The sequence below is a fragment of the Uloborus diversus genome, chromosome 6 (genome assembly GCF_026930045.1).
Source record: "Uloborus diversus isolate 005 chromosome 6, Udiv.v.3.1, whole genome shotgun sequence".
NCBI classification, from domain to species: domain Eukaryota; kingdom Metazoa; phylum Arthropoda; class Arachnida; order Araneae; family Uloboridae; genus Uloborus; species Uloborus diversus.
In genome coordinates this window covers 138119451-138191539 of record NC_072736.1, presented here as the reverse complement: position 1 = coordinate 138191539, position 72089 = coordinate 138119451, and the positions used below count along the sequence as shown (strand labels likewise).

At 33.6% G+C, this 72089-nt stretch overlaps 1 protein-coding gene across 1 annotated transcript; it reads left to right on the top strand.

Annotated features, from left to right (window-relative positions):
• Nucleotides 1–34719: 34719 nt before the first annotated feature.
• Nucleotides 34720–59737, top strand: LOC129224554 (uncharacterized). The gene is made up of 4 exons (XM_054859030.1): nt 34720–34920; nt 41742–41885; nt 52210–53952; nt 58888–59737. Exons 1-4 carry the CDS (start codon nt 34746–34748, stop codon nt 59010–59012), a joined length of 2187 nt encoding a protein of 728 aa, XP_054715005.1. The 5' UTR covers nt 34720–34745; the 3' UTR covers nt 59013–59737.
• Nucleotides 59738–72089: the final 12352 nt, after the last annotated feature.

Here is a 72089-nt window from a genome sequence, read left to right as displayed (position 1 = left end):
ACCCAGCAACAGACAGGATAAAAAAAGGATGAGTAATTGACAAAATTCCCTTTTTCTCTCAAAAACGGACAAAAGTCCTTTATTTTTAGAACTAAAGCCTTATTAAATTCAAATGAACACGAAACACCAGCTGTCCTCGTGGTGGCTGTTCATAACCTTCCACCACTGGCTTGTAAACACCAAATGGTTCATAAAACTCATTCTGATAACACGAGATGTCTGTACCGTATTCATGGGCATCAGCAGCATCAGTTTTACCCGCCTGAAAGACTTATTATTTAAATCCAAACTTATAAATGTCTGTTACTGAACCCTTATCTGTTACTGGTGACCTTACCCTACTCTGTAAACCAATAAAATCAGTAATTAACATTTCAACAGTATTGCAAATACCAAACAGTTCGTTAAAGCATCTAGAGACGGCAGTACATTTATTAAAAAAAATGTTCTTATTCTAAGCCTTTAATAATGAGTTTCATCGACTGAATATATTTGTATTTACTATAGAAATCCTTTCCCAATTGAAAATTGTAATTAAATATCACTATTGAATTTCCTCTCCAAACATCTAGATAAATGAATACAATTAATGAAACCTTACCGACAATAAACGTGAAAAATAGCTAGGATGAAAAGAATTGCACAACTTCCGAAAAACACAAAATACGTAACGGAAAAAAAGGATTTAAAAAAAAAAAAAAATCTACTATACTTTCAAAATAAATATAAAACTATTTTCCGTTGCGCCATCTGTGGCCCATTTACTTTTAAAGGGGTTTGAAAAAAAAAAAAGGTAAATTTTTCGTGAAGAATGTGAAAAAGTTTGTTCTAAAGTCTTCGATTTTACGCTATGAAACAAAAGAATAGAAACGATTTACGTTTAAACGAACATTCATCATTCCAATGGTTTTTGTTTCGCTGTCTAAAAAGTACTAGGATCATATGAACAAAAGAAGATAGAAAAGAAAAACTATCGAGAAGTTCCAAATTTTTTTTACTGATAAATAATAATATTAAGATATTTAATCAACTATTTTTAAAAACATTTTATTGTACCCAGATTTTGTCAGTAACACGATGTTCGTCACAGCTTACGAATTATTGGAAACACAATACAATGACATTTCATAACAACGAATAACAATACAACGAACTATCTGTTTCAACGTCTCGTTTTAATTACCATCACCTTGCTGAACTTTCGTTACAACGAACGAAATTTAAGAATTTTTGGCATCTTGAATTCAAATTATGCTTTTCGCAATCACGAGCGTGTGTGCGCATGAATGCGCGTGTGTGTTTGTGTAGGCGTATGTGTGTGGGTGCGTGTGTGTGTGTGTATGTATGCATGTGTGTGCGTGTTGTGTAAGCAGTGCTGTGTGTGTACGCGAGTGTGTATGTGTACTTAGGCATATGTGTTTGTGTCTGTGTGCAGGCATGAATTTGTGTATGTGTGTGTGTAGGAGTGTGTGTTTGTGTCTGTGCGCAGGCATGAGTGTGTGTAGGAGTGTGTGTTTGTGTCTGTGCGCAGGCATGAGTGTGTGTATGCGTGTGTGTGTAGGATATGGACGCAACCTGGAGACGGTTTTCGCAAGAGGAGCAGCAGCGTGAGGCCGGTCGACGCGACGGTGGTGCTGGCAGAGGGTGCTGGCGGGAAAATAAAATGATAGAAATTCAAAACAGTCAAATGGAAACAATAAGCAATCGTGATTGCTCAAAAAAAAAAAAAAAAAAAAAAAAAAACACCGCTTAATAATTGTTTTGTACTTGTTACGGGCGTGATAGTACGGTCTTACTCGCAACATGAAAAAACCATTATTTACAAGTACAAAAATTCTTTTTAGAAACTTGATATTGAGATTCATAATGGTTTCTTACATTCGAAAAGATCGCAAAAAAAAAAAAAAAAAAAAAAAAAAAAAAACCCGTGGAGCCAGAAAATACTTTTATTTCCCCAATACTTATTATTTTATTTTTTTAAATGTTAGGTTTCTAAAATAAAATGGTTCATCGTGTGACAAATTTCATGAAAATCGGCCGAACAATCTAGGCGCTATGCGCGTCACATCATAGATCCAGACATTCAGACATCCTCCAGACATCCAGAGAGACTTTCAGCTTTATTATTAGAAAAGATTATTTTCATAATAATAATAATAAAAACAAAACACACATACGCAGATACCCCATATTATTAGGTACCGTCATTATACTGCCGTGTGCTGGTAAATGGCAGTATCTGCAGAAATGCGTTTACGAGATATTTAAAGAAACGTGTTTTGGATTCAATACTAACAATAGAAAAATGGAATTAGACGTCTTTTTCGCGCCTTTTTTTCAGCGAAAACCAAATAATCGAGCTTGTACAATAAAGCTAAAGTACAATAGATGACAAAAATGCAAAAAAAAAGAAAAATTTGCAGTTACTGCACTTTACTTGCACACGGCAGTATAGATGACTTCATACATCCATTTCATTTTACTCCCTAATTGTCAGGACTTTGTTTTGTAATTTACACTGAGTTTATAGTTCTCTTCATTAAAATAGTACAGAAAACGCGGTAAAAAAAATACGTACGGCTCTGCCTACATTTGCTTTCTCCGTATAATTAGTGTCATAATTATGTCGATAGGGTTTTAGTTAAGGATAAACTTTATTTAAAGAGCTCGTAAAACATAAAGATTAAACCACTTTTTTGGCGGACAATTTTTTAGCAATTCAAAACGCTGCAAACGTACGTGATGATGAAAATATATTTACTGAAACTCAAGCATTATGTAAATGGTGTTACTTTTTTGCGGACAACAAGTGTGCACAATTTCTGCTTTCAAATGACTTAACTAAAGGGTTAACCAGCTACTCTACATTGATAGTCAATTATTACATTTGCAATCTCATTTTTATTGATTAAATCACGGAAGTACGTTTTGGAGTTGGCCTTTCAAATAATATGAGTTAAAATAATTTTAAGTTGCCATGCATGTGTCATTAATCAAAATAATTTTTTAAGATTATTATTAACCATTCCATTCTATTTGGGGCATGTTATCACTTTTGCTAATCGTTGAAATAAGCAATTCGTAAAAACACTTTCAGTACAAATTCGCAAAAGTTGTTGCAGACAGAAAAGTTATTTATATTACGCAATTACACGTTTCGTCGTTGTTGCAACGTTTCATTCCAATTCAGTCATTTACCATTTGTATAATCTCTGGCTGAATAGACAATTTGCTCGATAATCACGTCTTCAATTCTATGATTGTAATCTACGAGAGGATATTGAATTATTTGCAAGCGTAGTGCGTATGAAATACATCGGATTATATAAATGTTGAATAATTAACTAATTGAAGCTTTCATCCGGGTAAACCATTAATCTCAAATATTCATCAAAATAAAATATAAGCTTATAGTGAATACGTATAGGTCAGGGGGGTCTCAAAAATTTTTTTCCTTACGGCACCTTAGTCCATCTCTATTACTTGAGCTAAGTGCGTAGGTGTGCCAAATAAGGCTATTCTTCGGTTCAAAACCTAATATAAGTTAAACTTTTGCGTAAAAATTAGGAAAAAAATTAAAACAAGTGAAAATTTCAACTTTAATTGTTCTTCCCATCAGTTTTAGCGAAGAAAAGCCTTATTAAGAACATAGGCCCTAATAAGCAAATTTCTGGGCAAAGATTACTTTACACAGAGTTTAAACCAAAAACACCCCAAGTAGTATTAAACAAAAACGAATTGAAAGACGTTTATATCTATATATATTAAACCACATTTAAAAACTTGGGATGATCTTTTTGGTCTAAGTTACTTTATTTGGCAAGCTTGCCTATCATATATATTGATAACTTGAACACTTCGCGGTACCCCTCGCCTCTTCCTGCGGCACCCAGTTTGAGAACCCCTGGTATAGGTTGACCTAGAGCCGCTATATTAATCGTCCGACGCATCAGCTTAAATTTAAAAATTTTGGATCGTATTTTTCATTGTTGCGGATCTAGAGTTACCAGAACAAAGTTTCGGGTTTTGCGAAATTGTTTAAAAATAATATTTTATTCAATAAACAACTCACGTGCTCCTAATAATTGCTCGCAGTAAAAAATCACAAAACGCGATAACTAGCCAGAAAAAACAACCGCTCAAACACGGGCTCCGATCAAAAATGGATAATCTTAAGCTGAAGCGTCGACTGTTATGTAGGGGCCTTAGGTTGACCCCCTAGGTTTATTATCTAGATAATTTACCTATTCAACGCAGTTTACAAAGCAAAATGCGTTTTTTCCAGTTTTTACTGTTAATTATTTGTTGGGGAAACATTCACACATTGCAAAACACGAAATACGGGAAATTAAAAAAATATTTGGCGTTCCAATAAGAATTATGACTTCAATTAATAAAGCTTCGTGGTACTTCATGTTTTACAAATAAAACTAATCTTAAACTAAGAAATTTCAATCGAGAGTTTCTTTTCTAATTATTTGCTAAATGTATAATCATTCACACATTGCAAATCACGAAAGGAAATAAAAAAATATTTGGCGTTGCAATAAGTACTATGACTTCTACTTATAACACATCGATGAACTTCAGCTTTATGAATCAAAGCTGATCTTAAATTTAGAAATTTCAATCGAGATTTAATTTTCAAAATATAGTCAATAAGCTGAAATATTGCATAAAGGATCAAGACTTTTTTTTAGTCTTACATGGCATGAGTAAAATAGTTAACAAGGAAATAAGGAATTTGAATGTATACCGAAATTTCAGATAGGGTTACCGGTCAGCGAATGCACACTCAAGCACAATTTTATTTGAAAAATTTTTTGGTATTGTTTAAAACCGCAGTATTTGATGAATGGGTTTTTAAAGGGGTAAAGGTAATTTAGGTTTTTGTAGGAAATATTCTAAAATTTTTTCCTTTTCAAATTCATCCACTTTACAAATTTTATTCAATAATGCAACGCAGCTGCGTTTAATCTCTACACAGGTATAAAATAACGTCTCCAAAAAGGGTCTGTTTCTTTGAAAGCACAAAACTCGAGAACTACCCTGCTGAATTCGCTGAAATATTCACTGTATCTTTCTTTCAGCACCAGAAAGGTTTGCAGACCGGTTTGAAAAAAAAAATCGACGAGTAGTTCTTTTTACTTCCTTTTATAAAAAAGGAAGTATTGTATTCTTGAAAAAATTTTCACTCAAAAATCGCCCTTAATTTCCATTTTGCTCACCCCCAAATGAATGTTGAGTTTTTTTTTCGATTCGACCACATGCGGAAAAGTGCTTAAGAATGTATAGACACGCGAAATATCCATTTTGACCATCACCGAGGTAATTACAACGACTTTTCTCGTGACGTCTGTATGTATGTGCGTATGTGTGTATGTGCGTATGTGCGTATGTGCGTATGTATCTCGCATAACTCAAAAATGGTATGTCCTAGAAAGTTGAAATTTGGTACATAGACTTGTAGTGGGGTCTAGTTGTGCACCTCCTATTTTGGTTGCATTCGGGTGTTTCTAAAGGGGTCTTTTGCACCTTTTTGGGGGGAAATCATTGTTAATTTCGATGCAAACTCAAGTGGTGTTATAATTTGGCGGTCACTTGGCGATATATCGCCAGTCTTTTGGTTGCCAAGTTTTGTCGCCAACTTGGCGAAAAATTTGGCGATTTTTTTTTTTTTTTAAATCTGCTTTCAATGTGGCCATTGCTAGTGATATTTAAAGAGTTAGAGAGAGAATCCCATTAAAATTGCAATAATAGGGAAATAGCATTAAATTGGTGTAAAAGGAAGTCATGTGATGCACACATCAGCTCGTTTTATTCTAATTTCGGCCCAATTTTCGCATAAATTCCCAAATATGGGGGTTAAAAATTATTTGCACATATTAATATTATATATCATTGGAAAGAGTAGAATTTTCCGTGTTCTTCGCAATTTGTTTCAATGCTCTAACTTAAATACGGCGCGGCGGGAGTTATTTGCGTTATTAGCTCGATTTTTTTAAGGCTTAGCTGAAATTTAGGCACTACTTTCTTCATTAAATTTATCAATAAAAAGTGAAGGAATTGTGCCATAGTTTTCTTTTTGACACCATTGGAAAGCACTACTTTTTGTACTTCAGATCTAACTTGACCTATGATCGAAAGTTTAACCCTCTATCTCCATTAGAAAAAAAGTTACAAACGAATCAAATGAAGTTCAAAAATCTGTTCTCTATTCCAAGTGTTTAACCATTTTATTTTGCGTTTCCGCGGTAACACCTTTTGAATCCATTGTTTATTTCAATTTTTCTCATTTTCAATTCTTAAACTTATTTTATTTTGTGTTCCCATGGTTACGCTTTTTAAATCCATCTTTCTCATTTTATTTTAATTTCTTAAAAGTATTTTAATATCTGTCGTCATTGTTTGGAAGGGAAATTTTGCATGATGTTTTTTTACTTCCTTTCACAAAAAAGGAAGTACTGTATTCGCGAAAAAATTTTCACCCAAAAATCGACCTTAATTTCTATTTTGCTCATCCCCAAATGAATGTTAAGTTTTTTTTCAACCCGACCACGCGCGGATATGTGCCTAGGAAAGTACAGACACCCGAAATATCCATTTTGACGATCCCCGAGTTAATTACAACGAGTTTTCTCGTGACGTCTGTATGTGCGTATGTGTGTATGTATGTCGCATAACTCAAGAACGGAATGTCCTAGAAAGTTAAAATTTGGTACGTAGACTCCTAGTGGGGTCTAGTTGTGCACCTTCGTTTTTGGTTGCATTCGTATGCTCCAAAGGGGATCTTTTACCCTTTTTTGTGGGGAAATCATTGTTAATTTCGATATAAAATCACGTGGTGTTATAATTTGGCGGACACTTGGCGATATATCGCCAGTCTTTTGGTCGCCAAGTTTTGTCGCCAGCTTGGCGACAAATTTGGCGATTTTTATTTATTTCTTTTTTTAAATCTGGTTTTAATTTGACCACTGTTGATGATATTTAGAGAGTAAACTATTGAATCATATTAAAACTGCCAATAATGAGAAAATGACAATAAATTGGAGTAAAAGGAAGTCATGTGATGCACACATCAGCTCGTTTTCTTTTATTTAAGCCTGATTGTTGAATATCCGTCACTTGACACAATTTTTATTTTCAAAGTAGACCGAGCAAAGCCGGGCAATGCAGCTAGTCAGGTTATATTTTTTTTCTGCTACAATGATAACAATTTGTTATTAGTGTCACACAATAATTTAAATAAACTAAATGTTTGTAAATAAACGGACTCCAATGAGGAAACAAAATAAAGAAAATCAATTAGGAGGAAAAAACATCAAATTGATATGGGAAAAGAAAATCTTGGTGCTTCATTCACTGCCTTATAAATCCAGTCTCTTCAATAATTTATTACATTTATCACTTGGTATCATTTTAAATATTTCTTTTTCAAATTCAACCAATTAACTAACTTTCTTCATTAGTTCACTGCAGCTACAGAGAAGTTCATTTTTCCGCTAAGGTGATCCATTGAAAATTTGCTGTCATTAGTTTTCGCAAAATGATTTAAATACGCTAAATATTTACAATAAAGGCTAGCCAATAGTGGGAAAAAAGGGAAAAACGCCTACACGGAAAAAGCATCGATTCGTATATTGGAAAAGAAAATCTCAATGCTTCATATGTGCTTTCTAGAACTGCGCCATAATCCCTATCTCATTTATAATTCATAGCGCGATTTCTGGGGATAACCAAATCTTTTCTTCGGATTCATTTGCTCCACCCCCCTTAGCGTTTTACCCTTAGCGTATCTCCTGAGCTTTTCCCCGCCCAAATAATGGTATAATATTACTAAGAAATTGTGCTAGTCGACAGCATTTAACTTGTTTTCTGTCACATAAGCATAGTGAAATATACGGTGTGAGCCAAGATACTAAATCTGTTATTATAAAAATATATCATAAATGTAGGAAAATCTGTGAAGCATTTTAATTAGTTTGCGTTGTAAATGGTAGGAAATTCTATAAATAATTTTATTCTGGCATTAGGGGAGACTGGGGTAATGGCGGTCAGCGGATAATTGCGGTCACGATGATTTCTCGTAAATTGAATAACTCAGATTTAAAGTGATTGGTGCTGCAATTCATACTGCCATGTGCAGGTAAAGGGCAGTAACTGCAAATTTTTCATGTTTCATTTTTTTTTTGCATTTTTTGTCATCTATTGTACGTTATCTTTATTGTACAAGCTCGCTTATTTGGTTTCCGCTGAAAAAAAGGTGCGAAAAAGACGCCCAATTCCAACATTTCCCTATTGTTAATATTGAAACCAAAAGGCGTTTCTTCAGATGTCACGAAAACTTATTTCTGCAGATACTGCCGTTTACTTGCACACGGCAGTATAGATGCACTACTTAAGTGCTGGCCATCTTGCCAGTCGTCGTTTGCTTGTTGTGTAAGAAATACAATTTTGACGCTTCGCCTTATAAGAAAGAATAGTTTAATCCCCTATCAGGTCTTACTGTTCACCTTTCTTGGAACGAGACTGATCTCATTGGCCATATTGTTGTATCACGTAGTGTTTCATTAACGTTTTAAGCATTGATATTTGTTGTTTTAGCCGTTGAATGAAAACATGCGGTTGGGGTAATGGTGGTCACCACACTCGGGGTAATGGCGGCGCCTCCTGAGAGGTATTTATGAGACATGTACTCTGGAAAGTAAAATTAACTTCAGCTTCTAATAGATCATGAATTTGTGTAAACATATTGGCATTGGCCTTATATTTGTAATCCCTTTATTACCATGGAAAAATGTTTTTTCAAAAATGTTTTTTCTAAATCATTGACTTCATATTATGTCTACACTTTCAATTTCTTTTTGTAATATCTAAAAGACGGAATTACGTTATCATAAAGATTTCAGTTTAACGTGCTTATGTCATTGAAAATCCTCATTTCTTATTTGCAACCATTAAGTATTAAATGACATTACTGAATGCCATTACCCCAGGGTAGGGGTAATACCGGTCAAAGCTGATTTTGCAATATTTTTTATTTTTCCAACAGGTAAGTTAAATCAAAGCTCAATTTGAGTCTGCAATAGGTAAAATATACTATATGTATGCAATTTTGCATGATTGCATTCCAAATTTAACACAAAGTAAAGTTTATATTCATTTTTCCTTAGGTGACTGCTATTATCCCAGTCTTCCCTAAATAAAGTCAAATTTCCTTTCCGTATTTTTTACGGGTTACAAAATTTGACATCCTCTACTCGGATTATCGCATCCGGAAGCTCACAACGTTTTGCACAGATGAAGGTAGATCCTTGCAATCCTGAAACACTTGCATGTAATTCATTTTACAATTTTTGCGTTTTACAGCGTTCAACTTTAAAGACTCACAACGTTATTGTTCAAGTAACGCAAAAGAATTTATATTATTCAATGGAGTGCTTCAGTGATAAAAATATGCCTTTTTTTCTGTCAAAAATGTATTAAAGAGCAACACATAGTGTTCGGTACTTCCTCAAAAAAAAAAATTTTACCTCCCGTGAAAGGTTAAATTTTAATTGTTATTTTACTAATGGCAACAGTAGTTAAAATATACTTGTGTTTTTTCTTTTTGCAAAATGTTGTGCACATAATGAAGTAGTGACTTCACATGTATGAATAATAAGGAGTATTGGCTCCCCCCCCCCCCAACATTTATAAATTGTTTTTATAACCTTAATACAGTCCACATTGTGTTTTCTGTGTGATAAATTGTGTTTATTTCGAACCACATAAAATGATGTAAAATTATCAAAATATTTTTGAAGAAATGTTATTTACTCTCTTTAGTTCATGAAAAGTTGTAGTTACAAATTTTTAGTACTTTTCAATGCAATAAACTAAAGCAAAGATTTTTTTTGGAGAAACTGTTTTATAATCTTTGACAGCGTAGATAAGCACGCATGAACGTTGTGGTCTTTATCTTGAAGACCGTAACATTCATGGTTTCATTGCTCAATTGTGACGAGTGTATTACACGAAACGACCTATAAATCAAAGATACCATATTATAAACGTTACTTTTGTAACATTATCATTTTACAGATAAGACAAACGCCCTTATTTCTAAAGCCGATATACTAAATATTTAAAATAATATGTAAGTGGAGAAATAAATCTCTCTTTATCTCTCTCTCTCTTTTTTCAGGAAAAACCCTGTTTTTGTTTTTCTTCGGCCCCAACCTAAGCCCGCTCTTCATTTTCATACATTCTGCTTTCATTTAATCATCTTAGAACACCTTGGGCAAAATTTTACCATCTAATTCACTGTGTTTTGAAAAGCTTAAATATAATAGGAATTACCTTACCTAATTAAGTTTGGAACGTATTGTACAGCAAGGGATCAACAGAACAAAAAGTTTGGGAATCTCTATTCTGAGCGACATTTTTTTTTTTGAAATCAATTTATTGATAAATGTATTTATAAATGTAAGTAATATTTTAAATAAGTTATTTTTCAGACCCTCCATCTTGATTTTGGAAAAAAGATTTTTCCAGAAATTCCTTAACAATTTTTTGCACACTTTAAACAATTAGGTTGGTTTTTGAAGTGGCGATTGAAAGATGTTTTTTAATGGCCATTTGTTTTCATTTAGCCTCCCAGAACTCAGTAGTGACCCCTAATTTTGCCGTTTATTTATCTTGCGAAAACTTAAAACTGTTGCATCTTAACATTTAACCTTCAAAGTTTACTTTGTGAATTCTCAGTTAAAAATCCATTGCCTACTACTTTCTCCTCGTTTTTTTTTCTTTGTTTGGTCACTCATATAAAACTCTTTTTATGTTTGTTTGTTTTTTCTGTAGGACAATGTTAATGAAGTTACTAAAAAATAAAATTACGCATGGCAACCTCGTTTATCCAGACTAACTGGTTCCAAAGGAAATTCGGATAACTGAAAATCCGAATAATTAGAGTAGTATGGGAATAAATAAAGCAAATCTATAAGTAAGCAGAATTACCATTCAATATGACAAAACACTATACTTCGTAGCAAAATTACATATAATTGTTTAAAAGGCATTAAAAAATATCAAAACAATTATTCACTTAAAGCAAATGTCCTGCATAGGGGAGAGTGTTGTAACTTGGGACACTTTCATATTTTAATTTTTAACGTCAATTATTTGGATCAAATTTAAAATCTAGAATCCCATTCAAAAACCCCAACATGTTTCTATGCAATAGATTTTTTAAAATTCAGACAGTTTGAAAATAAAATATTGCCAGCCATTTAAAGTAAAGGTTCCAAGCTGTCCCAAGGTACGACAGCCTATTGTACCTTGGGACATATCCTGTTGCACTATGGGAAAGTCTTCATGATTCAAGAAACAGCAATATACTTGAACCAATTTTGCACCAGAAAACAAAAAGAATTTTTTTTTTCATGGTAGTGAATTAAATCATGAATAATTAATTATGAATTATTATCTAACATTAATTGCGTTTAAAATACTACATAAGATTAGAACATTGTTCCATGTTCCTAAACATATCTGAATTATTAAGAACCATGCATATGTTGTATTTTGAAACGTGTCCTAATGTACGAAATGTTTGGCTGTCCCAAGGTACAATCACCACGTGGTTTAAGAAAAACCAAAATGATGGGCAATCTAAATGCACTATTGTAATTTTCTCATAACCAAAATATTTAAAATACTTCTCTTTTATAACAAAATAAAATTCAGTTAATTAAATTTACAAATTCAAAGACAGAAAATGAAATAAAAATGAAGAAAATATTTACTGTTGAGTCATGAAATTTTCTTTCTCTCACAAAATCGTCAAATTTTACTTATTTGATGCTGATTTACTTATTTGTGCTTCATTTAGTGGTGAAGGTTACTATTAGAGATTACAAAAACATGGCTGCTAAAAATAGATTCTAAGAAATTAGCAGTGTTCCAAGTTGCAAACGTCCCAGGGTACAACACTCTCCCCTACTCATTATTACATTCATGCAATCAGAATTTAGAATTATCCGTAAATATAAATTTTATTTTAAGGATACAAATTTGATCCGGACTAAGACTCCTATATAAGGGGAGCTGACTTATCCGACATTTTGGTTCCAAAATTGTCGGGCGAAAAAAATAGTTTTTGTGCAAAAGTCTCATTGCAGAAAACTGGTGTCCAAGCTTTAGAGGTGTTGCCTGATTGATGTTTGATAATTTTATTCTGTAGATGAACACGATTTTATTAATACAAATTAAAAACAAATAAAGTGAAAATAAAGTTTATTACAGTAAACATTTCCCGATACATTTTTGTTCAATTTGTGAAACTAAGTTATTTTTCTAGATTCACTTTAAGTGACATTTTACTCAACATCAATTGTTTTACGACATAGCAACCAGCGAATATTAGAACGTATTTATAAATACTAGAAACGAGGTTGGATCCAGTTTTGTCTTGGAACCAAAATGTCGGATGAGTCAACCTGTCCTTTTCAAGGGGCTCTAATCCGGATAATATAGAGATCCGGATAAATGAGGACAGGATAAAGGAAATTCTACTGTACCTTTCTCTTGTTTTAAGCTACTAATAAGTAATCTCGGTTATTACTTAGAAGTTTAGTATCTACAGTAACTTGTGGTTAGAGCACAATTTGAAAAATTTATTTTTGATGAGAAAAATTGCGCAAACGAAAAAAAAAAGCATTGTTGCATAAAAAATGAAGAGGAAACGAGATCATTATTATGCTTTTTCTCAGAATCAGTAGAAATTTGATACCTCCGTCTTAGTTTACCTAGAGCTTCACCTTGTTTCTAGTTTTATTTGTTTTGCCAAGAACCCATTGTTTTCATGTGCATAGATTTTAAGAAAATTCGCAACACGTGTTACCCTTATCACCTGCTTTCTCAAGTGCTGTAATTTGCGAGCTTTCTGTCAAAACTTTAATTGCGTAGATTTAGATAAGAAATGTTTGCATCATTACCAATGTTTTCAACAGAATTTTGAGTCCAAAAGGGTTTTGTAGTTTGTTTTTTGAAGTCAAATAATTGGATATACTAAGTTTAGATAAAACATTGGTAATACTTTAGGACGTTAATGACGGAACATTAAAGAATTAAACTTTGCATATTGGGATTATAAGAACTAATTCTAATACAAGTATGTGAAGCCTTACACCCCAGATTTGCTTTTGAACGTTTTGTAATATGAATAAATGGCTTACCCTATATATCCATTTGGGTGGTTCAAAAAAACTTTTTCAGCTTGAGTCAAGGACTCCGCAATATTTTTAGACTCACTGATAGTATTATGCTGTAAAAGTTTTAGCTTCTGACTCAAATTTTAAGAGGGTGCTCAGTGACCCCTTAACTTAACATTAGCCGTGGCATAGAAAATGATAGAAATTTAGAAACATTAGATTTCCCCAGCTTTATTTTTGTAAATAATTATTTCAATGAAATGTATATGCACATTACTAGTGTATAATATTTATGTAGCATTGTTTTTTCAGTTCAATGCATTTTTAACCCCCCTCCCCATACTGATGAAGTTTGGGGGAGGGGGTTGAGCTATTTCAGTTGAAATCGGAAACTAAAATTCGTCCAGTATATTACTATCCGCAAGTCTAAAAATATTTAGGGGTGTCCCGTTATCTAGGAGAAACTTTTTTTACATGTATTTTTGAACCACCCTAACATACATGTACAGTACAACCCCATTTATTCGGCCCTCGTTTATCCGGATCTCCGGATCAAATGCTCATCATTTACGTTGCAAAAAACTCACCTCGCCAATTATGGAGCATTGCCCCATCCTCTCTGGCTTTCAGAAAACAGTTTTTTTAAACATATAAGTGAATGTAGTTTTTGCTGTTATCCAATAAATCTTGCACAGTACATCCCCCCCCCCCCCCAATTGGAAAAATCAAAATTACGGAACTGGATTGAACATTGGAATGTGTTCAAGACGAGGTGGTACTGAGACACGAAAACTGTCAGAGAAGTAATAGAGTAGAAAAAGTTCTTGAAATAAAATAAATGTTCGAAAGTATTAAAAATATGAAAGCTAAACAGATACTTGAAACACTGTTATCAAAGGAACTGACTGGTTTGCTTAAACCAGTTTTTAGTTTCTAACTGTGACAGACAGTAAATTGATGTCAAGTTGGCTGCTCTGGATGTTAAGCAGATGTTGAGGGGGGAAAAAATCCGAAGAATTTTATGGAAAAGCAAACATGATAATTACTTTCACGATTATATTATTTAGAGCTGTTATATTCCTGACTTAAAGACGGCTCTACATCATAAATAAAAGAAATTTTATTGAATAAAAACACACGCATTTGACAAAAACTTTTGTGGGATGCCATTTCATTCATAACCTCTTCTTCTTTGCATTGAAAAGCGGGTTCCTTATAACCCCGAAACACGTATATGCAGCTATCTGCAAATTTGAAATTTAACTCTGTATTACGCCCAGTGAAAGTTTACTTTAAGAAAAGTAAAATGTAACAGCTCTTCAGATACGCACTGGTTGCAGAAATCTAAACAAAAAGCATAAGAATGCTCATAAATATTGTGGCAAGGGTATGACATACTTCTTTATGGGTTAGTTTCAATATTAGAACAGGACTGCTGTCATCTCAGCGAATCATTCATCTTTCGAACATTCCATTCAGCTGTTGATCTCAACTTGAGGCTTCAAAAAGATTTATAAGTGAAGAACAATAAAATATGTTCAAAAGGTAGTATCATTTTGTTATCTTATTTACTTTTTCACATAATGCCATTAAAAAAAACATAGGCCGCTTAAAAAAGCAACCATTATTTTAATATAACAATTTTTTTCCATTATTCAATTTTTGTAATTTATGCCGACATAATTTGTGTTTTTTACAATTTGGGATACTCTTTTGAATATCATGTTTCAGACCTTTTCTGAAATCTTTTTTCTTTTTTTCTTATCGTTTGAATTTTGTCTTATTCATACTTATTGTTGCTTTATTATTAATTACTCGTTTATTTTTCGATATTAATAATTGTTTTTATAGGCTACATCAAGTTCAATTTTTTTTTTAATTCCTAGATATCATTCATTTATTTTTGCGTGAAAATCTCTCCTTTAAACCTTAAGAACCTTTCCACGAAACACGTGAAATATAAGACAGAGTGCCCAAATATCTCCAACATAAGGTAATTTGCTGCCCAAAGTATAAATATTTTGCAAAAATGTATGAAATTGGTATGAAGTTGTAGAGATTGAACTTTAAATAATAATGACTATTTTTTTAGGCTACATTAAGTTCTAATATTTTTAAAAGTTTTATTCCGTGACTATTATTATTTACTTTAAATGCAAATCTCTGTTTTTAAGCCCTAAGAATGGTTTCACGTAACACGTAAAATATAAGCCCGAATATCGCCCTCTTTAGGTAATTTTCTTCCCTAAGTATAAATATTTCACAAATATGTATAAAATTGGAATGAAATTGCATTCATGTTATGTAGCTAGATCTTCACGCAATAAAATTTTATGTCATCAGCATGTAAGACATCTGATTAAGAAATCGTAGACAAATAACATATTTCAGTTTTTAAAAAAGATGTTCTTAATATCCCTACAGGGTCTTCTTAAGGGGAGTCAGTACACCCTATACAGTCAATGTTAATTTGCACAGGTTCATGTAACTTTTTCTGAAAATCTGTTAAAGATACAATTATGAATTTTTTTCCGTACCTTAATTGACTCTTTTCTATATACTGAAGTAAAACTTTATACAAAGAAAATTTAGTTTTTTTACAAAAAAAAAAAAAAAAAAAAAAAAAAAATCTAATGTGTAAGTCACTATTTTTTTTCAAAAAAAAAAAAAAAAAAAAAAAGCCATTTTGCAACACGAAATCAGCTGTATAAAAATATTTTTTGATTATGAGAAAAAATTTACTTCAGTATATGCAATTAGATGTATGGAATATGTGGTAAAAATTTCAAAGCCTAACACTGTTTAGTTTCTGAGAAAAAGTAACATTTAGTTTTAAAAATATCATTTCGAGATATTGCAATTTAAAGTGGAAAATTATACCTTATCAAAATAGGTTTACATTTTTTAAAAGCTTATTTTAACTTGTTTCCAATATGAGCACAATCAAGAAGTTTGTATCATTAAAAATGTATTGAAATAGTTTCAAAATATATAAAAGTAAAAAAAATCGAATTTTTAAAAGTATTTAGGGTACTGACTCCCGTTAATATCGCATACACTAAAAGTGTTGGAAAATCAAAGAAATAGTTTATGAACAAATATTATTTCATTTTTACATGCAATTGCATGCACTTTGTGAAATATGTATTGGGCTAACAAATTACAAATGTAGAAACCACGAAATTTGGAAAGATTTGATAAAAAATAAATTTTCTAACATTTAGAAATTTTACTTTAATAAAAGTAGTACACTTTTATACAGTAAAGTATTATATTATACATTGCATTCCTTCGTAGCTCAAAGTTTTCCTGAATAGCAGGATAGCTTTTAAACAGTCTAATAATTTATTTCAATTTTTTAAAATAATTATTATTTCTTAATTTTTGATCAATAGTTTAAGAGTGTTCGTCCCATTGAATTCCAACAAATACAGTTAAACGATTAAAATATATACTGTTTAATTCACATAAAACTGTTTAAAATAGAGGAATTGTGACTCAAAGTTACTAGTTGTAGTATACTGCAAATTACCAGCACACATTAGAAACATTTTTGTTCAGAAAAAGTGTTTCAGTTTTCTGAATGCGAATTAAAATGTTTTTCGAATGTCTTCGATTAAAAAGAAGGTGCTCAGGATGTATTTTAAATTTAAACTTTGGAACACATTTGAGAAAATATTGGAGGCAGAATTAAGAGCATATTTGGAACACAGTTAGAAAAACTTGTGATATCATGGCTTTCATTCCTACAAATTAATGCTCCTATATAAGGGGGGCTCCTATATCCAACATTTTGGTTCCAAAATTGTCGGGCAAAAAAAAAAAAAAGTTTTTGTACAAAAGTCTCATTGGCAGAAAACTGGTGTCCAAGCTTTAGATGTGTTGCCTGATTGATGTTTGATTATTTTATTCTGTAGATGAAGACCATTTAATAATTGCAAATTAAAAACAAATAAGGTGTGAAAATGAGGTTTATTACAATAAACATTTCCCGATACATTTTTGTTCAATTTGTGAAACTAAGTTATCTTTCTAGATTCACTTTAAGTGACATTTTATTTAACTTAACATCAATTGTTTTACGACATGGCAACCAGTGAATATTAGAACGTATTTATAAATACTAGAAACGACGTTGGATCCAGTTTTGTCTTGGAACCAAAATGTCGGATAAGTCAGCTTGTCCTTTTCAAGGGGCTCTTCTACAAATACATTTGAAGGGCTCGGGCAAGAATGTGATATGCCACATGATGTGAATTTTTCAGTAGGCCAATTTCCAACTTAAAATATATTTGTAAAAATTTTCAAAGGTAATATACATTCTATATTCTGCAATACTGAATCAAGATATGTTTTTCTCCAAATGACCATATCCAATGACCAATCCAGTGTCATGTTTTTTTAATTTTAGTTATGAGAAACAAAAATTTGGATCGAAAAGTCACTCTTTGTTGCTTGTCACATTTCTGCCCCGAGCCCTTCAATTCCAACAGCTTTCTTTAACTACCAGTGGGTAGAATCTCTCAATGTGATACTGCTAGAAATTTGTTTCAATGAATCGTAGCTGGTTGATGTCACGAATGACGTCAGAAAGGATGACCTTCCCTCGTTAAGGCCACTATATAAGGGAACTGACTTAGCTGACATTTTGGTTCCAAAATTGTTGATGGATAAAATTAGTATTCGTACAAAAGCCTCGTTGCAGAAAACTGGTGCCCAAGCTGTAAATATGTTGCTTGATTGATGTTTGATTATTTTATTTTGTAAATGTAGAAAATTTAATTAATACAAATTAAAAACAAATAAGTTGTGAAAAGGAGGTTCATTACAATTAACGTTTCCCGATACCTTTTTGTTAAATTTGTGGACTAAGTTTATGTTTCTACATTTACCTTCAGTGACATCTTACTCAACTCAAATGTTTTACGACATAGCAACCAGCGAATATTACAACGTATTTATAAATACTAGAAACAATGTTGGATCCAAAAGTGTCTTGGAACCAAAATGTCGGATAGCTCGGCCTGTCCTTTTCAAGGGGTTCTATCCTTAGTCGAAGACGTTTCATTGCCGGGTATCCGTTGACAGCTGCCTCGTGAGATTACTTTAAAAGAAATAGCAAACATTACTCGTATAATCAAAGGAAAATTCTATAAGTACAGTTGAAAGTGCTGCAAAATGTTCTAAAAGAAGGGACATGAGTTGTTATTCCAAAAAGTGATCTGCAATGCGTTCCCAAGAGTGTTAAAAATGTGTGCTGAACCAAATTAATGTTCTGAAAAGTTTATTCAGAATTGCATTGGATATTTGTTTTTCGGCAATTTTGTCTGACGATTCGGAAGAAATTATCATTGTTCGACAAAATTTGGAGTTCTATTCCACAAAATTATCATTGTTCGACAAAATTTGGAGTTCTATTCCACAAAATTATCATTATTCTGAAAAATTTGGAGTTCCATTTGGCAAATTGAGAATTTCCCACCACCCAAATTTAAGTTAGGAGCGCACATGATACCTTATCCAAAAAGTGTGCTTCAAATCACACTCAAAAAGAGGACAAGTGCCCGTGTTCAAAAAGTATTCAAAACATGTACGAAAAATATCTGAAAATTTGCGGTATTTTGGTGGAACTGAATAAAATTAAGCACAAATTTTTTTCGCAATAAATTTAGCGAATGATTTATATATGTTTTTCCAGTCAGCTTTGGTTTAAAAAGGGCTTTCGTGATGCTATATTAACAGCACAATGGCCTTTAGATATTTCCTGCTCATACGTTAAGCTCTAATTTCCCTTTATACACAATCTCATTCATAATTCATAGCACAGCTTCTAAGGTACCAAATCTCTTCCTCATTTTTTTCATCCTACCCCAAAGAATTCTTTATCCGCCCTTAGAAAGGGACCACGGGACATAAACCCTCTTTCTAAGTAGTTTATTGAGATGGTTAGTGGTTTAAAAAGAGGGGAATTTCGTCTTTAATGTAAATTTGTTGGAGAGTTTTTTATTTATAGTATTCTGCATAAACTTTGATGCAACTAAGACATAAGCTTGAAAGCTTCATTTTTATTTATCGAAAATAATTCAATTGTTTTATTCGATGATTTGTGCAGTGACTGAAATTGTTTCTCTCTCTTTCTTTTTCTAAACATTTCATATTTTGCTTTGAGTTAGTGATAAGTTACTAAACATTTTTTAAGTATGTTAATACCTTTGATCCGTAGGTGTTAGTTAACATGAAAACGATTAAGAAAAACAACTTCATTCCACTTAATATTTAAATTTAATTTGAGTAAGTTTTGCTACTGTGTAAAAATCTGAGAAGTTATTGAAAGTTTTTTAAGAAGGAATAGAGATAAAAATAAAGAATAGAAATAAAGAAAGAATTTTATGGTGGAAGAACGTTAAAGCAAAAACTGAGCGAAACTTATTAAAGCAAGACAAAAACAAAAGTAGAAATTTAAAAAACTTTTTTTCCTTTAATTAATTTCACCTCCCTGACAAAACGTTTTCTCTCTGAACAATTCTGCTGCTGGCTGATATCTAACATTTACCTGAAATGTGTTTTATGTGCCAATACTTAATTATTATTATTATCGATTTCAGTATTTTAACTAATTAACGACCGAATATTTTTTCCCAATTTACCTCTTTGCTACGGAAGACTAATGTAAATCCCGAAATGGATGAAGTGGTAGGAAGGCAAAAACAGTGACGCAATCCAAATTTGGGAAAAAGAACTAGCTATTGATATAAAAAAATGAGTACAATTAAAGTTGCAGTTTGAAAACGCTCCAACTGAAAAACTATTGCTCAAAGTGACTTGATATTTTATTAAAACAGTCTTGATGCCCTCGGATTTTCTGTAGTGAAGGGAAAAATAGTTCCAAAATGTGCCGAAAGTTGGCGCTGTCAGCGTTCTCATTGATGGCCTTGAAGATATGCTAATTACTAACATGTGACATTAGCAAAATATTCATAGAATTAGCTCAGATACCTTCTGTTCTGCTTTTAGACCATGTCGTTATAAGCGTCCAGTTAGTAGCAGAACTTGGTGGAGGGTACATCAAACATGGAATGCGTTAATCAAATGTTAAGTGCTTGATTCAATAGACTCCATTTGTCTCTTTTACAATCACTGTTTTTTGTCTTTTTCATTATAAATTTTTCATGAACTTTCATAATTTGTTGTATCCTTTCAACTGACAACATTTTCGTATTAACTAAAAAACTGAACAAAACCCGATCGCCTCACGGTCGTTCTTGTGAAATATCAACTCATTCTCACCAGAAGTTTGAAAGTCAAATTGTTTTAAAATATCGTCTTTAGTCACATTCACCCTATATATTGCCAAAAAGAGAGGTTAATCTAAAAGAATTAATAACCGGCATAATTGCAGATCGCTGTTCGTCCAGTGATATTGGAAAATTTTAATAAAGGAACGATCTTTTACGGCAAAAGTTGTATAGCACAATAAATAACACAATGAATCAATTGTATTATACCAATGAGCAATCTTGTAAAACGCTATTATGAATTGGTACTTATAGTTGGGGCAAACCTAACCTGGGGGCATTGTGAAGGCTAGCAAATCCTGATCCCAGCATTACTATGCTGCCAGGTTAGGTTTGCCTCAGCTAGAAGATGCGCTGATGCTATCATTTTTTTTCACTTGGGGAGACTGTTGCACCTTGGACCGCTTCTAAAACTTTTTGGTTTTCAAAAAAATAAAGTGTGATTTTTATGGGTTTTAGTTATTAAAACTTAACTTCAAGCCTTTTTGCATAAGTAAAAAAACATTTCGGATTATAAAAAAATATTTTTCTATTTTTGTATATTTTTTCACAAATTTTATGTAATTTAGTCCATGATGCTCGTGTACCTTGAGGCAGACCTCTTGTACTTGCTTAACTGCATAACTTACGTTGTATTCAAGTTTATTGGACCCACTTTCATTCAACCTTCTTAAATGCCTAGTAATGGTTGACCTGCTCACTTTGAATACTTTTTCGGCCCATCTAAAAGTCATTTTTTTGCCAGGATCATTACGTCTTACTGCTTCAATAGCATTTTGCAATGCCTCAACATCTACTGGATCCCTCTTGATTCCAGTTTTACTTCGAGGCATGATGAAATCCTACCTAAAAAACAACAACAACAATAACTACAACCTATTGTACCTTGATCCAGTGGTTCAAGATGGCGCTTGGTTTCAAGGTACACGAGGGTGCATGTTTATACAAAAGTGGCTACCCTAACTTAACAGATACGCAAAGAGTAAAGACTAAATGTTGAATACACTTACCGAGAGATAGGCAATAGATATAATGGTCAATCAGTTGGGTAACACTTGTCTTCAAAAGTTCAATTTCATTGAAGGAACACTGGAATTATTTACTTTTGTTTGAACAAATAACAAAGCAATCACTGTCCACATAAAAGCTGGAGTTTCAACCTACAACTCACTCTGGCAGGTGGAGAGACTGTCATGGCTGGCATATAGTACCTTGATTCCTCACTAGGTAAAAGCGCTAGCTGATTAGAGTGCATGGCGCAAGGTACACAATGGTCAAGGTGCAACAGTCTCCCCTACGCAGATAAAATTCAATTTTTTAATTGTCAGAGAGATACGTGATATTAATCAATGCTCAGGCTACGAAGAGTCTAATAAGTTAATAGGAGGGAAACATGATGGAAGTATTTTTTCAAGCAAATGAAGTTTTACTTAATTACACCTGCAAACCGTCCGATAGTATCAGTGGCGCAGCAAAAGGGGTTTTAAGGGTAAAAGCAATCTTCAGAGGCTTTGGTTTTAACATTAATGGCTAGCATTCATGCACATGTAAGGACTATTTTGGCCCCCCCCCCCCCCAAGAAGATAATTCTGGCTGCGCTAGTGGATAGTATAATGAGGGGAAAAAAAACTAAATGCGTAGCAATCAAATGACAAAGCAAAAAATGTTTTTTGATGCATAAATTACTTGCCCTCGTGTCCCCGTTATCGAAATAGGAATTCTTCTTAAAGTCTGCCAAAGTTTTCAGAAAAGTCGTCACAAACATTAACAAACACGAAACGAGTATTTTTATATAAATTAACTTAAAAGTTCCTGTTCAGTGAATGAACACAGTAGAATTATCTTCGTTCATACGCGCACATTCTGGCCCATTCCCCCCTCTTCGGACCTCCCCCCTAACCTTTCTTTAAACATTCTCATCCATAATTCATAATACTGTTCCATTCGAGCGAAATCTTTTCGTCAGACTCTTTTATCCGTCTCAGGAATATCTTGATCCTCCTTGTGATTTGAATGACACGATAGCACGCCCGAGTATAATGGTGTTTACATTTTATTACTCCCAAAAATAAAAGAAACTGTTTGTTTTTTCTTTTATGATATGCAATTCGGCACACGAAGTCTCGATAAACGTTAGTCTTGGTATTTAGCGAGTGATAAGTAAAACGCAATAATTTTACACAAAGCAAAAGAGAATTTTTCTTTGTTTCTTTCATTTTGACCTGTATTTTTGGCTTATAGAGTCAAGACCAGTTGAATCCATGCATTTTTTAAAGTTTAATTTCATAATTTGATGCTGTTCGGTCGACAGATATATATATATATATATATATATATTTACGAAAAATAAAAGATAATACCGCTTAAAGAAACAACGAAACGTTGAGGCATTACCTTGACAATCAAGCACAGGGCCGCCGACAGCCAAAGTCGGGCTTCCGGGTTCAGCCACCGCCCCCCCCCTCCTCTTGTAAAACGTGTAAAATTTTTCTTCCCCGATTCCATGCAGGGCCCTTTCTAAGGCCGAGCCCCTAGTTTCCAAACAGGCTGATTTGACCTTTCGTCGACCCTGATCAGGCAATTCAGGGCACCCTATCAGGTAAAATGCCCTGCTTCAAGTACTATCACCAAACTTGTTATAATAAGCAAAACATACTTAAAATTAACTAAATGAATGCAAATCAATACAAATCATTTTCTGAGCAACGAAATGAAAAATCTAAATCAATTTTATTTTAGCGAAATGAAAATGTAGGTAGATGTTACTGTAAAAGGTTTTAAACTGCGTTAAAAAGTGTACATCTTACTTTAGTTCAAAGGCTATAAAGCTGTACTTGCCTCTATAAATGTGCTGAAAATGGCTGTAGTGGATGCGTGAAACTTCTTTATATACATACGTTCTTGAAAAAGTCGACACAGGCGCACTCTGTTGCTGAAATCGGGAAATACAGTTACTAGGGTGTTTTACCTAGCGGGGACGTAATACTTCGACTGAAAAATAAAAACGGCATTATCAAAGCACATTTTTTATTTTACGTGCTAATACCTCATATACAATTTTGATACCACCCGTGTTAAATTTAGGACTTGAAAAGAAAATAAAGAAAAAATTACAAATTATTTTTATTTGTAAAGAATTGGATCAATGGTTCTCCATTTTCACTACTGAGGACCACTTGGTACCCTTCTGGTTCCTAATCGGACCACATACAGTAGAAACAATATTGTCACAACAATTATATTAGGTGTAATGAGATGAATCCACATGAATATCATTTAATAAATTTAATTGCAACTATAAAAATGATACAGGTTTATTTTTACTAGCTGTTCGCGGACTACAAAAAATTTTCTCCCAGACAACTAGTGGTACTATGACCCCAGGTTGAGAATCACTGAATTCGGTAATATACTGCTAACATAAAAAGGAAAAGAAAAGTCGCACTCCAAATACTAATCGAGCGAAAAAAAAAAAAGAATTTTCACATCTTGAATTCAAATTATCTTTTATTCTCGAAGTGCGATAGGGCCCTACTCGTTGGGTTTCTTGTTTCTATCAATGGAAGGTAATGGAAATGGCCAAGACATTTGCACCTGTCATTTCACGACTTATGACTTTCTAGTGTAGGTAATACGAAGCATATCTATAAAAAAAGAAATGATGATTAAGATGCGGTAATAAAGGTAAAGATTTCATCACCGATGTCCACCATTACACTTATCATAAAGATTATTTACAGCGTATAACGTTATGTATTTCTTATCAATATTAAATGAGGGAATGACTGATCTGTAAATTTTGTATTTAGAAGAAATTTTGCTGTTTAAGTTCATCTAATAGGTGTTTTTTTTTTCCAGAAAATACCTAATTTTGCACAATAACACTTTATTTTCAAAATGCAAAGTCTGCTTGAATTAACACCGGAAAAAATGTGTACAAAATGAAACTCAAATGATTTGTAACTACGGCGACTAAAATTTCGTTCTCTAACTAAATAATAAAAACAACCGTCGTAATCTGTAAGTAAGGTAATATGAATAATAAGAAAAACACTATCTTTGGTCAAGTGAGGATAATAAGCAATTCGTGATTGCAAAAAAAAAAAAAAAAAAAACATTATAAAAAGGCAAAATACAACCTACTAAAATACATTATTGAACTAATTTGCTTTTTATTCACACATAATGTACACCTAAATCGCGCTATCCGGATAAGGCGAAGTTCGGTTTAATAGGGTCTGAATTATCGATGGTAAGTTGTATTTTAAATGTTATCGCGTGATTGTTTGAAATATTTAACTTAGCATACATCATCATCTTGGTATCTTCCTTTTGAAGTTGAAAAGAGCTGTTTTATGGTTTAAAACATTAACTACCATGAAATACCATAGTTATAAGTAAACAAAAAACCTCCCTACTTCTATAATTTATGACCAAATTTTACTTCACTTGGATGCAAGCAGATGCTTTTCTAAAACCACTGCTTAAACTAAAATCATTTACCCTATAATCTGTTCAATCAAGCACCCAGACCAAATGCATAAAAAGGGAAAACACAAAATAAGTTTTCAACACTCGAGCAAATAAAAATAAGAGGGGATTTTTAAGGCAAACGAAATTTGGCCGCAAGATATTTCAAGCTTATACGTCAAACCCTAATCCCTCCTTAAACCCCTTCTCATTCATAATTCATAACACAACTTCTGGGAGACCAAATCTCTTCCACGGATTCTCTTATCCCGTCCAGGAGATTTTCCGTTTTTTCCTTCCTTTCTTCCGTCCTTTTCTCCGAGATCATGCAACGTAAAAACTGCTTAATAGTGATGGCATCTAGTTTTACTACCTCTCTTTTCTCCTCTGCGCCGAATCTTTTCAAAATATCGATAGTTAAAGTTTCATATAAGTGGTGCGATGTATTACGTGGGACGTATTATGAGAAGTTTGTGCTGAAGGTATAATTTCCAGTAAGTTACTTTAACTATACACTGGGGGGAAGGTAACGGGCAGTATTTGCAAAATTCAATTTTATTATTATTAATTTTTTGCATTTTTGTCATTTACTGTACTTTAGCTTCATTTTACATGTACGTTATGGGTCATTTTTCAAAAAGTGTAACTTTTCAGTCACACGCCTTCTGCAGCGAAATCTTTAAGGAACAATTAATTAAACAACGCTTTTTAATTTCATCAAAAATATATCTATTTAAACCTGCCAACAATTTTTTAATAATAATTTTCATTTTAGTTTATTTTGGTTCACAACATGGGAATTCTCACTTCCGTGGAATGTCACACACCTGGTGTGAGTGTTTATGTTGCTTAATAACTTATTTACTTAAAAGTATATACTTATTTGTTTACTATTCCTTTCCCAAGTGTCTCAAATACTAATTGTTTAAGTATATTTATTTTTTTAATATTGTGTTTAAGTTCGTTTTAGTAGGATAAGGAGTCATGTCACGCTATAAATCCTCACCACCGTTACCTAAAGACAAAATGCGATTCCTCATTAACACGTGGCAGCAATGACATCGAATTTTATTTTCCATGATACAAGGGAGCCCCTTTGTTTATTTTCAGCCATAGTTAAAGTTGTGAGATTTTTGTCGAAAAACAAAAAGATAGATTTCTCTTTAAAAACTTAGTATGGTTATTCTGACTTCTCACCTCCATGAATTTGAATTTCAGGGATGTAAGTTAATGTAAAAAAAAGAAATGAACATGTTTTCATATGCTTAACATGTGTAGATTATAGCCATGAAGAAAAAGAAATATTTCCCTGAAAAATGTAAGAGGCCAATATTAATGGAAAATTCCTCACCTCCGTGACAGTACTTATCAATGTCATTATTTCTGTGGTGAAAATAAATGATGGAGGGAAAATACATCAATATTAGGCATTCTACCAAAATTATAAATTGCCAGTGTAGTATTCGCAAATTTACTAAATACAATTTTTAACACACATTTGAACTTAAAGGATAACTAAAAATTAAGCCGTACTTTAATTAAGAGAGCTTAATATTAGATTCCCACTAATCATTAAAATAACTCATTTTCTGCACAATTAACAAAATTACTACTTTGATACTAAATTGGCCTCAATTTTTAAACAATAAACGGTTTTTCTTTTTTTTTTTTATTTCCGTGAACAAGGCATTTTTTTATTTGTGAGTAAAATAATTAGAACTTAGCTGGGCCATTGTTTATGGTTTCTTCTAGTAGGTAATACTTTCATGTAAGAATGAAAAAAAAAAAAAAGAAAGCAAAAGGCTTCGAAATTAAAAAATATTTGCTCTCAAAAGTTACGTTTTCTGGAGAATTACCCTTATACAAGCTTGCTTGTTTAGTTTCTGCTGAAAATAAAGGACGAAAAAAACGTCAAATTCCAACATTTCAGTACTGTTGGAATCCAAAACGCGTTTCTTTAAATATCACAAAAGCTCATTTCTGCATATACTGTCTATTATCTTTTCACACTGTTTAACTGCGAGTTGCATAGTACACCGTTTAGGATGAAACGTTGTAGAACCAGCGACACCTCTTTAAGGGTGCCATTTTGCCACCTATGGCAACCTTGAGGGTACCAAAGGGAGAAAAGTACCCACTCTTACACTGTGTGCAAAAATTAAGGACGAGACGGTTTTTTCAAAATAACTTTGTACAAAAGCTTTCCAAATCAACACATTTAATACCGTAAGATCCCCAATACGTAAGGACATGTGTAATGTAAGCAACACTTACTAAAAGAGAAATCAGAGGGATAAAAAGAAGCTTTATTGAAAAAGTAGCATGGAGCGCAATGCGACTGAAGGCCGAAACATCCCTGTGATGGGTGTCCAGCAAGAAACATCCGGTCTTTAGTAGGGGATATGATCTCCCCCGAATGCTACGCAGGTTTCACAGCGTCTGCCCATCTGCCCATGCTGAGAATGAGGGTGTCAATGAGTTGTTTAGGCATTGCTGCCCATTCATCTTGCAGCGCCAATCGAAGCTCCCGAATCGTTACTGGTGCATCGTACGAGCTGCCAAGCGTCTGCCTAGAGAATCCCATACATGCTCGATGGGATTGAGATCCATACGTTCAATATCCTCACTCTCTAAGAGCTGTTTGGCAGCTACTGTGCGATGACATGGTGCATTGTCGTCCATGAAAAGGAACTGCGGACCCATAGCGCCTCTAAAAAGACGCACATATGGAAGAAGAATCTCGCTACAATAACGGGTCCCGTTCACTGAACCTGCGTCGAAGATGTGAAGGTCTGTACGACTACCAAGCATGATGCCTCCCCAAACGAGAACACCGCGACCTCCATACCTGTCCCTTTCAATGATATTCGAGGGATGATTGCGGCTTCCCCGCTCTCTCCAGATGAGTATGCGATGAGAATCGCTACTCAGACTGAATCTGCTCTCATCTGTAAAGAGTACTCGTCCCCATTCATTGTCTCTCCAATTCCGGTGTTCCCGGCACCACAGAGAACGCTTTCTCCGATGGGCAGGCGTTAGAGGTACACACCGTATAGGGCGTCGTGCAAACGGACCACCACCGTGCAGTCTTCTGGCCACGGTAAAACGCGATATCGGTCGTCCAGTCGCCTGTGTCGTGTGTCTAGCGATTTCTCCCGCTGTCTGCCACCTGTTTCTTCTGGCCTGTAAGACAATATACCGGTCATCTGCGGGTGTGGTTCCTCGTGGACGACCACTACTGAACCCCTGGATAGCTGTTCCTGTAGTTTGAAATTGTCTCCAAAGTCGTGAAACGATGCTGTGAGCAATTCCGAACTCTGCAGCCACACTTGTCACACTGCGGCCTTTCTCCAACTTCCCAATGATTCGACCTCGGGTAAAAGCATCCAGATGTCCTCTAACAGATTGATTATTAGGTCATTTCTCGCTGAGGCAGCAACTCGGTGTGATTTTAACTGCTATACGGCGTGCAATCTCTTTGCCAGAAATACTGATCTTACTCCGACAACATGCTTTATACTACTCAGACACTCCCCCATTACGTCTGCCTGCATATCTGCACATGTGCTACCGTACATCACCTTACTTAATCTCCTAAATTGGTCTTTCTGTCCGCTCTGCCTCTTCGCTCAGCTGATATGCTAATTTTTTCGAAAAATTAGCATATCAGCTGAACCAAACAAACCCAACCGAAACCTTTCAAAATTCGTCCTTAATTTTTGCACACCAGTGTAGATTTGAAGTAGGGCACCATACGAAACCAACTCGCACCTTTAAGAGTGTCATTGGGGTGCCATAGGAAACCAAATGGCACTCAAAGGGGGTGTTGCTGGAGCTCAGTAGCGTAACTATGGGGTCTGGCGCCCCTGGCAAACTTCAGAAATTTTGCCTCCCCCCCCCAGCGTTGTCCCAATGGGAAGTCACCGGAGGTCACTATGACCTTTCAAAAAAATTTTTTTTTTTGGGGGGGGGGGAACATTTAACTAATTGATTTGGCAAATTAGGAGACAATATTGGACTTTAATATTTTTATTTTCTATTTTTAAATTATTTTCAATGATTTTCCTTCGCAGTAGATGTTAGATATGTATATGTGTGCATAATCGAATTTTATCATTCGGCAAAATTGGGATTTCTATCGGTATATTCAGAATTCTCCAGTTCCCAAAAATTTTAGTTCTCCCCCACCATTTCACATAAATTCAATAAAGCCAATAATATATTCAATTAGTTAATAAATAAAAAAAATGCACAAAAAAATTCAGTTCCGTTTATAACAATGTATTTATTACTATTTTTTAAACAGCTTAAACTTTTAATAAACTTTAAATTTACAATAAAAATAATTTACACACTTACTAAAAGAAAGAAAGAAACCTTAATTTTTTTTAAATAAAAATCAAAGCATTTAAAAAATGATATTATAATTAGGAACGCAAAGGAAAACACAAAAAGCATAGCTAATCTGAAATTGACTTAAAAACACGACCGTTTACATACAAGCAAAATAAAAGTACTACATATATTTGCTAATTAAGGCCTCCCAATATTTTGTTCAACTAAGACCTTTTATTTTTTACTAGCTGTACCCGACGCGCGTTGCTACGCCAACAAAAAAATACATCAATATACTGATTTTCATGACAATCGGTTGAACGGGGCAGAAGTTGCTACTCTGCAGTGCCACTTGGTGGCGAGTGGCTTCAATGAGCATATTATGCACCTTCTCCGTGGAAAAATACATATATATATATATATATATATATATATATATATATATATAGCAATTTTCATAATAATCGGTCCAGGTATCAAGTGAAGCCGTGACTATACTCAAATTTTGTACTCACGCAGTTTGCAAGATCAATCAATCGCTAAAAATATCAAATAGAAAAAGTTTTAAATCCCCCCGTTGCATGAAAAGCCATAAAACAATAAAGAAAGAATTTATTTGTTCAAACTCAAGAAAAATGGCAACAGCTAACTTCTAATCAATGAGATCTTTCACGCGAATTAATTTCTGCAGCCGATAATTTTATTCGTATTTATCCAATGGATTGCGACTTAAATTGGAATAAAAAAGGAACTATCGATCGGATTTTTTTCGAACTGGTCTATAAACATTCACAGTACCAAAAATAACAAACGGTGAAAGTTTCAGCCAAATCTGCCGGGTAGTTTTTGAGTTCATGGATGACATACAGACAAACATTCATTTATATATATATATATGGATTATAATGAAGTTAAATACTTGGCCAAAGAAAAACTATGCACTTCAAACGATACCCGACACAATATCGCCCCCTCTCCGAAATAAATGTACAAAACGCTCTCTACCACCGCTCCCTGGTGTGCAAATTGTGTGTATTCGTCTTTGGCTAACTCAATGAATCAGAATAGAATTTCACACCACAGGTAAAACTAGCCCCCCCCCCCTTTTTTCTTATCGGCATTAAGGATTGTTTTATTTTCCCCTCTTTTTCTTGGGAGACTTTTTTCTATTTTTATTTTTTTTTTTTATAAAAGCGTTTCTCTGCTCATATGATCATTTTAAACAAAAAATTAATTACTATTCTTATTTTAAATCAGTCAAAATGCCGCCCCCTAGCTGCTGTGCCTCTGGCGAGAGCCACTGTTGCCAATCCCTAGTTACGCTACTGCTGCTGCTACTACGTATAACTCTAAAATATTCTATACACAAGATGCAACCTGCAGTGCACGACAGTATAATCAAGGAAATGTTTGTTGAAAAGGTATCTTCGCCACTTCTTCTTTTTCACATTTTCCATAAATCAACTTTTGGCGAGGGAGCGAATTGAAGAGTCCATGTTCACAACACACAACTGCTAATTTATTTTTCTACTCACTGACACAATATACATGATGGGCAGCTAATTTGCCTTTTTTCATGAATAGCAGTCAAGAGATATGCCATAAAGTTATTCCGCTATTCGGTCAAGAGGTTTTTTCCAGTCATGCCTTCACGACTGTCTATAGCCATATGAACTCAGGCGCTCTCATGCATCTGCGCAGTAGGCAATCGCGGAAAGCCCCATTACGCAATTATGGAGATCTCAGTTTTTAATCTTGGGATCCCTGTCAAGTGTTACGCAATGTATCTACGTGGATCATATAATTTCATACAGTGTTCAATAAGATCTGATTTTCATAGGGTAAGTAGCTTGTTGTTCACTTCTAATGACAATGCAATTTTCAGACCTGGGGCAGTCCCCGGGACTGGTACCATGCATCATATTAAAACCATTATTGACAGATAGTCTTTAGAATTTTGAAGCCTATTTTTTCCACCTAATGGAATGGCCTTTCCCCAGAGATATTTGTATCGCCATTACAAGAGTATTTCAACCATTGAAAATATGAAATACTCCTCAAAAACTAGTCAAGCTTGCTTTCGCGCATTGTAATCTATATATATATAAATGAATGTTTGTCTGTATGTCATCCATGACCTCAAAAACTACCCGGCAGATTTGGCTAAAACTTTCACCGTTTGTTATTTTTGGTACTGGGAATGTTTATAGACCAACTCGAAAAAAATCCGATCGATAGTTCCTTTTTTATTCCAATTTAAGTCACAATCCATTGGATAAATACGAATAAAATTATCGGCTGCAGAAATTAATTCGCGTGAAAGATCTCATTGATAAGAAGTTAGCTGTTGCCATTTTTCTTGAGTTTGAACAAATAAATTCTTTCTTTATTGTTTTATGGCTTTTCATGCAACGGGGGGATTTAAAACTTTTTCTATTTGATATTTTTAGCGATTGATTGATCTTGCAAACTGCGTGAGTACAAAATTTGAGTATAGTCACGGCTTCACTTGATACCTGGACCGATTATTATGAAAATTGCTATATATATGTATTTTTCCACGGAGAAGGTGCACAATATGCTCATTGAAGTCACTCGCCACCAGATGGCACTGCAGAGCAGTAACTTCTGCCCCGTTCAACCGATTGTCATGAAAATCAGTATATTGATGTATTTTTTTGCTGGCGTAGCAACGTGCGTCGGGTACAGCTATTTAAAAAATAAAAAAAGGAGGGAAAGTTTGCACCGTGAAAAATAGGGGGGAAAGAATTTAGAGTTTTTAAAATGCTGCATTTTTGACTCTTTTCATTAAATACAAAATTTTGAACATTAAAAATCAAAATAATGCTTCCTTGTCATTTTCCTTTTTGACAGGTATTTTTCATACAATCGATCACCATTATGTATTTCGCTGTATTTGTATATTTCTTTCGCCCACAGTGAATTTCACTCCTATAAACATTGTCAAGGAGCATTTTCACTTAATGAAGGAAAAATTCTTACCACTATCTCTGGCTCTGTTGATGCGAAACTACACTAGGAATGTAGTTTTGCCCAGGGCTTCTGAGTAGGAGGGAAAATGACCACCTCCGACTCCGGGTTTTTAGAATCGTCAACTCCGACTCCTTTACTGCAAAATCAATCAGACTCCAACTTCACAGGCACTGGCAGTGTTACAGACTTAGAGGGAAAAGGTCCAACTTCGACTCTTAGAAGTTTAAGCCTTCGACTTCCGACTTCTACTCCTTTACCCCAAAATCAGTCTAAATCAGACTTCGACTCCGTAACCCTATTTTTTCCGTAAAACTTTAAGCCAAATGAACACTCAAGTAGTGTCTTATATGCCGGATATTTATAAAACATGGAGGTTGACAATTCTATGCATCTTGAAAGTCTACCGGCTTGAGCGATCCTGAGCAACGACCATCATGCCGGCATTAAATGAATACCAAACAAGAAGTTCCGTCTAGAACTAGACGAGCCTACTTTCCCGTATACCCATACTACTTTCTAGTACCTGATCAATATTCTCAAAAATAGCTAAAATCGCAAATTTTTTCAAACATATTTTTTTTAATATTTTAAGCTGATTTCTAGGAATAAAATATTCCTTACTTTTCTTCAAAAAAACGAACAAATAAAATAGCAGCACCTTTTAAACAAAACAGCTAATACACTTCTTTCCATTAAAAAAATTTTTTTAACAGCTTTCAAAACGAAAAAATAATAATAAGTTCATTAAAATAAATACATCATATAAAAAAAATCGTTTCTTTTTCCCCTGTTGCCGAAAATAATTTTTTAAACGAATTAATGCACTTACCAAAATAAAAAAAAACAATAAAATGTCAACTTAAAGAAATAATTTTCATTGTCAAAAAAAAAAAAATCGTCTGCGCATATTTTTTGAGTTTATTCACCGAAAACTAAATACCTAAATTAAAACTTTAGCGTGAAAATAAAAACAAATCATATCAACAATAATTATTTCACAGTTAAAACCACAGCAGCGGAGTCGGAGTCAATCTCATTTTGGGATAAAAGAGTCGGAGTCAAATATCCAAGAGTCGGAGTCAGTCATTTGTCCTCCGTGTATAAATGTTTGCCAAAGCTACGAAGTCAGAGTCGATGTCGGGGAGTCGGAGTCCGATTAATTGTCGGGAACAGGAGTCAGAGTCAGTGTCAGGTCCCCCTAAATTCTCGGAGTCGGAGTCGGGAGTTGGTCGTCAAGAGCTATTTCCAACAAAGTTTGTTTGAAGTAAATCCGCCTTCAAGTACGGAATCTACATTGACTTTCAGTTTCCCCGTAGGCGCTAATGTTAAGGGATTTGAACTGTTCAAAATTGAACGGAAAATTGTTCAAATCAAAAAGATATCTTATATACAAGTTTTTTATCAAAAGCTTTTTCCTACAAAGTTTGTTTGAAGCAAATTCGCCTCACAGTTCGGAATTGCTTTAAATTTCCCCGTAGGCGCTAATGTTAAGTTTTTTTGAACTGTTCAAAATTGAACAAAAAATAGTTCAAATCAAAAAGTGAAATATGGGAATGAGGTGTCCTCTCCGAGATCTTTCGAACAAAAAAAAGTTTGTTCGAATCGGACTATTCATTCAAAAGTTATTAGGGGGGGACAGACAGACAGACCGACAGACAGACAGACAGACCGACAGACAGACAGACCGACAGACAGACAGACAGACAGACAGACCGACAGACATTTTTCCCCATCTCAATACCCTACTTTCCAATTTTTAATTTTTCAATATTCATTGAATTATTTTATTTATTTTTGACTTTTTTTTGTTTTTCACGATATTTTTAAGATGCATTAAGCCTTCTTTCATGCTTTTTTCTTCTTTTTCTGACTTTTACTGGGAAAGTAGGCTAAAAACGGTGCATCACAAGGAGTATTATTTGCTAGTCTTAGGATTTTACTCTTAATAACATACATATTATCATTACCGCTTTGTTTCCTATTATTTAACTGAGGAACGGCTAATTTGATAAGGTGAAACGAGCTCGTTAATGACACACTGCTAAGATCAGAAACCAAATTTGAATTCTTATCACGACTGAGGCACATTTGCAACACATATCTTCTCCCTGACACCAAGTAAACTCTAAGAAGATAATACCTTAGAATTGAGTAGTTTAGCATTTATTATTTCAATGTCAATTACAGTAGTTAATGAAGAGGTAGACATTCAAATAAGCCACTTTCCAGCGGCCATTCTATTTCCCTCCGATAACACTTATCTATAAAAGGCAAATAAGAAACAGGGTGTCTGAGTAATAAATAAATCTTTCCCAGCGTAATCTGCAAAGAATATCAAACAGCTTAGGACTTTCCCAACTCTTTTCCACAAGATGGGCTAGCACAGAAAGCTGCTAAATCCCTCTTCCATCTTAAAATATTCTACACGAAGTAGCTGTGTGTAGACTCATCTTCATCAATGTCTGGAACAAGTAGTGCAAAAATTATTTCCAATTTCTTCCTTTCCATGGTTTTGGACGGATTGATGCTGAATTCTGGTTACATATTCTACGCTATTAAAAAAGAATGGAGATGGGAAGGTTCAGTAGCCATAATACCTCTAAATGTAAACAAAGCTATTTCAGGAATTTTAGGTAAGTATATATTTCTTATATTATTTGTCAAATACATATCATTTGTGTTCAAGATTGAACCATATGAAGTTGAACTCTTTATACTAAGACTCATCATTATAATCATTAAATTAATTTTATTTACCGCCACAGATTACTTATTTTTTTTCTACTAATTGATCTTAAAATTTCATTGTGCGGATGTAAGGGCTTCCACAGTTTTTCGCTGGAAGTTGCGCTAATCAAAGCAAAAATTCAAAAAAGAAGATGAATAATAAAGTTTTTACGATTAAATATGTCTATGAGTTAAAAAATATTTTTGAAAAATGAATACAAAACGCTTCTGCAGATACATCTTAAACTTTAGAAGTCCTTTCACTAGCATATTAGTGCAACAAATAGTTTTTTGCCTTGATATTCTGAAATGAAAAAAAGTTTTTAGGTTTTAAGAAATAGCTCGTTTTAGAACCGAAAGATCAAAAGAACAAAAAGCGCACATTTTTTTTTCTAAAGAAAGAAATTAAATAAATTGCTCATATGTTCTCCTCTTTCACCCACTTTAGACATTTCTTTACCATGGAGCAAAAACAACCAATGGCAGGTTTTAACCAGACTTAACTTATGATAAAATCGGTCAGCGAAGTTGTAAACTTTACAGTGATACAACAACCAATGTGGTATAGATCCCTAGTATTATTGCGTTATAGTAATCCCATTTACCAATGTCCCAAATATTCCTAATGATATCCTTAAGCATTTTTATTCAGAGCTAAAAGAACCAATGTCACTTATAATTGAAGAATAATCAAATTTAACTTAAAATTGTATATAGGGGAATGTGCGGCAAAGTGAAATGGTGAAATATTTACTCTGTTTTCGGTTACACCTATTTGATAATATTTTAACCATACGTAATCTATTTCAGTCAGGAAAAGTTAACCCTCAAGTCCAAAGCATAGGATAACTCATGAAATTTTCGAAAATTGATACTCATATTGTAATATTTTCTGAAAGTCAAAAATCACTTTATCTATTACATAACCAAAAAGTTCTTGCCATTACGATTTTGAATATTAATTGAGACCTTCTAATATTCTTTCAAGTATTTATTTAATATTAAGCTTGTTTTTGTTTTAAATATTTTGTGCAAATAGTCAAGTAAATGCTGGCCAAAGTGGATAGGGTAAAAAGAAATACTTCATTTCGTTTACTTATTCAATTATTTATTACACCAATTGAGTAGTCATTCATTATTTTTTTAAAATTTACAATTCTTCACTTAATAATTCACTTATTTATTCATTCATTCATTCACGTATTTTCTTTTTCATTCAATATTTTATGCACTCATTTATTTTTTTTGTCATATATTAATTACTTTTATTTCATTCATTTATTCGTTCATTGCGTCATTATCCATTCATTCATCATTTATTCTTTTATTTACTCATCCATTTGATCAAAAATACTTTTAGTTATTAAAAATAAACTATTTTGTTGGGCAAATATATTCTTTCCCCCATTGCTCCATGAAGAAACAAAGTACAGATTTTCCTGTTTTCTTTGAAGGCACAAATTTTCAACCAAAAATGAAAAATAATGTTTCAATGCACGTTTTATAAAAAAATACATTGTTATTTCTTAATGTACCGTAATTTTCAAGATAAATTTCCTATTTGTTCATTTTGAAAAAGGTAAGCTACCTTAACTATTTCAATTTGCCCCACATTCACCTACATGCCAGAAATAATGAAATGATCCTTATTCACACACATTATTTCATGCATTAGTTGTTGATATACATTCAGTTAGCAAGTTTATTAAGTGTGTGACTATGAGTGAACAACGTATACGTAGTTATAAACAACACTTGAGGCGAGGACTGTAATTGAGTTCGAACTTCACACGCGCTAATGGTCAGTGACAATGTCACTAGATCAATAAAATCCCTGATGTTGTTACGGACTAGTTCTAGTGCTTCTATGATGCAACATAGTGTTGAGTTGTTTAGGGGTTCGTAGAATTTGATGTCAATTTTGAATGTCAATATGTCTTTGTATTAAATGACACTAAAATACAGTGAAACCTGTGTATAACGATCTGTCTATAACGATAACCTGTCAATAACAATATTTTTTTTTTGACTTTAGCAAAATGTCAGCATGAATACTCAAACTGACTATAACGATAACCTGTCTATTACGATATATATTTTTTTTTAGGTCCCAACAGTATCGTTGTAGACAGTTTTTACGTATATGAAAAAGTGGTAAAAAACTTTGTATTAAGATTGCACTACGAATAAATTAAGTCAACTCATGCAAATAAAAAAATAAAAGCATTTAAAAAGAGTTTAAAACTAGGGGCAAACAGCTGCTTTGAGGCTATCAACACTAGCCTCTTCATCAGTAGAAAAAAAAAACCTTTACAAATTCAATACTGAAAATATTTGAAATCACATTAATAGAAAAATAAAAAAGAAAATTAATTTGAATTCTGAAATTTTGAATTAAAATTATGTTTTTTCGTAATCACGAGTTGCGACAGGACCCTACTCATTGGAGATATTTCTTCTAGAAACGGCTCCTGTCCCACCAAGCCTGCCCCTCCCCTTGGGCGGTTACGTGCGTATAGTTGTGTATGTGTAGGCTGGTGTGTGCGTTGACCTGTGTGTATGTATGTAATGGCGCGTGTGTAGGACTTGGACGCCACGGATCAGGAGAAGCGCATTCTGGGGGACAGTGCTCAGGACCAGGACAAGCGGATTCCAGGGTACGGTGCTCAGAACCAGAGGAGCTGCGTCTGCAGAGGACGGTGGTGGGCTGAAAAAAGAACTAAACATCAAGGACGGTCAAATAAAAACAATTAGCAATCAGGAATGCTCAAAAAAAAAAAAAAAAAGAGGTTCACGAAAATCCATACACTTTTGAACCCCAAACACTAAGTGAATCAACGTTTTTTGGTTCACTTGACCTGTATTTGGGTTTTCGTGAACCATTCTTATTTTTCTGCATTGGTGAAGAGGCTTGTGTTTAAGGCCTTGAAACTTCTGTTTACCGAGCTTTTAACTCTTTTTAGATGCTTTTATTTGTACTTTTATTCATGTTGACTTACTTTACTGAACACAAGAACAGATTATTATTAGAACTTTTTTTAGAACTCAGCGTTAGGTGTATTTTTTTAACTCTCCAAACAAATTTTAGTTCTTTCTATGCTTCGATCAATGAAACAAAATTCAAAAATATTTATATTTCTTTCAAAAATTTTAAACAGCTCCTAATTACTCGAATGCTAACTACATTGCTGATTTAAGCAGAAAATAATTCTTATCCCCTAATGCCATTGAGAAAATAGGTTTAGTACTCAAAATATTCTTTAATTTAGCATTTGTTCCTTAAAAGCTTCCAAGAATGGAAAGCACTATCGATCTTTTGTGTCAATTAACTATTTAAACAAACTAGTGAAAGTAATTAAGACAGATAAAGGTGGAAAACAAGCTCAATATCTTGATATTATCGTTGATTACACAAAGGACTTAAGTATGAAATGAATGTAAAACATATTTAAAACTATTACATTTCTTAAATAAGTTTCATTGGTGGAGAAATTTTGGTCTTTCGTCATTTTGCATTTACTAACTAATAATCTTTGAGGGGAATATTTGCTACGAACAAAAATTAAAAGTTTATTACTGGAAAATTTCAGTTCTATGCTTGATTTTTTGAAAAACATGTTGTTACACTTAAAAAACGTTTTGCATATATCGCCATGACGAAAACCGAATCCTCTATATCTTGATCTAATGAGTTTACTTCGGGAAAACTTTATCATTAACTAACAATTTAAAATACTTTCACAGCAGGATTTCTTAATTTTATCAATTTAAGATAATTTTCGGAACCAAGTTCAAAATATTTGATAATAGCGTGTAAAGAACAAACTCAAAACAGTGTAGCTAAAAGAACTGATGAGTTAAAAATTGCAGTTTTTATATAAAAGCAATTCGGAATAGTTACACAAGAACTGAGTATGGTTCTTATTTTTCTTCTGTTAGCTAGTTAATAAATAAATAAATAAATAAATTGAATTAAATGCTATCCTATTTGGTAACCTAAGTTCAACTTAGAATTCAACTGAGAAATTCTGGTGTACTGTCCGATTATGCTCAAAAACTAATACTAAGAAAACAAAAGCGTTAATGGTTACGTTTTAGATTTCTGTTTCAGTTCTTCCTCTTTTTATTATTGTTATGAATTATGTAAAAAATAAATCGTACCGTGCGAGAATTTTAGAATTTGAAAACCAAGCTTCAGAAATAATTTCTTGAATGATAGCAAAAATGTTACTTGTTTGTTAATTTTTCGCTAATAGCGGTTAAAAAAAAAATCTTTAAAATGTCTTTCTTTTGAAGTTTGATGACATTTTAAGAAAATTATGACGTACCCATAAAAAACACCTTTGAGAAATAATATATATATGTTACTACGGTTTTTTCCCCGATTTCAATGTAGCAGCACAACGCAACTGTGGTTTGGAATTCTATCCCGAGTAAGTAAAAATTATGCATTCATGGTTAAAATTATGTATTCAGATCACAATTCATCTGAGGAAAATCAGTCATTCAAAAACTACATTTTTTTGGCATTCCGGAGACTCGATCCCACGTTCGTCGCGTTATTAGAAGGACGTTCTAAGCAACTGAGCTGATGAGCCTCCATATCGGGATGCTATACACAAAAATAATGCTTAGTAATGCTATAAAATAAATTGAAATCGATGCTTAGTTAACACTTTTTTACAAAGTTACACTGCTGTTTACAGCGCTAAAGTCAATGTCTCGTTTTTTGATTTTAGCAACTACAGAGCTTTAACTCAGAATCCTGCAAAAAGTTTATGCTCGTATTATTTACGAAAATTCCAATCCGAGTCCGTTTAATTATTCATTAAAACGATATTTTATAGCCCGTGCAAATTCAAACTCACAACCTTCAACACGAGGCTCACCCAACTGAACCAATAGGTCTCCATTGTGGGATGCTATACATTGAAGTAATGCGTAATAAAAAACAAAATAAATCGGTTTTATCGACAAAAGAACAAAACATGAATTGTCTCTTACTCTTTCGCCGAAAGCAGTGAAAAACTTCTTTAAAATGGTACCTTACTTATGAGGTTTGATTAAGTATTGAAGAAGTTATGGCGTTGTCACAAAAAACGCCTCTGAGAAATAATATTTACTATATTTTCAGATAATTAAGCAAATTATTGCAAAGCTTCTCTTTCACAAGCTTTCCATACGCTAATATTTCTTAGTTCGCAATTCTTGATTAAAAAATTGAAACCTGCAAAAGAACCGACTTAATTTCAAATTTATTACTATTATCATTATTACTATTATTATTATTACTATTATTATCATTACTATTGTTATTATTATTGTTATTATTATTAATACTACTATTGTTATTATTACTATTTTTATTATTATTACTACCGTTATTATTATTATTATTGTTATTATTATTACTATTATTATCATTACTATTGTTATTATTATTGTTATTATTATTAATACTACTATTGTTATTATTACTACTATTAGTATTATTACTACCGTTATTGTTATTATTATTACTATTATTATTATTGTTACTATTGTTATTATAATTGTTACTATTATTATTATTATTGTTACTATTGTCATTATTATTACTATTATTGTTATTATTATTATTATTATTATTATTATTATTATTATTGTTATTAATATTATTATTATTGTTGTTAATATTATTATTATTAATATTATTATTATTGTTGTTAATATTATTATTATTAATATTATTATTGTTATTAATATTATTATTATTGTTGTTAATATTAGTATTATTAATATTATTATTATTGTTGTTAATATTATTATTATTAATATTATTATTATTACTACAACTGTTATTATTATTGTTATTATTATTATTAATAATATTATTACTATTATTATTGTTATTATTATTGTTTTATTATTATTGTTATTATTATTTCTATTATTATTATCATTATTATTAATATTATTATTGTTACTATTGTTATTATTACTACAACTGTTATTATTGTTATTATTATTATTAATATTATTACTACAACTGTTATTTTTATTATTATTATTATTAATAATATTATTATTATTACTACAACTGTTATTATTATTGTTATTATTATTATTAATATTATTATTATTTTTATTGTTATTACTATTATTATTTTGATGCTGGGTTTGCCAATGATTAAAATTCAAAACTAGTTTAATGTCGACTTGCGTAAAAATGATTTATTTTTAAAACTATTTTTTGCTTTGAATGTGTACTTACTGCTGAAAAGTGACAGCGAAACATCTTGTCTTAAAACTATCGTCATTGTTTTAACTTGCTTTAAAGCATTGATTTTTATTTTTGTATTGCTATTTTTTTTTGTAGTAATACAAAAATGTATTAAATGCTTCGGATTCCTTCATTTTTTTCTGAATTCAACTTCCTTTTCATGGGTACATATAATGATCGCTTGTGTCTAGACACTAGAAACTTCCATTTCATTCCTTAATATTTGAAATTCTTTGAAAAATGGCTCTTAATAAATAAGAAAATCAATTTGATATTGTTTTCGCTTTAACAAATAGTTTCATTTCTTAAATTAAGTTCTGTTTTCTTTCCAAAATGTTACTTCAACCTACAATAAGAAATATCTGAAATGACGCAATACCACACACACACACACATTGGTGTAAAAATAATTCTGAATACAATGTAATACATAATTTTTTTTAATGATTCCTTTTAAAATTATAGGTGCAATATTTATAATGAAGACTTTCAGCAAAGATTCCACATCAATAATTCTCTGGGGAAGTCTGCTCTGCGCCACTGGAATAGGGCTTTCAAGTATTACGAAAGATATTACTTGGCTTATAGTCTTCTGGGGCACAGTGTTTGGTAAGATATGTTTTGTTTTTAACACAGTGAAGTATTAAAAACAACATTTAGAAGTATTTCTTTTACTTTGAAAGTTTATTTGTTTTTTAAACTTGTGCAATTTTGGTCACCGTTTTGCTCAAATGGAAACTAATGCAATTGGAATATAAACAGCTAAAATGGTTCATGTTCTGTTTATGCATTAGTTTTTCCTATGACGACCAGATGCTTTTAAGTTTTATGTAGGTAAAAAGTGGGCACATGTGAACAAGGGTCAAATGGGAACATTTAACATACTGTCTGACCATCGATTGCATGGAAAGGTTAATATTCGGTTTATTGGCGGAAATGGACGCACCTATTAGTTTGCAGGGGTGGTAGTTTGTTCGTCACAGATGCGCACTTTTGCCCATTTAGACGCAGTTTTGTACAAATGACAATTCGTTCAGCGAATGATTTCTTAAATCTAAACTATATTCGACCTATATTCTTACTTCAAAAATTAATTGATATGATTTTAACAACATAATTTTGCGTTTACCATTTTGATTCTACTTTTCATGACGAAATGAAAACATTGCATTTTCTTTTTGTTGTTTTCATAGAAATTGTTTGTTTCCACTCTTTTTCAACTTAAATAATGCAATAAATTAAATAAACACTAGTGGCATTATGAAACACGTGAATCAAAATCCCATTGTTAATTTTCCTTCTCCCAGCTAGAATTATTTAGATGGAATCGTCTTAACTTGGCCAATTGCCAAATTACATACAATACGTGGTCAAACAGTAGTATGTTTACTAATATAACTAAAAGGAAAAGTTTTGTTGTAAAGGCAGTACCAGTCTTACTTCTTGGTCAAACCTTTAGAGCAGTGAGCCATTTTATTTTTCTTTGGTGACAACTTAGCAGATGTTGTTTTTAATTTCATGTCTGTCTTCTTCGCGTAAAAACTTACTTTACTCTAACTGATAAAATGTACTTATTTTTTTTCAAACCATTGTATGAACATTCAAGCAAACTTATGACAATGCTTACATTTTTAAGTAAAACTAAGAATTCGTTATTTCTGCGAGTTAGTTCTGCGGTAGATGATGGGGCACTTGTGAACACAACATCTAAGGGCACATGTGAACAGTTCCCATACCCTCTTCGTTACATTATTATTATTAGTGCAGGATATTATAAGTGTTAAAAATGGGTGAATATAAATAATATTTTCTTTATAATCAGTTTGTAAATTTGATAATTAGTGGTATCCGTACAGCTTTGCCCGTAGTTAAAAATTAAAAGATCATTCGGTTCGCCTGTATATTTACAAATAATGGATGACGAATTTCTCGCCAATTGGCTATGCTCATTCGCTTTCCCCTTCCACGTCATGATAGTTTCGTAATTTACTCGTCCATCTTATGATAATTTTGCTCCGGAAAATGTTCTTAAAATTGAAATAGAAAAGGAACAAAATCGAATTTTTAAAAAATCGCTTCGAGGAGCACACCCCCATGTTACAAACTAACTTTGTGCCAAATTTCATGAAAATCGTTCGAACGGTCTAGGCGATGCGCATCACAGAGATCCAGACATCCTATAGACATCCTCCATATAGAAAGACTTTGAGCTTTATTATTAGTAAAGGTAATAATTTGTAGCATTAATTATTAATTTATTTATTTTCATTATTCTTATTTCTTAAAATTTTTGGTTTTCTAAATAGTTTCTCAACAGTTTAGTGTTGTAATTAATACTTACAGGAAATAAAAAGACAAAAATATCTTCATTTAATTAAAAACGGAAGTGTAACGAATTTCAAACACATTATCGTACTCTATATGAAATTGAAGAACAGTATACAATAAGAACAATCTGTGTGTTAAAATATTCTTTGTACCATGTAGTCTTATTAGTTTGCTCATGTTTATCCAGCAATCCGAAAAGGCTACGATATTTCAAAACGTTTTGACAGCGAGCAAAGTTATGTATTTAGGAAAAAAACATTTTCTTCAATACACATTTACTGCACAATTTAAATTGAAGTAGTGTAGGTTAAAAGTCATTCAATGTAATTGGTATAATCGTATATTTTTTATATTAAAGGGTTTTTCTTTGAAATATGATACTTCTTCAGGGTCATTCCATGTCAAGTGATCCAAAGTTTTTTCCCTCACCTTTTTGTATTTCTTTGAAATTTGGCTCATCAATTGTACCCTTAAAGGCAATCAAAAGTCCAAATTTTTAGATTTTTATCTCTATTATTTTTTTATTTATGACACTTTGATTTTTCGAAAAACCCTCTTTTTTTCATGGATGCTTGAACATAAAATAGACGACAACTCAGCACCAAATATAGATAAAAAGATTTGGTAAAACGCATTTTAAAGTACATTAGTTGCTGTTTAATGGGATATGCAACATGACTAATTAAAAAAAATTTTATTTTTTAAAAAATGAAATTTTAAATTTAAATTTCTCAGAAAAGGTATAATGAATTTTTTAAAAAAAATTCTCAAAAATTTGTGTGTATTTTATCTTCATTTGTGCAAAGTTTCAAGTTGAGATCTCAATGGGATCATATTTTTATGAATTTTTAAATAAAATTTGACTTATGAAATAATGACATTTTTCAGATTCTAACTAGTTAAATATGGCGTTCTCTTACTGGGGATGATCTAGTAAGTGGTGATTGATCATGACTATGCTTGAAGTGAGCTGACATGAATTTGTAGATTAGTCCCCCCCCCCCCCTAAGCCACACAACCACGTTTCATCTTTTTTTTTTCAAAACTGTATTCAAAAAAAAAAAAAAAAAAGCTGGCATGTAAGAGTTATAATCATAAAAAACTGGGACGCACGCTGCTAAACATCAGTAGTGACTAAGGCTTATAAATGGGGGAGGGGGTCATAAAAACTAAAAGTCTGAAAAACTTTATCAGACAAATAGAAAAACTCATTTGCAGCTTTTTTTTTTCTTACGGAAAGTGGGACGGTAGAGGGGAGGGGACAATCTGGAATGAAGTTTAACTACATGGAAGGTTATGCTCAAACTAGCAACATTTGTTTGATCTATAACTGCTTTAAATATATGTATAAATAGATCTCGCTGCATTGCTCTCCTTTACAACTGAAATTAAAAAGAAAACCTTAAAGAAAAGAAAAAAAAACAGCTGCACTCCAAATGTTGTAGAAAGACAGTTTTATGCGGACAGACATATGATCTGATACTTAGATTTATTTTTAGTTCAGTGTGAAAAGAATGGAACAACACGGGGGAAACACTCCTATTTTGCTATGATCTTGGGACAAACTTTCTTTCGTGCCTCCAAAATTGAAAATTGGTGCAGGGGTAGGGGATGAAATGAATTATAACTCATTATCAGATAGTGAATTAATCAAGTACACTTTGTGAAGTAAGGATTGAAAAAGAAACACTTGGTCTGAAAAAAAAAAGCATCAGGTGAGGCATGACTAGTATAGTGTTAATCGTTGGTGTGGGTGTGGTGGGGGGGGGGGGGGGGCGGGGGTAATGTACTTTGTTTTGATTTAAAGAAGAAAACTTACCAGCTTTTAATATGTTTTCTATTCAATTTGTTTTATTTTATTCATTTATTTATTTTTTACATTTTGAAAATAGTTTTTTTAAAAAAAAGTAAATAATAATAAAAGTGGTGGTTCGGGGGGGGGGGATTCTTGCTTTAAAGAGGAACATTTACCAACTTTTAATAAGTTTACTATTCATTTTGGTTATTTATTTGTTTATTTATTTATTTATTTTTACCTTTTGAAAAGTTTTGAAAAAAAAAGATAAAAAGTGGTTGTGTGGCTTAGGGGGGGGGGGGGATACTAATCTACAAATTCATGTCAGCTCATTTCAAGCATAGTCATGATCAATCACCACTTACTAGATCATCCCCAGTAAGAGAACGCCATATTTAACTAGTTAGAATCTGAAAAATGTCACTATTTCATAAGTCAAATTTTATTTAAAAATTCATAAAAATATGATCCTATTGAGATCCCAACTTGAAACTTTGCGCAAATAAAGATAAAATACACACAAATTTTTGAGAATTTAAAAAAAAAATCATTATACCTTTCCTGAGAAATTTTCATTTAAAATTTAAATTTCATTTTTTTAAAAATAAATTTTTTTTGAAATTAATCATGTTGCATATCCCATTAAACAGCAACTAATGTACTTTAAAATGCTTTTTACCAAATCTTTCTATCTATATTTGGTGCTGAGTTATCGTCCTTTTTATGTTCAAGCATCCATGAAAAAAAGCGGGTTTTTCGAAAAATCAAAGTGTCATAAATAAAAAAATAATAGAGATAAAAATCTAAAAATTTAGACTTTTGATAACCTCGAAGGGTACAATCGATGAGCCAAATTTCAAAGAAATACAAAATGGTGAGGGAAAAAATTTCCCAAATTTTGGATTACTTGACATGGAATGACCCTTCAGTATTTTTATTCGTGTTTATAGTATATGCTTCCTATACGGGCACAAGTGAGGATTGAAGACCTTTTTTAAAAATACTACAGAGCAAATAAATAATTTTTTTTTTAATCTCAAAACGATCCATAACACTAAGAAAAGGCTTCAATCTTGAGGACATTTTTGAGTAGAGAAATTGATAAAAGTAAAGACAAGTGTGCAAAACAATTAAAAATACAAATAAATAAATAAATTTAAAAATAATTATTAAATAAAAACAAAAACCAGATTGCGTGAAAAAAAAACTAAAAGAAAAAAAAAAGTATAAGCCTATTAGTTTAGAATTTTATTAAGTATTACTGAATAACTACTCATGAAATAGTTTTATAATCGATACACACATAAGACAAATCATAAATTCAACAGCAGAATAGAAGGATCATCAATCGGGGCCCATTCCTTTTTGACCAGTCAAGGAAACCTGTAAAATTTGAATGGGTCCCGACTGTTGATCTTTCAATTGTGCTGTTGAATTTATGATTTGTCTTATGTGTGCATCGATTATAAAACTATTTCAATGGAGTAGTTATTCAGTAATACTTAATAAAATTCTAAACTAACAGGCTTACATATTTTTCTTTTTAGTTTTTTTGGTTTTTACACAGTCGGGTTTTTTGTTTTTATTTAATGATTACTTTACCCTTTTCAGTTAATTTTCATTGACTTAGTTATTATGATCATAAGACGGCAAATTTTGCAATCTTGTCCTTTTATTGAGAAAGTTTATATCATGAGGATTATTAACTTTTGATGGTCTAAACTACTGATTATTAGTCCCTCTATGGACCTTACTCGGCTTAAAGCTACATATGCTTGACCTTTAGCAAAAATGCGCGAACTTAAATCAACCACGGCTATATTAACAGCGCGGAAAAGTCTTCAGTCAAATCATTCTCCCAAAACTAAAAAAAACCCTTCAAGTACACGTCGCGAAACTCAGTCCCCTGAATCACGACAAAAACAAATGCAACATGTTAGAGATGAAAATTGAATTAGTGGATTTAGTAAATAAAAAATTCAGGCAGTGAAAACGCTACCTGCATTTGTCGTACGATGTGTAGTAAGCAGGAAGCGTGCGGCACAATCCTGAACTGACTTTATGGCAACTGGTTATTGATAAGATGAATTTTGATTACTGTCATGTGTTTAGTGACACTCCCAAGGTTAAGACAAATCGATTGACGTAAGATTTATCAAAATTGGCTAAGTGGTTTAGCCTGTACAACGCCACATAGGAACAAACATAAATGCATAGACTCATAAACACATGAAAGAATTTACATCAAAAGGAGGGGAAAGTACATTCGGAGCAAAGGTGTCTTGACCCACCGCCTCAAGTGCGAGAAGCAATCGCTTAGACCACTCGGCCACTGAAACCCCAATTAGTAGACTTAGTAAACAAAAAATTTAGGCAGTGAAAACTACCTGCATTTGTCGCACGCAGGTAGCGTGCGACACGGTGTGCGAAACCCTGCGTGCGCCGATCCCAAACTGACAAAATAGCAACTGATTTTTGAAATGGTACTTTTGATTACTATCATGTGTTTAGTGACACTCCCAAGGTTAAGACAAATCGATTGACGGAAGAATTACCAAAATTGGCCAAGGCGTTTAGCCTGTAGAATGCCACATAAGAAACAGATATACATACATAGACTGATAAACACATTACCCTCCTTTGCGTCGTGCACGCGCAGTCGGGTAAAAAATAAATAAATGAATAAATAAAAATGTTCACGTGTGACCCTCTTTCTCTTATAGGCTATTTTATTTGTGCACTACCTGGATCCGGTGACTGAAGTTAATTTGGTGGTGTATAAAAACTATTTCATTTTCTATTCAAACGCAAACAAACAAACATCTCCCCGACTGCGCGTGCGCGACGCAGAGAAGGGTTATGTGTTTATCAGTCTATGTATGTACACTGGTGTCCAAAAGTTAAGCAAAATTGTTATTTCTGTGAGTAATGTGAGAAATATACATCGAAATAGGGGGAAACGTGATATGAGAGTGCAACACGGTTACAAAATAAGGAAACTACTCAAAAAAAACGGTAATATTTACTTTTATCATCCCAAAAAATAGCTTAAATGAAAATTAGGCATATGAGGAGTTTACTCTTTGCACAAAAAATTTTCTTTAAAAGATGATGCTGAAGTTCAATAGTGTGTATGGCCACCTCTGACTGCCAGGCACGCTGCACAATGATTACTCATACTTTCTATGAGGTGGTGAATGAGTTGTGGGCTTAAACAGTTCCAAGCATGCTGGAGAGCTCTTTTTAGCTCCGGAGCGGAGCTTGGCGGGGGCGAACGGGCTGCAAGTTGTTTCCTGAGCATATCCCAGACATGCTCGACAGGGTTCAGATCAGGGGAGTCATTCGCTGGATATTTTCTGATTCGAGGAAGTCATCGACCACAGCTGTTCGGTGACATGGCGGGGTTATCGTCTATGGATATGAACTCAGGACCAACAGCACCTCGAAACAAGCGAACATAAGGCTCAAGAACCTCGTCTCCGTATCTTTGACCAGTGACTGAGCCTGTATCAAAAATATGGAGGTCGGTGCGGCCATCCAACATAATGCCCGCCCACACCATTACTCCTGCTGACGCAAAGTGATGTCTTTCTCTTATGTTTTGCGGTTGGAAACGAGTCCTCTTTTCTCTCCAGATTGTTACCTGACGAGAATCACTCTGTAGAGTAAAGCGGGACTCATCACTGAACATCACATTAGCCCACTGTCCCAGACTCCAATGCCGATGTTGCAAGCTCCAGTTTAAACGAGCGCGTTAATGCGCTGATGTGAGAGGAATGCAAACTGCTGGTCTTCTGGCATATAGACCGACATGATTGAGTCTCCTGTAAACAGATTGCCTCGAAATTGTTATTCCTGTGACGGCACTGAGCGTCGAACCCAGTTCTCTGGCACAGCTGTCTCTATGACGTCGTGCAGAAATTGCCAGAAAACGATCTTGGCTTGCGGTTGTGACTCTTGGTCGACCTGCTACTGGTCGGCGGCCAACATCTCCCGTATTTGAAAACCTCTGCCACAGTCTCGAGATTACACACTGAGGCACATTAAGAATACGAGACACTTCAGTTTGTGATCGTCCAGATTCCAGCATTCCAACGATTCTTCCTTTCGCAAACATGTCCAATTGGCGTCTTTGTGCCATTATTAGTTCTGTTTCACCAGATCCGATGTTTCTTGGTACAGCAATTGCATGAAACGCGCCTGAACTCTCTAAAGCGTGCGAGCTGTTTTATCCACATTCCGAAACGCGCACCTAATTCGCGCATGACACCATCGACTATACTATTTTGCATAAACATATTGTTTCTTCTTCAACCAATGAATCTCCATAAATAATTTTATATAATTTTACGAAAATTTACAGATTTTTCTCGCATTTTATGAATTATGCTTAACTTTTGGACACCAGTGCATGTCTGTTCCTATGTGGCTTTCTATAGGCTAAACGCGATGGCCAATTTTGGTAATTCTTACGTCAATCGATTTGTCTAAACCTTGGTAGTGTCACTAAACACATGACAGTAATCAAAATTCACCATATCAACAACGAGTTGCCATATTTTGTCAGTTTGGGATTGGTGCACGTTGGGTGTTGCACACTGTGTCGAACGCTACCTGCGTGCGACAAATGCAGGTAGTTTTCCTTACCTGAAATGTTTTGTTTACTAAGTCTACTAATTGGGGTCTCATTGGCCGAGTGGTCTAAGCGATTGCTTCCCCAGTTGATGCGGTGGGTCAAGACACCCTCGTTTCGGATGTACTTTCCCCTCTTTCTGGTGTAAATTCTTTCATATGCTTTTCATATGTATTCTGTATTGTAATAAAAAATATATTATGCGTAACGAAGCAAGACACTCAGATTGTCCTCAATCAAGGACAGTCCTGATCAAAATAAACCCGAACAATAAGCACCAAAAGAAAGAAGCCTATTAATTCGATGTTCATCTCTAACATGTTGCATTTGTTTTTGCCTTGATCCAAGGGACGGAGTTTCGCGACGTGTACTTCATGACAGGTTTTTTTAGTTTTGCGAGAAAGATTTGACTGACGACGTTTCCTATTTCGCGTCATCATGAGTTATACAGGCTGTTTATATAGCTGTGCTGTGGTTAACTTAAGTTCGCGCGCATTTTTGCCGAAGGTCAAGCACATGTAGCTTTAAGCCGAGTTAGGTCCCTAGAGGGACTAATTATCAGTAGTTTAGACCACCGCAAGTTACTTAATAAACCTCACGATAGAAATAAACTATCCCAATGAAATGACAAGGTTGCGAAATGTACCGTCTTATAATCATAATAACTAAGTTAATGAAAATTAATTTAAAAGTTTAAAATAAAAAATTATTAAATAAAAACAAAAAACCCGACTGCGTAAAAACCAAAAAAACTGAAAAGAAAAATGTATAAGTGTAAATGTGTAAATGTATTAGAATGTTATTAAGTACTACTGAATAACTACACCGTTGAAATAGTTTTGTAACCGTACACAGATAAGACAAATCATAAATTCAAAAGCAGAACAGAAGGATCAACAGTCGAGGCCCATTCCTTTATGATTCAAAGAACCCCGTAAATTTTGAATGGGCCCCGACTGTTGATCCTTCTATTGTCTTATCTGTGTACGGTTACAAAACTATTTCAACGGTGTAGTTATTCAGTAGTACTTAATAACATTCTAAACTACTGGCCTTATACATTTTTCTTTTTAGTTTTTTTGGTTTTTACGCAGTCGGGTCTTTTGTTTTTATTTAAAGATTTTTTATCTTAGTGAAATAGATACAAACTATTTTCTAGAGTGTCATTCTTTTATTATGTACCTGTAGGGGAGAGTGTTGTACCTTGGGACACTTTTCATATTTTATTTTTTAGCTTCAATTATTTGAATTAAATTTAAAATCTGAAAGTCATAATAAAATACCCCAGTATACTTCTATGGAATATACTTTTTTAAATTCAGACAGTTTGAAAATAAAATATTGCCAGCCATTTAAAGTAAAAGTTCCAAGCTGTCCCAAGATACAACATCCTATTGTACCTTGGGACACATCCTGTTGTACTATGAGAAAGCCTTCAAACAGTTATATACTTGAACCAATTTTCACCAGAAAAAAAAGTATTTTCTTCATGGTAGTGAATTAAATCATGAATAATTATTTATGAATAATAAGTTATAAATTATTATTTAACATTAACTACATGTTTAAAAGACTACATACGATTAGAACATTGGTCCCTGTTTTAAAACATATCTAATTATTAAGAAACATGCCTATGTTGTACCTTGGAACGTGTCCTAAGGTACAAAATGTTTGGCCGTCCCAAGGTACAATCGCCTCGTGGTTTAACAAAAACCAAAATTATGGGCAATCAGGATGCACTAGCATTTTTTTCTCATAATTATACATATAGTCTTTCTCTTTTATAGCAAAATAAAATTCAGTTGATTAAACTTACAAATACAAAGACAGAAAATGAAATAAAAAATGAAGAAAATATTTACTTTGGTGTGATGATTTTTTTTTCTTTTACAAGATCGTCAATTTTGAGATTTATTAGAGATTACAAAAACATGGCTGCTAAAAATAGATTCTTAGAAATTAACAGAGTCCCAAGGTACAACACTCTCGCTTACTTAACATAAGAAGGTAGGATGTAATATAAAAAGTAACTTAACATAAGATGGTATGATGTTATATAACTTATGTATTTACAATTTAAATTAACCTGAAAGGTGCACAGTTAAAAAATAGTTCTCAGAAAAGTTCGTGTTAAAAATACAAAATTGTTCTTACCATATAATATTCTTTTACAGGAACAGGATATGGTATAACATCAACATATTTACAAAAGGAACTGACAACACCAGGTAGAGAAACAGTCCAAAAAATCTTCCTTAAATGTGCTCCAAATGTTGGAGGCGTGTTCCTTCCCTTTGTCTTGGAACAGCTGTTTGACCAATATGATCTCACTGGATCTTGTCTCATAGTGTGTGGGATAATTTTGAACTACATTCCACTGTCACTTCTAGCTTTTTATAATATTGGTCCTAAATGGAGATGGAATGAGTTTAAATGGCCAATACGTAAACGGAGTAGCAAGTATGAAGTTAGTAACCAGGCGAGCATCAGTGTAGTACAAAGTTTGAAACAAACTGATAGTTACCGGAAAAAAGTTCTTGCCAGTTGTTTAGAACCTGATATTGTGATCAGTAAACTGTCAGTAGATAACGGAGCATTTGAAAATGACTACGGCAAACCGATTTCAATAAACTCGATGGACAAAGAAAGAAATAGTTTAGTTTTAGACATGAAAGAATCTGCGCTCAATGTACCTGATATTATAGAGAATAGTGATATGGAAGCACTGGAAAAACAGATCAAAAGTTTTCCTAATGGTAAAAAACTATCAAAATTCATATTAGATATCGAAAAGTATGAAAATGACCACAAGATTTTTGAAGAAGACTTTTATGCTAAAGGCACCAGCGTGAATAACGACAGCAGTCATGTGGTTAGTAGTTTAAATGAAAGTTCTAATGCCGAAAGTTTGACCTTCGATGAAGGTGAAAAAAATTTGGATTGCGACTCTGAAGAGGCTTCCAATACCGAAATTGTAAACAATGACACCCGTTCAAACAAGAGGTCATCAACAAATTGTCCAAGTTCCGTTTCGACGTTGAGCCAGAGTAATGTAAACGAAACTCCCTTAACTTCCGTTAAAAATATTGAACAGTTTTCACCGGAAATGTTCAAAATAAATGTTCTTGAATGTACTTTTGAAAGCGAATCGGATTACATGCATCAAATTTCAAAACCTGCTGGAAAGTCGCTGAAAAAGAACAATTACAGACATCATTCCAATTCTCTCATTACCCAATGCTATGATGACATAGACTTCTCCAAAGCCAGTGCAAAAAATAAGGAGCTATTTGGCAAAAACCATGATCACTCAAAGCAAGTCGAAAGTATATATAATGTTTATGACAAAGACGAAATCGCTTACAACATCCCAAAAAGAACAAATGCTTTTGCAGCTGAACAATATCAAAACCAGCAAACCGACATTTTTCATAAACTAAAGGAAATATTAAAATCTTTAAAATTGCTTGCAAATTGGGAATGCCTGCTAGTTTTTTTGACAACAATCACTGCCGAATATATCATGACAGTTTTGACTGTGCTGATTTGTAGTTTTGCTGAAGAAACTGGAGTAAAAGTGTCGCATTTTAAATGGATTATTGCAGCTTTTGGTGTTGGCCTCATTCTAGGAAAATATTGTTTTTATTATATTAATGGGATCTTAAAGCCTAGAATTTCAATCACCAGTGCCATCCTTTTTATGCTAAATAGCTTGGCAATAATAGGCGTTCTATGGTCAAGTAGTTTAAAATGGTACATTAATTTTTACAGTATTATAGGAATTCTTCAGGGTTGCATACAAGCATCTTTTACGAAGATAAAAGAAGATTATATTTGTAAAGAATCCAACTTATTTTTATCCACAGCGTGTAAACTTCTGTTTGGAATAATCATCTTATCTCTACCTCATCTGATCCGTAAGTAATTTTTTTCATTTTAATGTTGCCGGGTTGTTTCATGTAAGGGTACGTGTCTCCAGAAAACGTAACTTTTAAACGCAAATATTTTTCAATTGCAAAACCTTTTCTTTTCTTTTTTTTTCATTCTTACATGAAAGTGTAACCTACTAGAAGTAACCATAAACAATGGCCCAGCTAAGTTCCAATTATTTTACTCATAAATAAAAAAAAAAAAAAGTCTTGTTCACGGAAATGAAAAAAAAAAAAAAAACTTTTAATGTTTAAAAATTGAGGTCAATTTAAGATCAAAGTAGTAATTTTGTTAATTGTGCAAACAATCAGCCATTTTAATTATGAGTGGGAATATAATATTAAGCTCTCTTATTAAAGCACGGCTTAATTAGTTTCAAAATGTATGTTAAAAAATAGTATTTAGTAAATTTGAGGATATACTGGCAATTTATAATTTTGGTAAAATGCCTATTATTGATGCATTTCCCCTCCATCAGTTATTTTTACCTCCAGAAATATTAACATTGCTAAGGTCTAGATACGTTTTTCATGGAATATCTTTTTCTTCGTTGCTACAATCTGCACATGTTAAGCATATGAAAACACGTTCACTTTTTTTACATTAATTTACATCCCTGAAATTGAAGTTCACGGAAGTGAGAAGTCAAAGTAACCACACTAAGTTTTTAAAGCAAAATCTATCTTCTTGTTTTTCACAAAAATCTCACAACTTTAACTATGGCTGAAAATAAACAAGGAGGCTCACTTGTATCATGGAAAATAAAATTTGATATCATTACTGCCACGTGTTAAAAAGGAATGGCATTTTTTGTTTAAGTAACGGAGGGTTAGAATTTATTGTGTGACGTGACTTCTTGTCCTTCTAAAACGAACTAAAACACAATATTAAAAAAACAAAACAAATATACTTAAATAATTAGTATTTGAGATACTTGTGAAAGGAATAATAAATAAATAAGTGCATACTTTTAATTAAACAAGTTATTGAGCAACATAAACAGTCACACACAGGTATATTCAGTAAGTTATATAGGGTGGTAACTTACTGAATATACCTGCCTTGCCTTCAATATTCGAGTTGAACCGAACCATTGCTTCGGTTACTCGTCTGGTCAGTGCTAATTCTGTATTAGCTACCAGTTTGTTTGGCACTCTTGGCTTCCTTAAGAGGTTTTCCACCTCCAGCTCAGTTAGTCCTATGCCGGGCTGATGAGTGCTAATAAGCACGAAACTGCAGACCTCGGCTGGAATTTACTGAGCTGGCGGTTTGTATTTCACGTAATTCTGCCTTAGCTCTGCCTATAGGGTGGTAACTTACTGAATAAAAATCATTGTTAAATGAATTAATCCTTATAGTTTTTACTGTAAAATGTGTGTGACAGAAAAGTTACACTTTTTGAAGAATGACCCATAAGATCTATTTTCTATTTATTATAATATTATTACAGTCGAACTTGCTTATAACGAGCCCTGATTTAACGAATACTCGGATTTAGAGAGGAAATCAGAAATACTTGGTTGATACAATGTTAAGTATATGGGAGGGAGCATAGCTTGCTTTTAACGAGCAAGCCCCGCTTAAAGCGGGCAATAATTTTGGGATTCATAAAATTTTGTATTGACATCCAGCTCAGCTTATCTTTATTTTGGGTAAATTGAGTGAATTTCCAACGCTATCCAACGAAAAAACCCGGAACTACAGCTGACTTGATTGAAATTTTGACAAAATACAGTAACAACATTTTATGTACATAATTATGGTTGATTGCAATTTGAAGAAGAAAATATAAATGCTTTTTTAAAATATTTTTTAAAGTACAATTTTGAAGAGAAAATGTTACTTTCAAAAACATAATTGATAAGCAGAATTAAAAGTGATAAAAAGAAGTGATTAAAAAGAAAAAAAAGCAACTATGATGAATTTTTCTGGTTTTTTTTCTCAAACTTGATTTTTACGACAACTCGGTTATAACGAAAAAATGTCGCGGACTCTTTGTGCTCGTTATAAGCGAGTTCAACTGTATTTATTTTGATTATAAAAGTTAATCTAAAAGCCATGCAATTCGTAGTAAAATATCTTATTTTTCAATTTACAATTAATGCTAAATACAAATTACTTGCCAACTCTACAAAAACACAGACAATTTAAAAGTACATCATTTTTATAGAACAATCAAAAGGATTGCTCATTTATTGTATTTCGGCCGAACCTAATATTTCATACTATATTGATTTTTATTACTTTTGTGATTGATCAGATCAGCCACATGATCTTTTGCAATTTCGTTGAATAACTGAAGTAAAAACATACTCACAGTCTTAATTTTTACATTAAAAGTCAACTCAAACGTAGTCCTATTTGTACATAGAAAAAAAAATTCAAATTATGCCTAGAACTTCAAGCATTTCAGAAAATGAACTATCTTTCAAACTTCAACCCAAGAAAATACACTATTTATACCTCGCCATAATAGCAATGGTAATTTTTCATCTATAATATCTTTTAATTACAAACCACCCAAGAAAAATACATGGTAACTTAAAAAATGTGAACAATTTTGATCTATTGACCGAAAAGAAACGAGCTGATGTGTGCATCACATGACTTCCTTTTACTCCAATTTAATGTCATTTCCCCATTACTGGCAATTTTAATGTGATTCAATAGTTTACTCTCTAAATATCACCAACAGTGGCCAAATTAAAGCAAATTTAAAAAAATAAAACTTGGCGACCAAAAGACTGGCGATATATCGCCAAGTACCCGCCAAATAATAACACCACTTGAGTTTACATCGAAATTAACAATGATTTCCCCCCAAAAAGGGGCAAAAGACCCTTTCAGAAACACCCGAATGCAACCAAAAGAGGAGGTGCACAACTAGACCCCACTAGGAGTCTACGTACCAAATTTCAACTTTCTAGGACTTACTGTTCTTGAGTTATGCGACATACATACGTGCATACAGACGTCACGAGAAAATTCGTTGTAATTAACTCAGGAATCGTCATTACGGATATTCCGCGTGTTAGGCACTTATCCACGCCTGGTCGAGTCGAAAATCTAAAAAAGAAAAAAAACTCAATATTCATTCGGGGGTGAATAAAATGGAAATTAAGGTGGATTTTTAAGTGAAAATTTTTTCGCGAATACAATACTTCCTTTTTTGTAAAAGGAAGTAAAAAACTGTTTCAAAAACATTTAGTAAAACTTTCTTGCTTTCGAAATCTGGTAGAAAACTCTCTGCTGCATGAAGGAGCTACCTCTGACCCTATAATCGGGTGCCCTTCCCCCCGAGAAAAAGGAAGATTATGAATTGTTTAGTGATTCAACAGAAAGATGCATTTTCTCATATTTAAGTGTGCAAACTTTGGTCGGATTTAATAAATTTTCAAAGAGCGCCCTGCCTTAATTCTCGATTTTTTAAAAGTTTTTCCTCTTTTTTTTGCAAATATGTTCAAAATGTCTAAATCTCTGATCGATGTCAAAAAGAGGCTCTTCTTTATCTAAAGATCGTTCAAATTTTTGACCTGATCAATTTTTTTTCCATAAGATGCCGAGCCGTCTAATATTCGAATTGTTCAGTTAAAAAAGTGTAAACATGCGCTCAAAAAATTACATTTTCTAATACAATTATGGTAAAAAGGTGCTTTCTCTCACTAAGCTCAAGTCTTTAAAATTTTAGAACGAACAAAATGGTTTTTCATGCTGACGTCACATCGTCCTTGTTCTTTGGTGTCTGAGTGTGGTGCAGGTGACGAAAATCTGTCGTGAAGGTCAAACGCTGGGCTCCGCTAAAACCTGAGCCTTTAATAGTCATCATCGTTTAAATATGAGTAAATAAATAGTCCTTTCTTGACCAATAATGATATATGAGTAACTATTTTGAGGAATTAATACTTAAGGCAAGTTGATAGCAATCTACCATTGGTGAATCACACAAGTTTATGAAACAATCTTTTATCTTCTTCTATCCAATGAACCACCAGCTCAAAAACCAGAAGAGGACTGCGTATTCTTGCGCCTAGCTTCTAACATTTACAAAAATTTATAATTCTGTCACTAGAGGGTGCGGTGTTGAGTAGGAGGAGGATCATTCCACGTCAAATCGCCTAAATTAAATAGTCGGCGTGCCGTCATGTCTCCGATTTTTTCCATCATTTTTTTACGAATAGATATCTATGAAAAAAGCCCAAATTAATTTTTTTAGATTTTTTAAATGAAAATTACGCTTTGAAGAATTTTTTTCAAAAACTCGATTTTTGATCATTTTCCGGAGTCACCGTTTTGGCATGAATTCAGAAAATCTCTCTAATTTCTTTATTTTTCAACCAATTAAGTTGTATTTGGCATCTATTTCAAGCTAATATTTTTTCTTTCAGTGTAAATAACAGAAAGTATTCTATGAACAGTTGGGTGTTCCCACTCTTTATATAAAGTCAGTTTTTATGTTTTTTCAATTGGGAGATTAAATAAGTTATATCTCCGGAGTACCTACTACGATCTGCATCAAATTTTTTTGTAGCATATTTAAATCATTTTTTTGCTATGTAGAAAAAGTAGAAGGGTGTTTTTTGTTGTTTTGAAATAAAAAAAAGCTTGTTTTGCAGAAAATACAAGTTTTCTATTACTTGAAATCCCTTTTAAGCTTAAAAAAAGCCAAACACCTTTCAGAACAATTAATACTGGACTCTCAAAAGATTTGTATCAATGATTAATCGTTAAAAAGTTGTTTACTTTTGAAAAGAATTGTGCAAAAAAACCCCGTTTCAGACTTCGCAAAAATAAATAAATAAATGAATAAAGAAACATTTTTGATTAAAAATGTACTAAATATTAAGAGTAGTAATTTGAGGAGTAGTAAACCGATGACTGTATGCATTATTAAATTAATCTCTTCGTTTATTCTTTTATTGCAGAATTTACAACATCTTTTACCGGAGACTTCGAACTGCTTCTTGAAATCATCAGCTGTTGTTCCGCCTTGTGTGCCATTTTTTGCTTTTCTTTGCAAAAATGTTCGACGTGCTGCTTTGTCAAATGAATGTATAAAATTTGAAAAATGTTTTCAGTTCATGACAACTAAGAGAGAAAATAGAGCTTTGAAGCTAAAGCTCATAAATGCATCCTTACGAGAGTGCATTATCTGAGATGAAGTTTATTATTGCATTCGATTATTGTAACAATAATTGTGGATTCACACCCATTGCGACAAGGACGAACATTTCGTCATTGAACGTCATTGGTTCTAGAAAAGTAAATGTACACGCCCTTGTGTTGTCTCACTGGAGTTTTTTATTCCATTATTTATAAGTTGTTTTCCCGAAAATTATCATAAATTGTTGGCTGGTGTGTGACGAAATTAGAACCGATAGATTGTTTGCTGTTGGTTGATAACCATAGCAAAGTTCTGTTACTACATACACATTTTTTTTGTGTCGCAATGAGTGTGAATCACCATTCCGCCCTTGAGTCTAAGTGGAAATATGTCTGAGCATATGAGTTTAAAGATTCAAATGATAATGTAAAAGGATTTAGAGACTCACTCTGGATATTAAATAAAATGGAGACGGATTGAGATAAGGATTGACCTATTTTAGTTCTATCTACTTTCATATTGGTTATGTTAATATTGTAAGTATCATGTAATTATCCGTAGCAACTAAAGGAGTTTTAAAGCATGTGATAATGCAAAACTTTTCTGAAATACATTATTCAAAATGCGTAAATGATAGTTACATATAACTTTTACATTTCTGCCAAGGACTGTACTCTTTTCGAAATAAACACTTTAAGTTACTCGGTCAGTGTTCAGGTATGATTTTTACGGGATGTGTCATTATCACACTTGTGGTAATGCCACATATTCCTTTCTTGCATCGGGATGCCGTTATCCACAACTTCCGACGAACGGAGCCTCGTGGGCAATGGGATGAGAAAAATAAGAGTGCGGGTTCCGTTCGTCGGAAAATGTGGATAACGGCATCCCGATGCAAGATAGGAATATGGGCCGAGAACCGGCAAAAACAAGAGGGAGCGCACAAACATACCCCCAACCGAATTAGGTCAAGAGAATGGCAGAGCCCCGTGGGCAATGCGATGAGAAAAAGAAGAGTGCGGGTTCCGTTTGTCGGAAAATGTGGATAACGGCAACCCGATGCAAGATAGGAATATCTGGCATTACCACAACACTCTTAAGGACTTTTTCTTGATGGAGTTCTTAAGCTCAGTTGCCGCATCTAACGGAGACTTTCGGGAGTATGTACTTACCCTAATAGATACTTTTAGGGGTCTAATCTTTCTGAAGTTTACTGAAGTAATTAAGAACTGTGTACGTATCCAAATGAGACTTTTACGGACAGCTTCTTTATCCTAAGGAAACTTTTATGTTGCCTTTTTCTTTTTGGGCTTTTGAGGGCTGTATCCATAACGTACTGTAGATATTCAGAGATTGTGCCCTCTTTGTTGATGGGTCTTTTAATGACTGTGTCCTTAGTCCTTACCCTAATGGAGATTTTTAGCGACCTTGTCTTGGTTCTAAATGGATTAAGAATTGTATAATTATCCTAATGAGACTTTTACAGACTATCTTTATATGAATGACTTTTACTGACAGGGTCCTTTTTTTCAGTGGAGTTTGATGGACTATATTCTAAACTTACTGGAGATACTTAGAAACTGTGTCCTCATAGGAGCAATTGTTCCACTAAGTCAAGGAGGGCACCGTTATGGATTTATTTGGATAAAGACAGTCCATTAACGTGTTCAATAGAATTAAAAACAGTACTTAAAAGAGCTTTAAAGACATGGACATTGTCCTTAAATTCTTTAATTTCGACAACGCCAAATTTCCAAAATGTGCTACTTTGAATAGAACGCACTCCAATCAGTCTCTGTTATGATATGGACAATTGACCTAGGAAAAGAACAAAAGTCCTTAAAATCCCATTAGGATAAAGTCAGACTTTAATAGTTATGATAGCAAAAGTACTCATTTTTTAAACATCTCTAGTTGAAACAAAACTTGGTCTCTATGAGTCCCATAAAGTTAAAAGTCCAAAGAAATGTGTATTGGAATAATAGTACATGCTTAAAAGTTAAGGGAAGCTAAAGACACCTGGACCTCTTAGTAATCCCGAAAATACGTGCAAGCAATGTAGAGTAAGTGAAGGTATCACGCCCCAATCAAACAGAAATGTTTTTTAAAATATTTTTTTTGTTAACGAAAAATAAAAGACAACACCTCCTGCCTCTCTGAATGAAGTCCAGATGCTGTGTAAAATATATGACCAAAAACTACAAATTGAATTTTTATTGCAAAAAAATAAAAAATAACAATGCAGCTTTGGGACATATGAGGCCGTGAGAGGCAAAGGGATGCAAATGACAAAATCAAAAATTTGAAGATAACCAATACAAATGGTAGGTGAACCTCTCCTCTGTCTTCGGGCAAGATATAATACTAGTAGCCCTGATAGGTGCTGTTATACAGCATGATTTAGAAAACAATTTCAATGAAAGTCTACCTAGAACCTTATATTTAAACGCGTTTTACTCAAAACTTTATCCCTTACAACCTTTTGCTTCCCACTGCCTCACCTTGACGTTCAGGCAATTCACCCCACTGTATTAGTTTAAATGTCCCAGGTAACATCAACAAACTTGTTATAATACGAAAAAAGGTATTAACAATTAACTAAATTAATGTAAATAAATACAAACCATAATAGGAGAAACGCAATTATTTTAAACTAGTGGTACCCGCACGGCTTTGCCCGTAGTTGAAAATTAAAAGGTCATTCGGTTCGCCTGTATAATGGATGACGAATTTCTCGTCAACTGGCTATGTTCATTCACTCTCGCATTCCACGTCATATAATTTTGTAATTTACTCGTCCATCTTATGATAATTTTGTTCCGGAAAATGTTCTTAAAATTGAAATAGAAAAAGAACAAAATCGAATTTTTGAAAAATCGCTTCAAGGTGCACACCTCCATGCTACAAACTAACTTTGTGGAAAATTTCATGAAAATCGGCTGAACGGTCTAGGCACTATGCGCGTCACAGAGATCCAGACATCCCACAGACATCCTCCAGAAAGACTTTCAGCTTTATTATTAGTAAAGATTTACGCATAAATAAAATGCTTAATGAATTTTATTTATGCGTAGTAAGAAAAAGGTAGCTAATGTAATTTTTAACATATATTTAGACACCTTCAAAATTCTTTTACTCAATAATTGATTTTTCAATGTACTATGCATTTGTGATAAACACGAATACAAAATAAAATTTTATTACAAAAAATATCGTAATACAATTTGCTGTTGATAAAATAGAAACTTAGTAACAACTTTTTAAGAGAAATTTAAATAATACTTTTATCAATAAAATTAACCGCAATTAGCATCGCTAAAAAGGAAAATGGAAATTGTACTATTTTTTTCTTTTGTAAAAGTTTTTAAACTGCGTAGAAACTGACATGCGCTGCATTGAATAACACAATCTCGGAGCTAGTTGGTTTCTAATTTTTTATCGCTTGACTAAGATATAATTCATTCCACCAATGTTATGGCAGTTTCATTTTGCTTCAATACACAAATAATTCTAAATATATTTAACTCTCAATGCCAACAAATATCTGCCTCAATCGCATGATTATTTTCGTCGTATTTTCAAGTTTTTCACACTTTTTGTGTTCTTTTATTTATTTTTTAATGTTGTAACTAAATATATGATACCAAAACATATATATATATATTTTTGTGTTAAAAAAAAAAACAACTTCTTATTTTTTCCTAAGACATGTACCTGAATAATGCATTACGATATTACAGTTTTCTGGCAGAATAAAGTAAATAAAGGTATTTCTTGGATTTATTTCGGCAAAAGAGTAAATAATGTTAAAAGTGGGGATATTACCCTGTATATTTATCAGTAGGGCAAATAACCTGCAATCAGGGCAGGGGGAGGGGGGCACAATCTTTTTGGCACGGTTAATAGTCCCACCACTTCTTGTTCAAACAGCAAGTAAATATGGCTGCAATCAACGATAACAGCCTTCTTTAGGATATTATCTTACTGTATAAACATATAAATTAACAGAATATTGGACCGCTAGTTACTGAAACAAAAGTTCTTAAAGGCACAAACTTAGATCAAGCGTTAAAATGTGTCTTTATTCTATCGCTTTGCTATAAAACTGTAATTAACTGTAAAAATTAGCTGAAAATGGCTGTAGTGTAAGCCTAAAACTTCTTTATGCACAAATACTCTTGAAAAAGTGGACACCAGCACTTTCTGTTGCTGAAATTGTGAAAGGAGTTGTACCTGGCGGAGCACTATACCCCTACTTACTTGATCCAACAATTTGTGCTTTAATTATGTTTATTTTAATTTTCATAGTTAAATGTAAGACTTATGAAATTTATCTTTAATTATAAAGATAGAAATGTACCTACGACCTTGAAGAGCTTAAAAGGTTTTGAAAAAGAAGAAAAAAAAAAGCTTTTATGTAAATCTTTCAGAATTATTCCAAACAATTAATGAATTTCAGCTTTTTTTTATTTGAGGAAAAATATTGGAAAAAAGACAAAGAATCGCTCTTAAATTCGTTGTGAGTTTATTATCTATCTCAGTTTGATTTTCTTTTTTTAGTACATCAATTGTTTTTCTTGTCTAATTAATAACTAAAGCAATTTTCTTTTACGTTTCGTAATTGGATGTAGAAACAAAACCCATCTTATAAAAAACAGATCTGTCATTTGATCTCTATCAATATATTTTCTTTTCATTGGGTAATTATTACTCAAAATAATACGAAAAAAAGTCGAAATTTTTTATCACTAGATTTTTGAAGATGAGCTCTCGGCTTAGATTACTAATTAGTTTTTATTTTTTTATACATGCCTCGAAAATCTATTGTATTGTTTAAACAAAGACAAGCAATTGTTATATTTTCAAAGCAATTTATGAATGCTTTGTGAGTGAGCGTGAAATTTTAATTGAAAATATGTATTTCTGTTTCGAATATTTTGCATTCAGGTTCATGAGCTCCTTTGGAATTCAGTGGAAAAATCATTTGTGCGTAAAAACTCTTCAACACGTTAATGCTACTCTTACTTATAATTTTGTATCTATTTAATTTACGATCCATATTAAAAAACGAAATAGACGATAGTATTACTTTTTTTTAGTCTATGTTTTTTTTTATTTAGCCTCTTTTTAATATATGCGTTTTAAATCTTTTTTATCGCTGTCACAAAGCCGAAACTACGAAAACTGTTGCAACTAATACGCTAAACAAACTTACAAGCATTATTTATACACATTAAATAAAATAATTTATCCAAAATACTTTCAGATATGACTTAAGAGTCTAGTTTTTAAAGCAAAAAGGAAAGACATTATCGCGCAAACCAACAAAGCTTTATGATATGCAATTTTTAAAATTTTTATACCGCATAGATAGACCTCCTCGTGGTGTACCCTGGGCAACGTTTTACAAAACATAACCACCTATACATTTGAAGTCCACTCGGAGTGTTTCATTGCGTGTTCTACAGTGGAATGCAAATGGGTTATCCCAGACAAAAATGGAAAACCAGTTACTAAAGGTCATGATTACCTAGTTAATTATCTGCGCAGAATTGGAACTTTTACCTAGCCATCTTGTCCACTCTGCAAATTAATAAAGATGAATGGAGCCTATTTTCCTCGCTATTGCGCACTTCTTAGCTATAACTCTAAAACCACCCATGTTGGCGTACCACCTTAGGTCACGTCGTGATCTTTTTTTGAGATTTCAATTGTACTTTGCCTTCGAAATTGAAACAAAGAAACCTGGCGCACAATAAAAAGCAAAGTAGACCCTCGAGAATTCGGCATTCGATAACCGGGTCAATCGGCAACACTGGCAAAAATGTGTAACGGAGGTCCTTCGATGCTCAGGAATTCATATAGGGATGTTTGCACCAGACAATCCGCCTATAAATGACAATGACTGAATTTTGGAATTTAAAAAATCCTAAGCTGTGTAAATTTAAATTTTGATTCATGAATTTGCTATTTTCTACACGTTGACGCGAAAACTTTTTATATATATTTTCTTTTTTTTTTTAATTTCAGCCTGATTGTGGAACATGCGTCACTTGGCACATTTGTTATTTTTGAGATAGACCGTGCAACTCCGGACAACACGGCTGGTCAATAAAAAAAAATGTCCCCCCCGAAAAAAAAGGAAAAAAACCCACATAAAGTCAAAAGTGTTAAATTTAAAACTCATACCTAACAGTATAACATCTTGCTCTTTTACGCTTCAATTTTTTTTCTTCAACCGCGGAACTTACCTAAATGTTTTTAAAAGATTTTGTTAAAAATATTTAAATCAAGACAATCCAAAGACAGTTCCATCTTCATTTGGATACAATCATTTCATATGATTAGCTTGAGTTAGCAATAGAAAAAACTAATGTATGAAAGAGCTAATTCAACAACCATACCTAACTCATGAGCGGATCTATCTCGCATTTTGCAGAAGCCATTTTGGCAAATATTTTCATTTGTCATTACTTCCATACCCCAAATGTTCTTACTAATAAGATAAAGGGACAAAGTTCTTAACCAAACCAGTGGAAGACATAAAGAACGCCATTTTGGTAAAGCGAAAGAATACCGTAATAATCCGTTTGGAATAATATGAATTCATGGATAGAGGTGAAAAAAAAAAGGTAAATGGTATTTTGTTTTCATCTTAAAGCCTTCTAAGTCCCCTCAGACATGCAATAGCAGTGACAAAGAAAATGGATTCTGATATTTTCTGCTATTCTTTTAGAGTTGTCATATGTCTTGAAGAGAAAAAAAAATCTCATGTAGCAACGAAAGGAGATTAATGGGAAAGAAGCTTAGCAAATGAATCGGAAAATGCGAAGCAATTATTCTTGGTGAAACTTTAGCAATCTTGTGCCATAAATTCATTTCATGAAGATTACTTTTATCAATTACATAATAAAAGCATATGTATTAATAATTCTTTTAATGTTAGATTCGATTAGATAATTGTTATTTTTTTGAGTGTGTGGGTCATTTAATGAGGAATTATCAAGAAAACGTAATAACGGATTTTTTAAATGTAATTCTTCAAAGCACTGAAACTAATTAAACCAAGGTATTCGATAAATAAGTTAACCAGAAAATCTGCATATTTATTTATTTATTTTTTTAAGGATTTAGCGTTTATTACTGAATGCTATAAAATACATTGTATTTGTTACAACATGAATTAAACTCAGATTGTACTTACAATGTATTGCATTACAAAGACATGTTTCTTACAAAAATATTATTAACTGATGAAGAAAGTGTCGAAAAATGCTTTATATATAGTATATAACAACCACATTTTTGCAAATTTTTGAGCTATATGTCAGTGCTAATAAAACATGTGGTTCTTTAAGCAACCATTGCCAATTATAGTTTGACCGTGGAAAAAAATATTCCCCAGAGATTTGATCTTAAATTATTTTTTAGGGTAACGGCACCAGTAACAGACAATGGTCCAGTAACATACAGTCGTAAGTTTGGATTTAAATAATAAGAATTTTAGGCGCATAAAGCTGATGTTGCTGCTACCCATGAATACGGTGTAACCATCTAGTGTTATCAAAGTGAATTTTATGAGCCAGTTTGTATTTACAAGGCAGTGGTGGAAGGTTATGAACAGATACCACGCGGTCTACCGGTTTTTCATGTTTATTTGATTTTAATAAGGTTTTAGGTCTAAAAATTAAGAACTCTTACACATTTTGAAGAGAAAAGGGGTACTCTGTCCATTACTCATCCGTTCCTCTTCCTATCTGTTACTGGGTATCATCAGAGTCAGTTACTGGGGGTCGGACCCTTTTCCAAAATTGAGCAAATAAAAATAGAATTAACTAATTCAAATGATCCTGATCAGCCAAACGTTAGATGAGATGTAGTTGCACGAGAGAAAAATAGTTTAAAAAGTCTAAATACATTAAAAGGCTCAGAAACTTGAGTTAACCCGAGAACGATGTCTTAAGCATGTCTGTTACTGGTGCCGTTATTCTATGTAACTGCTATTTTTTCATACCTCTAATTTTTAACACTCAAATTTTCTTCATGACCCAACAAGAAAAATTAAAAAAAAAAAGTTTTAGACGAGAAAACATTATTGTAGCTTTAGTGTTGTTGTTGATTCAGTAAACACTATCATCTGACTCCATATTATTTATTAATCTTACAATGATACACACCAAATCAAACGCGTCTGTTCGATCGCCGAATTGTTTTCGTTCCACTCCTGCTCTCCGCTCGAGTTGAGTTTCTCGCTCGCAGGAATCAGTGACTTCACTTCACTACACACTCCCTCCCTAGAGCAAACGATTAGGAATCATAATCCTTTAAATGAGGGGGGAACCTGACAATCCTTCCGCTACGTGTGGTATGAGTGCGATTGCTCGGCGGTGAAATTTCCTCTCGAAATGCACCTTGGGTGGGTTGATCCGTGAAATCCCTATGTCTTTGGTTTTCGAGGGGTTTCTCGTCGTTGTCCTTTACGATAAAGCATGGTTTCAGTCGGTCAATTGAAATTCTTTTGACAGTTCCATTGATTTCAATGTCAAAATACTTTGGTGACCGATGTTTCACTACATAAGGCCCAAGATAAACTGGTTGCAAAGATGAAGTGACGGCATTATTGTAGACGAAAACGTGTGAGCAATTCAAAAGCTGTTTTGAAACGAACACGTTCGTATTACCATGGGTAGTCGTTGCAGAAGGTTTTAGGTTGCGGATAATACTTTGTAGCCTTTGTACAAACTCTGAATGCGTGACATTAGGAATGGTGTCAACAAACTCTCCGGGTAAACGTAGAGGACTTCCGTAAAGGAGCTCGGCCGAAGAGCATCCTATGTCTTCTTTCAGTGCAGAACGCAATCCGAGGAGAACCAAAGGTAAAGCGTCAACCCAAGATTTGCTTTGTTGTAAATGACATCTCAAGCTTGCCTTAATAGTCCTGTGCTGTCGCTCAAGCAGTCCGTTCGATTGTGGGTGGTAGGCTGTGATTCTGGATTTTTGAAACCCGAAGTATTTGCTCAAAGATGAGAAGATTTGACTTTCGAACTGACGTCCTTGGTCAGACGTAATACGTTGCGGTATTCCAAAGCGTGAAATCCAGGTTGAGATCATGCCTGTTGCAACTGTTTCTGCTGATTGATCTGCCATAGGAACAGCTTCAACCCATCTCGAAAAACGATCAATCATCGTTAGTAAGTATCTAAAACCTTGACATAGTGGCAGGGGTCCAACGATATCAATGTGATCGTGCTGGAAACGTTCGGTAGGAACCTTGAAGTTCATAAGAGCTGATTTGGTATGTCTTTGTACCTTGGATTTTTGGCATTCCACGCATTCCCTGCACCATAACTGACAATCTTTATTGATATTTGGCCATATGAATCTTTTTGCAATTAATTTTCTTGTGCTTCTAATCCCTGTATGAGATAGGTTATGAATAGAAGAAAATAACTGTCGTCGGAAGTTTGGAGGGATGTAGGGTCGATTACTCTTGGTGGAGACATCACAATAAATGGATTCGTCAGTTTCTGGAATGGATATTTTAACCATTCTCAGCCTTGGGTTATTCTTCAAAATTGTTAAATCGTGATCATCTTGAAGTTTTGCAATAGCTGCGTAATCGATTGGAGATGGTGCGGATATTGTATCAATTCTGGAAAGGGTATCAGCAATTATGTGTTCTTCTCCTTTGATGTAGCGAATATCCGTTGAAAATTGAGCAATATAACTCAATTGTCTTGCTTGTCTGGGAGAGGCTTTGTCCAAGTCTTGTCGAAAAGCGTATGTGAGGGGCTCGTGGTCCGTATAGATTTCGAAAGGCCTTCCCTCTAGTAAGTATCTAAAATGCTTAACTGCACTGTAAATGGCCAGAAGTTCACGATCGTACGTGCTGTATTTCCTCTGTGCCGGGGATAGAGTTCTTGAAAAGAAACTAAGAGGTTTTTTTAATCCAGCAATGTCTTGTTGAAGGACGGCTCCGATGCTTATGTCTGAAGCGTCCGTTACCAAACTCAGTTGAGCTTCTGGATCTGGATGTGATAAGAGAGTCACCGAACATAAGGCATCCTTGAGCATGGAAAACGATTCACGACTTTCGTCAGTCCACTGAAGAGGTTTGGTGCTATTCTTTTTATGGCCAGCAAGTAACTTGGTGAGTGGTTGCTGTATGCCAGCGCATTTAGGAATAAATCTGTGGTAAAAATTTACCATTCCCAGGAACCGTCTCAGGCTAGTGGCAGAGCTAGGTTCGGGATAATTTTTAATGACATCGACTTTGGATGTACAAGACTTCATTCCCTCGGAGCTGATTTCATATCCGAGAAATTGGATGTGTGTTACACCAAATATAGATTTAGAAAGGTTAATGCGTAGACCATACTCGTTCAGTCGCTCGAAGAGAAGGAACAGATGTTTTTGATGTGTCTCTTCATCCTTCGAAGCAATCAATATGTCATCTAAATAACAGAAAAGAAAGTATAATCCCTGCAACACAGTGTTTATCAGACGTTGGAAAGTCTGTGCTGCATTGCAAAGGCCATACGGCATGAAGGGGAACTCGAATAGCCCAAAAGGCGTGGTTATGGCGGTCTTTTGGATGTCCGCTTCATGCACCGGTATTTGCTGGTACGCTCGTAGTAAGTCAATGGATGAAAAAATCTTAGCTCCATGCAGTATATAGCTACAATCCGTTAGAAATGGTATCGGATAACGATCTGGAACCGTAACGTTGTTAAGGGCCCTGTAGTCTCCGCAAGGTCTCCAATCACCTGATTTTTTCTGGGTTAGGTGTAGTGGGCTGGCCCAACTGCTCTTGGAAGGGCGGCACAAACCTTGCTGTAGCATGTAGTCAAACTCTTTTCGAGCGGCTTTTAATTTTTCTGCGGAAAGTCTGCGCGCTTTACTATATACCGGTGGTCCCTGTGTGGTGATGAAATGTTCAATATTATGATTTACAATTTTAGTATTTACAATATTAGGTCTTAGCAGATCAGGGAATTTTGAGACTATGTACATATATGGCTGTTGCGTTTCTATTTCGGTGATGACTGGTCTTCTCGTTGAAAAAAACGTTCCCTTTGTTGACAGTTTTGTATTTCCATCTATGAGCATTTGATTTTTGCTGTCGATTAAAAGGTTGAAGTTTGCCAGAAAATCTATCCCGATGATTGGCTTGTCGACATCGGCTATTATGAACGGCCATACAAAGTCTCGTCTGAGGCCAAGATCGAGTCGTAACAGTTTCTGCCCAAAAGTTTTAATTTTCGAATGGTTTGCTGCAAATAGTTCAAACTTATGTACATTTTTTCTTTCCGTGAGCGTTGGAGGAATTACAGAAATCTCCGCCCCTGAATCTACCAGGAAAAGGGCTGCTGATGCTTTGTCACTAATGAAGAGGCGACTCAGCTCCGCCCCTAGGCTCCCTGTCGCCGTGGAAAGCCGGGGTATCAGTTTTCCTGCACGTCGGGGCCCTCACGCCGTAGTTGAAGAGACATACTGCATGGTTGTAAGCATTTATACGCTTTATCACCAAACTTTGAATGGAAGTAGCATATTCCGTGCTGATCGGAGGGTTTGCGGCTGCCAGATTTGCTGTGGCTCTTCCCACTATGCTGACGACGAGCTGAGGAACGTCCCCTTTTGTTTAAATTTTCCACCAGTATTCGGAGATCTGTTATCTGTTTTTGGAGGGATTCCAAAGTAACCATCGACACATTAGTATGTGACACCGAAGCCAAATTGTAATTATTGGGTGATCGAAGGTCCCAAATTTTATCAGCCATGGTGGCCAGTTTATTTAAATCATCGTTGCTGACTGATAGAATGCTGCGCATGTCCATTGGGAGGCGTTGCAAAAACAAGGTTTTTAGAAAATTTTCACTAACCTTTTGGTCGGCAAGATTTCTCATTTCACAGAGTAAAATTGAAGGTTTACGATCCCCAAGTTCAATTTGGGTCAACAATTTATGTGTCCTTTGGGATTCACTGTCTGCGAAAGTCGAAATCAGGCGATCTTTTATTGCGTCATATTTGTTGTTGGATGGTGGGGTAACTAAAATGTCCGTAACTTGCGCTAGGATTTCCGCCTCTATGGAACTGACGACTAGGTCGAATTTTGTTTCGTCACTTGTGATTTTTGCACGGCGGAACTGTGCTTCTAACTGCAGAAACCAAATCCTGGGATCAGGCGTCCAAAACGGTGGAACTTTCACTCCAACATGACCCACAAAGCAGGCTTGCTCAGTGCTTTCGGTTTCAGAAAGAACGTCCGTTGAAACGCTTTGTTTCGGAATTTCTTTATCAGTACTCATTTTCAATGCACAAAATAGTCCGGAGGTCACCACTGTAGCTTTAGTGTTGTTGTTGATTCAGTAAACACTATCATCTGACTCCATATTATTTATTAATCTTACAATGATACACACCAAATCAAACGCGTCTGTTCGATCGCCGAATTGTTTTCGTTCCACTCCTGCTCTCCGCTCGAGTTGAGTTTCTCGCTCGCAGGAATCAGTGACTTCACTTCACTACAGGTACATTAGTTTGAATTTCTGACATCTTGTATTTGAATTATGTTTTTCGCAATCAAGAATTTAGATAGGGCCTTACTTGCCGAGTCGCTTGTTTCCTACAAATAGCTCCTACTGCTATCATAATTGAGAAAAACATAATTTGAATTCAAATCGTTACAATTCTAAAGAATGCCAGGGGCTGGATGCTGTATTTTGTGTGCTGGATGCCGTTTTTGTCCAAAGGGAACTGTGTTAAGTCGAGAGGGTCGGGTGTAAATGAGGTCGATTTCGGGGAATATGGACACCACCACCCAGCATTAATGACAGGCTCGCGGAGGCCTGTGGACCAGAGGAGTTTGCATTTTAGCATAAAAAAATAAAGCGAAGAAACATCATCTGCGATCAAGTAAAAACAATAAGCAATCGTGATTCCTCAACAAACGCTTTAAGTACTGCGATAACACTGAAAGTGGAAATCATGTTTGCCGTTGTGCCTTACTATTATTACTCAAAT

Bases quoted from the DNA above. Each gene is read 5' to 3' on its own strand.
- LOC129224554 (XM_054859030.1), top strand. From the start codon at position 34,746: ATGTCTGGAACAAGTAGTGCAAAAATTATTTCCAATTTCTTCCTTTCC. The intron at 34,921-41,741 runs GTAAGTATATAT...TTAAAATTATAG, and splicing joins AGCTATTTCAGGAATTTTAG to GTGCAATATTTATAATGAAG. The intron at 41,886-52,209 runs GTAAGATATGTT...ATTCTTTTACAG, and splicing joins CTTCTGGGGCACAGTGTTTG to GAACAGGATATGGTATAACA.